This window comes from Stylophora pistillata, chromosome 5 (assembly GCF_964205215.1).
Source record: "Stylophora pistillata chromosome 5, jaStyPist1.2, whole genome shotgun sequence".
In the NCBI taxonomy this organism is placed as follows: domain Eukaryota; kingdom Metazoa; phylum Cnidaria; class Anthozoa; order Scleractinia; family Pocilloporidae; genus Stylophora; species Stylophora pistillata.
In genome coordinates this window covers 17,563,248-17,635,336 of record NC_142523.1, presented here as the reverse complement: position 1 = coordinate 17,635,336, position 72,089 = coordinate 17,563,248, and the positions used below count along the sequence as shown (strand labels likewise).

Below are 72,089 nucleotides of genomic sequence, written 5' to 3'. Positions count from 1 at the left end.
TTAACAACGACATATCATTTAACAACACACACGCCGTTAAAGTGAATAACGACATATAATTTAACAATAACAACACACGCGACGGTAAAGTGAATCATAATAGATCATTTAAAAAACAACGGTAAAATAACAACAACAATAATTATGCACAAGCGCCGGTAAAGTAAGTGAAATTTGAATATCGTGCACACTTTTCAATTCTAGGAGGATGTGTTAAAAGAATAAAGCTTTCTTCTATAAACACTTACGTTATTGTTAGGCATGATAGTTCTTGATAGTCTTCTGACTTCTGGCTTTCTTCAAGCTTCTAGATTCTTCTTCTGGCTGGAGGAATCAACTTCTGTACTGATGCTAGGACCTCTGCTAGTTATATAGGAAAATTATAGCGTCCCCACGTGAGGACGCCGCGTGGGTATATAACCAATCATATTTGAATATTTTTAACGGAGGAATATTAATTTTACTGCGTCTTTTGGATGATTGACAGTTTGCGTTTTTTGCTTACCTTGCAAATGAATGACAGGTAATTGTTTTTTACTTGCCCTGCAAATGAATGACAGGTCATTGTTTTTTCCTCGAATTTGTGATATTTTTGACACCTGTCACTCATGACTCAGTGAAGAATATATAGAAGACGCTTACTTTCGCATCAGTTCATTTCCAACAGGCCTTCTCTTCGCGTCACATCAATATTTTTTCGACACTCGTTACGAGTGTGCCACCTCGCGGCTTATGGAAATTTTTTCATATTTACGTGGTGCCAGAACAAATGAATGCTTTTATCTCCGCCTAATCCTCTCTAAATCCCTTTGTTACCATTAACCATTACTTCACAATCGAACCGTCTGCAATTACACCTGTATCATTCCCTTAGGTAATACCTTTTATTTTTTCATCTTTTTAGACTCATTTGCAAGGAGTAGAACCGTTTGAATTTTATTTCAGAGTCACTTTTTACACAGTTTTGTACTTTGACGATGTACGAGTTTGAAATGATATCATTTCGATCTGCGACCTACAACCCATTACCCACCCATTCATCCAAATCTAATCTGGTTAGGCAGTGCTATTAGTAACGGTTTGCGCGATATTCGCTTTTATTCATTTCCTTTATGAATCTTTTTTTCAGCACACATCTACACTGATTAATTTTTTTCATGCTTGGGAATACAGGAAACTTTTTTATTTTGCAAAGTATATCTTACAAATCGTGAACTCTTTTGTATTTCGTTCTAAAGTATTTATTAACACATTCAGTTCAATATCTCTTTATTGAGTCTTTGACGCCTATTTGTACAGCAAATGTCGTACCAATGATCAGAATATCTCACTTCCGTCCATGCCTCTACCTCTCCCATGAGTACATTTGTTTTTTGCCCCGAATCTTGCCATTTTTCATAGGCTTTTATGACATCCTCGAACGTAAAACATAGATTCCGAAGTTTCTTGCCGACTCTCACAAATTCGTGCCAATGCGTAAATAAGTACAGCTGCATGTGGGCTCCTTGGGGAATACCAAACCGCCTTAGTTTTTCAGTGACTGTATGGTCTATGAGTTGACACCACTCGTCAAAATCAATTCTTTCGATTTCGTTTCGGCGTGGGGGAATAAACGGTTCGTCTTGTTTTAAAATCTCGCGAACGAGTACCAGAAATATCCACACATCTCTATAGTCAGCGACGCAAGAAATAAGGCGATGACATATTTCTAAAGTCGGTGTGGCTTCAAATCCTAAGATGGCATGCAGCAAGACGCGGGAGCGACCCGTTTTGGTACAGGCATTTGTATCGAATTTATAGATTTCGTGAGGGCATAAATAGATTTGATAATATACTTCTTTGGGGTACGAATCGGGAAGCTCTTTACAACACTCCATCGGCACATAAATGACTACACACATTTCATTACAAACAAATTTATTAAAAAAGAAATTGGAACAATTTGAAGAATCATTGCCTCTACATTATCTTGTTAAGTTTCCCCTCTAAACGATGTTTATACCCCTACAGCTACATTCGATGGTTTGATGATTCCCTCTGTTTTAGTTTCACTGAGTTTTTTACTCTTGCTGTTTAAGTCACTTATCATTCTCGGAACCCTTACATATGAATCTCAAAGTTGTAAAGGTCTGTTGACGGCTATACGCTTTTCCACACATTGTGGAATTTAGAAGACGGAATTTTCAAGACGGAGTTGTAAATGTTCACCAGTCTTTGATAAACCGATGCGACTCTGCTGTTTTTTTAAACAAATATGGGGAATATTTCTCACATGTCAATGTCACCATTTCACTCATGACCTCTGCATGGCTTAACATGGGATTACGAAACGACGCAAAGACTTCTGTGACATCGTCCACAAAAAACTCATTCCACCTTAAACGCTCTCCCAACTTTTCAAATGCATCCCAATGTTTGAACATGTATAGCTGCATGTGACCTCCTAAGGGGTTTGTCCAAGCATTGACTTCTCTCACCGTGTCGTCAAATAATTTTTCACAGGCATCCATGAATCTATACTTGCTGGCTGGATCCTTCATCTCGAGATCTGGTAATTTCTTTTCGAACACGGCTTGTAAATACCGCAAAAAATAATACACCCCCATGGAATGGCGAGATTTAGAAATGATCTCGTGGCGTCTCTTTTGACATAAGGGGTAGTTGAAATATCTCAACATTCCACGTATCACTTCTCTGGGCCCACCTACTTTTTTAGGCGCATACAAATCGAAGAGATACTTGTTCTGATATAATACTTCACAATCGTTCAATATTCTCACGTCGCTCATGATGCGTCTGCTTTTCCGTCTTAACATCAAATGATGAGACACTGTCTATCGCTCAAGTTTTTTAGGGAATATCCATCGGCTTTTCGTTGACCAGACGCCGTAACGGTAAATGACATCTCTGACAATGACAGTTATAATAAGGTGTATAATACCAGCAAGATGTGCATTGAAACCATATCTCTGCCGGTTAATAAGCCATTCCTTTACTCCATCAGACGTATTTAGGCATCATTCAATTTTAAGTAAAGCAATCTTTTCGGTAATCTCTTGTATCCACTTTGATATATATACTTTTCTAAATTCTCCGATCTCAACTCTGTGCCACGCTTCTTTCTCTATCTCTTCAATCAATAGACAAGTATTGCATTGACCGCATTCGCATGATAAGTCTTTCTCGGAAGGCATTGCTAAAATGAATCAAGTGAGTACGAAACGAACGATTTATATACGCTAGGTTTTTTATGACAGCTTGTCAATCAAAAGTGACATTTTCTTACGATTATAACCTTCAACTTACATTTCAACCCTCATTTCAAACACCATGTCATACGAAAAACAACTGTACCTAACGCATTTAAGCGAAGAGATTGAACAGAATCTTCAATGGGCCGGAACCGTGCTAGATGAATTATTTGCCATCGTCAAGGAAAAAGCTACACACAAGATCTTTGTAAAATACGCAGACAAGTGACAAGATACATTGAAGAGATTGAAGATTCACAAGTGGGAGAACATTCTATATTTCATCAATTGTATAAGGACATGATGACTGCTTTTCTAGCCTATGTTACGTATTTACTGGTCAAATACCGTGCAGAGTGAACAAAAATAAACATGGTCAATCCCTTCGCCATCTTGGATTCTTTTGTACCCTTTGTTTCCGACGCCACCTTGGATTTTTATTGTTCCGTTACTTTTTAAATTACGAACCCTAACCCTAAAACCCCTTGTATACCTACGCTACGTGAATATATTAACCCTAAAAACCCCTCGTATACCTACGCCACATGAATATATTAGCCCCTACACCCTAAAAACACCTCGTACACCTACGCAACATGAATAAATTAACCTCGGCCGAGACACTCGGACCCAGACCCTCGGGTTTCTGCCATACAGGCCCCCTAAACTACCACTGACTTAATGGCTACTGACTGAAGAGTGATCGGTTGACTGACTCCCTAACCGATGTGCGACTAACTGGCTATTTGACTGGTGACTGACTGGTTCTCTGACTGGTCGACTGACTCACTGGTACTTGACCCGCTGACTGACCGGTTGACCAACTGGTCGACTGACTGGTTGACTGGCTGAGTGATTGATTATTGACAGACTAATTACTTACTGACAAGTGTCTGACTGATTGGTTGACTGAATCACAGGTACCTGACCGGATGACTGACTGGTTGACTGTCTTGCTGACCAACTTGTAATGGACTGACTAGCTGAATACTAGAATAGAGTACTAGAGTACTAGAATACTGCACTCCAGTGTTCCATCGTGCACTCCCGGCCTATCTTAATGAGGATATAGAAAGAATTCAGAAACGTGTGCTTTCCATAATTTCCCCTGAGATGTCATATCGGGAATGCCTTGACAGTCTAGGCCTGCCAGCTCTATATGATAGACGCATAGAACTCTGTTGTCATCTATTCGATTCCATCGCTAACAATCCCGAACATAAGTTGTACCATCAAGGAAAAAATATAGTTAGAATTTAAGACGTCAAGAGATTTATAACTTGCCACGTTCTCACACGGAACGTTTTCGACGCTCATTCTTTTATGCTATGTCTCAGGGTGCGCACAATAGCTCCTAAAGTCTTAAAGAAAGTCGACTTCAATTTATATTCTAGATTTATTACTTTAGGTATTTACATTTATATGATGGTATTTAGCTCTGTATTTTAACTAATGTAATCTGTAAAATACGCAATTCAATTTTACGACTGCAAAGTATTATTCAATAAACGATCTATCTATCTATCTGAGTGGTGACTGACTGGCTGTCTGACTGACTGACTGAAATTTCTTTATTAGGTAATTTCTTCTGATTTATACCTAACTTTGGATTATTTCGAGACTATTACAAGTTGTCGATTTCATAATAAACTTACGCGAGGAGAGAACTTTATCGGTACATTTTATCACATTTTTCATGGTTATTTCAACAAAAACTTACAGTTCCCCCGAATCAACATTGCTCTCATCCTTTTCTGATAAAACGACTGCAAAAAGGCGCTAAATTCTCTCCAGGATAATTTTTTCTGTGTCAAAACAACTTTTCGCCAAACATTTCTTTGTAGTAACTTGCAATGTTTGCTCCGTGACGATCCCAGGACCCTTTGCACATAATAGAGGGATCCGGTTACTGGTTACTCATCATTACGCGCGCAACCATATTTTATTCTATCGATTAAGACCAAGAATAGCAGGATCAATGCTAGATTTCAGTTAGTCTAATGCTTTTGAAAAAAAAGATTTTTCTTCTTTAGTTTATTTTTTTTCAATTTAATTCAGTTTTGAAGCCTACCCGAAGTTGTTAAAACTACTTCGGGTTGGTGACTAATTTCACCAGTTTAACCGACTCAGCTAGTTTGTGCGTTTTCTCACTTTCAAGAATCTCTGTTAGTTTGACAGTTTTGAAAGTGAACAAATTTAGTGCGTGTGTTTTTTCCAGGTCAACTGTTTTGACTACTATGGTCGTTTTAAAGTGCACACTGATGACTCGAGATTCCCCCCCCCCCCCATTTTTATTTCTTATTATTAAAATTTAGGTATTACTTGATCGAATTCTGGTATTAGAACCTTCATGGAAGCGCTTTAGTAGTTTTCCCGCCGGCTCAAAGTTGAGCATTTTTCCCATAAATGTGCGAAAATTCCCGCGCAGCCAAAATTCCTCTGTGACGTCATCAGTTGTGTAGATTGCGCCCGGGAACATGGCGGGTAAGTGAACTCAAATAGTCTCTGGGAAATCTTGTGTAGCTGGTGGCCCTGGATTAATCAGCTGCACAAATTCAAGTGAAACCTCGGGCATATCAATGCATCTTTTTCCTTCTAATGAAATTTTAAGAAGGAAATGGACGAAATTCGTCCATAAACATCGGCCAGGTTTTAAGCCATCGAAGACCTCAGTGTTGGGTTCTGTGCATTTCGCGCCAGACAGCTTTTGTCGAAAGACCAGCATTAGAGATCAGCCGAGCGTTCGAAGGCTTCAGAAGGGAGCATTCCCAACGATCGATGTCGCAGTCAGGCAAGAGAATAGCCCAGAAGGGAAAGATTGAGGACGGAGGAGGGTAAGTTATATTCGAATAATTTATAATTAATCGCAATCGACATGTCTACTAATCATGTTTACTTTGATGAATTCGATCTTGATATTACCGCTCTTAATCTGTACACAAATTTATAATTTTTTTTCAGGTGGTCAGAGAGGTCTTAAACAACACAGTTGTTCTCCTTCACCGACTGTAAAACTTGTGTAGTGATCATTACTTGTTGGAAATATTTGCTCTAATTTTATTTGCCTGACATTCAGTTGGCATTGCGATGTGAGGGATAAAGCAATCTGCATTGCCAGCTTATAATTGACTAATTGACTAGCGAACAAAAGGAACATATTATTTGTTGCAAAATTACAAATCATGAGGATGGAAATGCAAGCACTGAGACACCTTTTTTGTTATTATTTTTTACTTTTTATTTAATTAGTTGCTGAACAAGATTCCATGCAGTCTTCACAAAATAAACTTGCTTAAAAAGAACCTCCAGCAAAGAAAGTTACCTACACGTGCAGCAAATGCAAAAAACCAGGACATCAACGTAACCACTGCTCCACACTAATGGATGCCTAACATGTAAAGAACATGAATAATTGTCATCACAGCAAATTTTTGAGCACAAGGCATCTTGTTTGATATTGTTTTGAAAAGTTCACATTTAAATGTTAGGGACCCAAAATTTGCAGTTGCTGACTTTGATAGTCTTCTGTGCATTTTTGGCCAGGGCTAGGGGGGAGGAGGCACTTGACCCATGTTTAGGTATAATGTGCCATTGGGTTGTTGAAAACCTGAAAAGCCCATTGTTTCTTCCTCTCATCAGGATGTACTGAAAGTAATTCTGTCAACAAGCAGTTGTATTATAATGGTGATAGGGCAACTTAAAGGTACTGACAACAATATTGTTCTGAAAAATAATTTAATGCCTTCTAAATAAATACAGATAAACATCATACTCAATGAGTCTTGCAGCAGTACCCTGTCAGACCCGAATTAGGACAGCCGCGCTTAAAATTATATACCCCGTGCAGGGTGGAGGGATTAAAAACCTTACCCTATCCAGTGGTGCATCATGATGTAGCCCATATAGGAGAGTAAACTCCCCCCCCCCCCCCATCAAGGATTTATTGCAGTCTAAATTACTGAATGTAGTAAGCTACAAAAAAATAAGGAGATAATTGTGGAGCAAGTCAATTCAAATTTATTTGTAAAATTCTATTAGCAATAATAGGACAATAATGACTACATCTCAGTTCCTTTCTTCTGCTGATGAATATCCAGTTGTGCCGTGGGACTCACATCCAGATCTGATATTGTGGTAGGCACATGCTAGCAATGGCCTACTATTCTCCCAGCCCAAGTAGCTGAAGATCCATCGAACCAGCCACCTGTAGGCTGTAGCTGTAAGAAATCTGTGATAAAGGTTAGAAGACATAATTGATTGTGAGAAAATCAACACGACTTGTCTTGCAGATGGACAAAAAACATCCAGGACAGTCTTGAATACAGAGGCTGACAAAAAATTATTTACCAATTGTAAATCTTGCTGTTATGTAAACAAATTGTACACACTCGTTTTCTGGGGTGCCATTCCTGCGGCGGTACGTTTTCCCATTTCTGTCCCGAAGTAACGGTGCCACCTGTCTCCGGACTGTGTGATGCACGATATCCGTTCAATACTTCCATCAAATGTAAGTTTTCCACGTGCACAGTCCACTTCCATGCAGCACCTAACCTCGCGAGCTGATACCAGCTGGGTAAAGGAACACCTGATGAAAAATAAAACCATAGTGAGCCTATCTTGTTCTTAAGTAGAAAAAAATAAAAGCTAATTTTCCGAGTGCAATTGAAAGGCCGGATGCAAGAACATCCCTAAGGTTGGTTGTGATAAGGTTAGTTGCAATTTCACCATCATGTTTCGTTTTTGCTTTAGCGTATATTAACTAGGTACATTAGAACAAAGTAAGACACACCACGTACTAGCGGGTTCCGTTTTCTCAAATCTTCGCGATAAAGTGGCAGAAGATAAGCCGTTGTTTCGCACCGCGGGTTAGCATGCTACTGTAGTAGAAGATATACCAAGAAAAATAGCGTCCACGGGATCTACCAGTTGTTTTAACTAGTTTTAATGCGTAATTCCACACAAGCTAGCTAGTCAACTAAAAGCAAACGAATTCACATGAGTCGACTAAGCACCATTCTTTCAAAAATCACAATTCTTTAGGAAAAGATATTCGATTAAAAACTTCCTCTATATATTTTAGATATACTTCAATTCTGTAAGGCGCAATCCCGTTTAAGAAAGGCTATTTTCTATTTGTAGAGGCACGATCACACTGCTTCAATAACAGAATTCTCTACTTTTTGATTTCCGATTGATTTCCCCCGATCACGTAGCTAAAGGGCTCGCTCTCGTCTCATTGGCCCAGCGCTAATGTGGTCAAAGGATTATCAATCAATATCAATCAATACTTTATTTACCCACGTAGCGTCAAGGAGTTCATAGAGCTCGTTCAAAATACGTACTTGCCTCTAAGATTAAGAATCTAAAAAACCTAATACATACTGTCAAAACCTAATTGATTAGAAATTAAAATAACAAACAATTAATATTAAAATTTAAGTTTGTACAGTAAAATTCAAAATCACTTAAGTAAGGGTATAAAATGATGAAGCAATAGCTTAAATAATTTAAAATAAAATTAAAAGTTTTGTTTGTACAATGAAATTGAGAGTCACTTAAATACAAGTATAAAAATTGAGAAGCAGCTAAAGTTTCAATGTTCTCAATAGCTTCTTAAAAAGGTTGATATCATTGGCCAGTTTTACACTTGTAGGTAATCCATTCCACAGCTGCGCACACAAATAAGTGAAAGATTTTTTCATAAAATTTAAATTAAATTTAGGTGCGCACAAATTAATGCCGGTTCCTCTCAGGTTGTACATAGTTTCCCTAAAACTAAAAAAATCTCTGATGTATTTGGGACCGTCGTTATGCAAACATTTATATAACAGAATAAGGGATTGTTGTTTCCTTCTCTGGTCTAACGTTTCCATATTCAAGATTCGCAGCAATTCATCATAAAGGATAGACTTGAGATAACCTAGCAGTGATCTAAGAATATAATAGTTGGCATCTTCTAGCCGATTGGTTTGCACTTTCCCCAATCCAAGTAAGAGGGGGCAACAGTATTCAAAATGAGGGAGAATGAAAGTTTTATAGAGCCTTAACATAACATTGTCAGGGACAAAACGCCTGATTCTCCTAAGTGCGCCACTTTTAGCATATACTTTTGAAGCTGTTTAGTAATGTGATTCTTGAAAGATAGCATGCTATCAAGTTCAACGCCAAGTATTTTGATAGATGGCAGTGTCTCAATGACAGAGCTGTGTATGGCCAGGTCCTAACTGTACTTACAGGGACCATTGGGTACTGCTTGCGTCTTTGTGTTGTTGATCACCAGATGATTCTCTCGAAACCAAGATGATAACCGCTCAAGACCATTATTCACTACAAATTCGAGAACCATGGGCGAGACGTCTGAGGCATACATAGTTGAGTCGTCGGCGTATAACCTCAGAGATACATCTGGTATGGCGTAGTTCAAGTCATTTATATAAATGTTAAACAGCAGCGGTCCGAGGAGGGACCCTTGGGGAATGCCCACCATTACTTCTGAGTAGCTGGAGCAAACACCGGACAACTTAACTCGCTGTCTTCGCCCCAACAAATAGGAAGAAATCAAGTTTAATGCAGACGGAGAGGAGCCATACGCTTTTAATTTAGCCAATAGGAGGTTATGGTTAATAGAATCAAATGCTTTGGACAGGTCCACTGCCACGGCTATAACTGACTCCCTTTTGTCAAGGCTTCGCCTCCAGTCCTCAGTCATCTTCAAGAGTGTAGTGCAACAAGAGTGTTTCTTCAGAACCCAGATAGATTCGGAGAAAGATATTCATGGAAAGCGCCGTACAGCTGGTCAAACATAACCTTCTCGTACACTTTAGAAATGGCGGTAAGAATGGAAACAGGACGATAATTTTCTTTGCGTGTATCCTCATCTTTTTTAAATACCGGTGTCAAGTTCCCACTCTTCCATTCGGTTGGCCATGATTGGTTCATAATGAGATAGTTGATCAGCTGTGTTATCTCCTCCGTTAGGATGGGAGCAGCGAGCCTTAAGAGACGCGGTGAAATTCCATCTACGCCAACAGCCTTCCGGGGATTTAGATTGTCTAAGATTTGACGAACATAGCCGCAGCTCACAGGCTGGAAGACAAACTGATCTAGCAGCATTTTGCTAGCGATTAGATTTACACTCGGATGATCGTTGAAGTCATTTTCGCGGTGATTTGTTGAAACTACATTGGCGAAATAGCTATTAAATATTTCCATCACCTGCCTGGGTTCCGTCGTGACCACGCCGTTCTCTACAAGAGTTATGTTACTTAGTTTATTTATGCCAGAGTTAGGAAGAAGAGGCTTCATTTTCTTCCAAAATTCACCAGGATGTTTCGCTCCCGATGCCGTGTCGTAACAAAATTTACTTATTCCTTTGCGCTTAAGTGAAGTTACTTTATTGCGCTGTTGCTTATAAGCAATCCATGTATTGTCCTTTGGGTTTTTTCTGTACCTTTTGAAAAGCCTGTTTCGCAGAGCAATTTCACGTTGGATTTGAGGTGTGATCCAAGGAAGCTGATTACCGCGCACCCATTTTTTCTTAATAGGTGCGTGCCTATCAAGAACGTCTTTAAACAGTTTGCTCCAATGACCCCATACATCATTCACATCCGAGAAACAATAAGCCGTCCCCCAAGGAATTTCACTTAGGTCCGCCAAGAACTTCTGGTGATCAAAATGCTTCATGCTGCGGTACTCAACAAAGCGTGGTTTTGGAAGTGGAATTTTGTTTTTGCGTACAACAAACACCAAGTCGTGGTCGCTCAAACCAAGGTGCAAATGAAGCAACAAAGCGCTCATTGTTACTTGTAAGAATGACATCGACAAGGCTCTTTGTTTTGTCAGTAACGCGTGTCGGTTTCGTGATTTTATTAGCAAGGCAAAATCGATCACAAAAGTCGACCAGGTTTCTGTTTGCAGTCCGGCCCTCAGCAATACTGACATACATATCTTGATTAAAATCACGGAGTAATAACAGCTCCTTCCTGGTGTTATACATTGTTTCTGCAGCGGAGGATAGTGAGGTCATAAATTCCAGCTCATTGCATTTGCCTGGTGATCTATAACACGCACAAACAAGGAAACGACTGTTGTTATTGTCCTTGACATCCAAGCAGATTGATTCCACTCCTTCAGGCTCTAACTTCGCTCTCCTGTACACTGACAAATCAGCTCTTATGTAGGCAATAAGACCACCTCCACCTTTTTTGCAATCTCTGCGAACAATCCGAAAACCTGGTTGGGCTAGGAGGAAAGTGGAAGTAGTAGCATCGATTTTAGTCTCAGCGATAAATAAAATGTCAAACATGTTCCTTCTGAGCATCTCTTTCGTTTCATCTATTTTGTTTATCAGGCTGTTAATATTTAAATAAGCAATTTTAAGATTGAACTTATAGTATTCCCATATGTTGGCCTGGTACCAAGCGAGAGAATCTAACCCATCTTCGCTAACTTCGCTAAATGTAGACGAGTTGCAAGCTTCATCATCGAGAGGATCGAGTATAATTGGCGAGGCAGAGAGAACACTTGTATCCATAAGGTCTTCCGGAGCCAGTTGCGAAAGAGAACAGAGAGAACACACCCAGTCCAGATCCGGATGGTCTAAGTAATATTGGAAGCCGGTTCTAGACAATTGGAGACACTTCGCATGAGACCAGCACAAGCATTGTGAACACAAGATGGCGTCTTGATTACTGCGTACCGCTTTACCAGATTCTTTGCACGGGAATTTCGGAGCCGTAGACTTACGTGCAGGCCCAGGGTTGCTATGAATGTCTCCGCAGAGCGTCGGTCGACTTATTTGATAGCTACTTGAGCCATTGACAGAATAAGGTAGTCTTGCATGTAGGTAGGAATCTCCACGATGCTTTCGATGTCGAGCATAGTTGACGATGCCTAAATTAACAGCCGAATAGCATCGAAATAGTTGATTCCAGCCATAAATCTTCCCTCTACTGGTGCTTTGGTAGTTAACGGACAGGTGATGGTGAATATAATAATATCGGTATAATATCGATGACAAAGGAAAACAGACGCGCGTATGCTGTCTTAGCCACAAGCATCTAAAATTAAGCATTTGTCAACGGCTTGCAAAACAGCCATCTTCATCCTCGTCATTCTTCTTCTTGTCCGTTGCTGTCACTCTCATCGGAGTTCGCCAAAGGTTCGTCTCGGTAAGCGACTATCTCGCCCATGATGCCTGTACTGACTTCTTCAGAACTTGAGAACGATTCTACATCATCCTCAGATGATGTACAGGAGAACTCTTGATCGCTGTGATCGGTTTCCAACATATTTAGCTCGTAAACGACAAGTAGAATAACTTAAAACAACGGCTTGATCACTGGGAACAACATCTCCAACACAACCGATGACGTCAGCTCTATTATTCGTTCCCAGGCTCTTGTCCCATATTTTGCAGAAAAAATGCGAACTTTAAACACAGTTTAAGATGTGTTATTGAAACGTTGTGACTTACTTTTTATCGCTGAAATACTTCTCATAACATATATTTTTGGAATGTAAGAAAAAAAGGGGGGAGATCTCGAGTCATGTGCACTTTTAAGCCAGTTTGTTTGTTTTGCCCAGTTAACCATTTGGCTGGTTTGACTGTTTTTAGCAGTTCAACCAAGTCAACGATTTTGTCTGTTTTTATCAGTTTAACGATAATTTGAGTACTTTTGCAGTAAATGGTTTGAACCCGGGGGTAACGTGTGAAGGTGTAGTCTGATCGTCCGGGTTAGTGTAGTCCTGAGAAGGACTACACTAACAAAAATTGACAAGACTGCTACGAGACAAAGAAGAGAGACGAAGCAAACCGGACGACAACTGGGTAAGTAACATTTCTTCTCGTTCCTTAGACAAGACTGAAACTCGGGTACTATCATACGGACTAAAACACTCAGTAACACCTAAACGCATACCGACTGAGGCTATTGTATCTAGTGTTGAGGCGGCCCTGTCTCGGCAACGAGAACTATCTGAGCCGACCAAGGATAACATCAGAAGCAGAATTGCCTCCACTATACAATCAACGTCACTACATGACAGCAACTTGACTAAAGACGAACAACGCGCACTGAAACGACTGAGAAACGACGAGAACATAGTCATCCTACCAGCCGACAAAGGACGAGTTACTGTTGTTATGGACAAAACTGACTATCACGACAAAATGGACGCACTAGTTAACGACAAACGAACCTACGAAGAACTCAAACGTGACCCAACTCCTGCCCTTCAACGTAAACTCAACAGTAAACTACTGACACTCAAGAAAACGAACGCCTTTGACACCCAACGGTACTATCGACTGAGGTGCTCGGTACCACAGCCACCGAAACTCTACGGTTTGCCGAAACTACACAAACCTGGTTTCCCGATGCGACCTATTGTTTCTTTCTGTGGCTCTCCCACATACCAACTATCCAAGTACCTGACGACAATACTACAACCGCTAACCGACAAATCCAGACATAAACTACAATCTACTGAAGACTTCATTAACGCTACCAAGACTGTTCAGATACCTGACGACTACAAACTAGTGTCATTTGATGTGAAATCACTGTTCACAAGTATTCCACTTCAATTAGCATTACAATGCACTGAGACTGCAATCCGAAAATCTACCGACCCACTACCGCTACCGACAGACGACATCATGGACTTGCTAAACATTTGCCTAACGTCTACTTACTTTCAGTACAACGGTAAACACTACAAACAGTTACACGGCACTGCCATGGGGTCTCCAGTTTCTGTTGTTATAGCAGAAATTGTGATGCAGAACATCGAGGAACGCGCCCTTTCGACTTGCCGACAAACGATACCGCTTTGGTTACGTTACGTTGACGACACATTCACCGCCGTTCGACACGACGAAATTGACGCATTCCACAACCACCTTAACGAACAAAACACTGACATACAGTTTACCAGAGAAGTCGAAGAAAATGGCAAACTTCCTTTTCTAGACTGCCTGGTAAGCCACAACGACAACTCATTACGAACGACAGTTTACAGGAAACCGACACACACCGACAGATTACTAGACGAGTCATCCTACAACCCTACATCACACAAAGCCACAACTATCAGAACTCTAACACGACGCGCACAACTAGTATGTGACTCGACAGACAGCTTATCCGACGAGAACAAATACCTTCACCGTGTTTTTACGAAGAACAACTACAACAACGACTTCATCCGACGAAACACTCACCGACCCACTACCACTACCGAAACAAACGACACCGCAACCCCTACGACTACAGCAACCATACCGTACATAAAAGGTATGTCTGAAAACATCTCGCGCATCTTACTACCCTTCAATATCCGCGTCGCCCACAGACCCATCACCACACTACGTCAGTTACTAACCAACGTTAAAGACAAAGACGAACCGAGGAACAGACAGGGAACGATTTATAAGATCAATTGTTCCGACTGCCAAGCCTCCTACATCGGTGAGACTGGCAGAAACCTCACAACAAGACTGACTGAACACAGACGGGCGACGAGGAAAGGTGATGTCAGCAATCACATTGCTGAACACCATCGACTTACCAACCACAACATTGACTGGGACTCTGCGCAATGCCTAACCTACAGCACTGACTATTTTCAACGACTGACTCTGGAAAGCTGGTTTACTAACTTAGAACAGACTTCCCTAAACAGATGTCAACAACTACCCGCCCCATACAAACGACTCATTCACGACATAAACATCACAAACGACCGAAAAAGAACAACCTAGCTTTACCGACAGACCGAAACAGACCAATCACGAACGACTTACGTCACTTGAGTCTTACAGCCAATAACATCACGGCAAAACCAACCGATCATTTCACACGAACTGGAATAAGAACATTCTACTGACAACAATCACTCACTTGACTCTGATGATGACTTCCGCACAGGTTGTCGAAACGTCAGTCACTGCCACCGACAACAGTCCTTCTCAGGACTACACTCACCCGGACGATCAGACTACACCTTCACATGTTACCCCCGGGTTCAAACCATTTACTGCAGAATTTATTAAATTAAATTAAATCTAATATGTGACCTTTTTATAAATTTATCGAACTATTTATGTATTATTATGTATAGAATTTCCATTTATGAATTACTTCTTTATTCACAGGCGGCCCAAGCTCTCTTTAAGAACCACACAAGGAACACAATCATCCACGCGTGACGAATAAAATATGAAACTTGCGCAAAACGATCAAACAAGCAACAAGCATATCGAATGAGCGAAAACACGAAACAAGAATGTCGCATAGGGACATTTAATTGATGCATTGCAAAACTTCAACGTCGTCCTTCGCACTGCGAGTCTGTAAATGCTGCACTACAAAACTGCACTGTCGCATAGTGAAACTTAAATTTCGAAAAATAAAACTTTAATGTCGCAGGTTGAAACTTCAATGTCGAACTACGAAACTAAGAAAATAAAATGTAAAATGAACATCAAAAGTGAACTGAAGTTGAATTTTGGCGGGGATATAACGCCATTTTCTAGCTTAGTCTGGTTAGTCTGGTTACCAGTTAAGCTCGACAAAGTTACAGTTTTTCACTTTCAATGATAACATTACTGAAATACTGATAACTGTTTTTCTGCCTGTCTGTGGAGAGAGAAACTATGGAATTCTTCACCATTCCACCATTCCATCGAATAGGGTCACCCTGTTAAACTTACGACATTTCTCGCTCCGCAGATTTAGCGGTTCTTTTGAGCTTTTCTGCTGATTGAAATGATAAAATGCCCACTTTCCGAGTAAATAAAATTTTTCCTTAAAGTTTCCACGATGTGCAGATCAAACATTCTTGACAATGATCTCTGTACAAATTGTAATATATGCACTTCGTAGTAAAGTATAGCAACTATAAATTTTTGTAAGGTAATTTATCTCTTTAGTTTACTCGCCCATTTTAGATAGCGTTAGTATGTGTCCTCAATTGGTAGAGGAGAACTTTCCCCATACCTACTTTCTCAAAGACACGTAAATTAAGTTTTTCATTCATTCATTCATTCATTCGTTCATTCATTCATTTATTCCTATTTAGATATTTCTGCAAGGAAAAGTCTTTTTTCAAATACGTGCCGGAAACGCCACCGTGAAATATTATTTTAAGATGTTTATCATCTTTCGTAGTGTCACGGCAAGAACAGTAAAAATATATCTTCGAACCTAAGGGTATAATTCGCTTATTCAAAGGGTAAAATGCCCTATCCTCGAAGAAAAAATTTCCCTTTGATATAAGTTTTCATGATGCGCCGATCACACCATTTAAGATATTTCTGCAGTGAAAAGCTTTCTTATTTCACGCGCCATTCTGAAATAATTGTGAGATGTTTATCCCTCGCTGTAGTACTCCCGAAACAAACAGCAAGTAGCATCGGGAATCAGTGTGATCATGTGCTAATTCTGGGTAACATTCGAAAAACTGTCACCAAGAGTTGAACGACTAAAGATGTTCCGAAGCAACCAAAAACAGAGAAAAAAAAAGGATGTATTGTGGAAGAAAAACTGCTTCAGTGAATTGGAAGATGGAAACAAATTTAGAGGATGGCCTCGATTTCCAGTGATTTATTAGTCGGGCGACCGACTGTAGGCTTTCCCTCGTATTTCTCCTCAAAGCTTAGTCACGTGCAGTGGGGAATGGGCATCGAGGAACGCGCCCTTTCGACTTGCCGACAAACGATACCGCTTTGGTTACGTTACGTTGACGACACATTCACCGCCGTTCGACACGACGAAATTGACGCATTCCACAACCACCTTAACGAACAAAACACTGACATACAGTTTACCAGAGAAGTCGAAGAAAATGGCAAACTTCCTTTTCTAGACTGCCTGGTAAGCCACAACGACAACTCATTACGAACGACAGTTTACAGGAAACCGACACACACCGACAGATTACTAGACGAGTCATCCTACAACCCTACATCACACAAAGCCACAACTATCAGAACTCTAACACGACGCGCACAGCTAGTATGTGACTCGACAGACAGCTTATCCGACGAGAACAAATACCTTCACCGTGTTTTTACGAAGAACAACTACAACAACGACTTCATCCGACGAAACACTCACCGACCCACTACCACTACCGAAACAAACGACACCGCAACCCCTACGACTACAGCAACCATACCGTACATAAAAGGCATGTCTGAAAACATCTCGCGCATCTTACTACCCTTCAATATCCGCGTCGCCCACAAACCCATCACCACACTACGTCAGTTACCAACGTTAAAGACAAAGACGAACCGAGGAACAGACAGGGAACGATTTATAAGATCAATTTTTCCGACTGCCAAGCCTCCTACATCGGTGAGACTGGCAGAAACCTCACAACAAGACTGACTGAACACAGACGGGCGACGAGGAAAGGTGATGTCAGCAATCACATTGCTGAACACCATCGACTTACCAACCACAACATTGACTGGGACTCTGCGCAATGCCTAACCTACAGCACTGACTATTTTCAACGACTGACTCTGGAAAGCTGGTTTACTAACTTAGAACAGACTCCCCTAAACAGATGTCAACAACTACCCGCCCCATACAAACGACTCATTCACGACATAAACATCACAAACGACCGAAAAAGAACAACCTAGCTTTACCGACAGACCGAAACAGATCAATCACGACCGACTTACGTCACTTGAGTCTTACAGCCAATAACATCACGGCAAAACCAACCGATCATTTCACACGAACTGGAATAAGAACATTCTACTGACAACAATCATTCACTTGACTCTGATGATGACTTCCGCACAGGTTGTCGAAACGTCAGTCACTGCCACCGACAACAGTCCTTCTCAGGACTACACTAACCCGGACGATCAGACTACACCTTGGGTACTTTTACTGTCTTAATCGGTGCAACAAAGTCAGGTACTTTGTTCTTTTTGTCCAGTTCAACACTTTTGACTACTTTGAGTGTTCTAAGCTAGCTTGTGCGTTTTGTTCAGTTTAACATATTCGGCTAGTTTGTTAGTTTTAAGCAGCTCAACCAATTAAGTTAGTTTGAATTTTGTTCAGTTTAATTATTTTGGCTTGTTTGACTGTTTTAACCAGTTCAACCAATTAAACTATTTTGTGCGTTTTGCCCACTTTAACAATTCCAGCTAATTCGACTTTTATAATCAACTTGACCAACTCAGCTAGTTTGTGCTTTTTTCCCGTTAGAGCATTTTTTTTAGTTTAACAGCATTAAGAACGCTGTAAGAATCAAACATCCTGGGAAATGAAAATTTTCAACCCTCCCTTCAAATTTTGCATGCAGTTAGGTACTCAGAGGGGATGCACAAAAATTCCCTTTTCAAAGGTTTGAGCACTCTTGTTGCTATGGTAACAACGGCTGCTTGTTCGAGGCCTGGGGCCTCATTTTCATACAAAAACATCGCGAAAAAAGTGTAATATTTTTATTTCTCTATCTCAAGCTAAATACAACATTGTAGATTGGTACTTCTAGCATACATAGTGACATCATTCGTCTTTACTTTGATGTATTCAATTTTCCCTGGGAGTGGATGTGAAGACACCAATAGACAATTTATCTTGGTACAGTTTCGGTAATTTTTGCTGTAGGGTAAAACAGGGAAAACATTTGTCTAAATTTCTCCAAAAGTACATCAATTCTAGAACTGAAACTACGCACTTAGTTGGTTATAATATTCTACTTTTTAAGTATGTAAAAATCTCTGCGGACCGGCCTCTACTTTTCATAGAGGAAATTCGCGATCGAAGCTCAAAAATCAGATATTGCATAAACTAGCAATATTTACATCTAATGTTCTCAACAACAAACGTTTCAGACAAATGAAAATTGCAAGTCATTGAAAGAATGTTATCTCCTGAGCAATATCCCGAGGAGAAATTACGCCTCTAGCTTTAATATTTAAAAAACATTGATCAACCTTCATGGAGGACCACCCGACGTAACTACAAACAGGTACCTTAAATCATGTGCATATCATCCAGACTCCGAGTACTGTACCTTCTTTCATGGGAATTTGAGCAATCCGAAATCCTCTGACGATACTTGTCTGTCATGTTAAAGTTGGCTGATCTACACGAAACTATCGTAACACCAGTCATCTGTCATAAACATGTACGTTATCGCGATGGCATGACGCTCGGCTGGATTTCTCCATGAAGTTTCCATCAGGTCGCTCCAAAGTGGACGAAAAATGGAAATTTTTCGATATTTCAGCAGATTTCCGCGCATTCTGAAGTAAAAACAACCAAAAAAAAAGCAGAGGAAAATCTTGATTAACCTTTCATAAACACAGAGAGTGAGGGTATAAATCGCAACTTGTCAGCGGTAATAATTTATACGCCATATATTGCTTCTCCTTACAAAGAGAAGATTCGAGCAGTTGTCATTTCCGGGTGACAGGAACTGAGTTATTTCGAATCATCTGAAAGCTGTTAGAAAACTGTCAGAAAATTCGCATAAGATATGATAACGAGAGAATTATCACCCTAGCAGTGCAATCGAGTCAGTCCATGTTTCCTTCCATGTCTTGATCAAGGAAAAATCAAAACAAAGTTCGAAATAGAAGATTCAGTGAAATCATAGTTTCATAATTCCACCTTTCAAAATACTCATTATCCACTCGCAAAGCGCAGCTCGTAACTGGAATGAAGCTCCCCATGGTTAATATGTAATCTGGATTGCTTCAGGTTCTCCAAGAAAAAGAACAGCGATTTCATCACAATTATAATCCACAATTTTTTCCTGCATATCTTTTATGAGCTTAAAGAAAGATGAAAATAACGCAATCTTCCGGTAATTTACAAGACAGGAAGTCAAAGGTCTCTTATATTCCCCCTGAGGTGGCCTGCTCACCAGGAAGAAGAAGGAGATCGTTCGGTCCAATAATCGCCATGGGAAATGAATATGAATTTCAAACGAAAGCAGGGATAAAAAACAAACTGGCGTTGCTTACTATACAAAACAAAGAGATTGAGAGGCCAGCCACAACACGTTCGAAATTTATTTTGTTCTTTCTGACTCTCCAAAGAGCCCAAAGTTTAGAGCGAGCAGACACTTTTCCGCAAAACTCTCGAACAAAAGTTTATCTTCCAAATCGGCACTCTTGATCCCACAGGTATCAACGAACGCTTTTCATTCCACTAATTTATTCGTATTTTTCTCGTCGCCATGCTCCCACACCAATAGCGTGGCTTCACTTTCTGCATATAAACCCACACACGACCCACAATTCCTCCATTCGCTCTGACGAAGGGCTAACGCTCGAAACGTCAGCTTTTTACTCATTACGGTGGCCAATTGTATGTATGTATATACGAATATTTATACATTTATTTATATATTTATAAATAATATTTATATATTTATTACGGCGGCCAATTTACAATTTCAACTTAGTTGAGATGACCAAATGACACTTCCCTATTTTGCCGTAAAATGTGACAAGTGCACTTTAAATGTTAATAAAATTGTAATATCTTGATATTGTCAAAAAGTTGGTTTTGTTAACTGTACAGCGTGTATACATTGTAGCTGGCTTAATTAACGTTTCTTTTTAATATATTTTATTGTAAGAGGGGTCACCAAAAAATCTAACTTTTTTGGGGGGATATGAATTCTTAATGACTGTTCAAGAATTTCCACTCGCCCCCCTACCTCGTAAAGAGAACCATCCACGTCCTCATTCGCAAATTTTCTCATGTTCAAAAGAAAAATGGGAACCAAAGTCATATTGTATAGCATACCTCAGTTCTCTCTTGGTACACTTTCATACAGTTTAAGAAAAAAAATTATACTTTCTGACTTTATTTAAGCATCTACGTATATGATTGCGGTAAACTGAAATCTTTTCAAAACAAAATTTACAAACACCACTCAATTTACTTTTTTTAAAAAACCTGCGTAAGCACCGTAAGGTGTTATAGAGAGTTAGAAAATTTTCATTTCTATTTTAATCTCTATCCAAAAGTGTATCTGTGAGGCTAATTTCCAGTGAACAAAGATCCAGATAGTTTTTGACTTCCTCTCCATATTCGTCCAAACAGATTACAAGAATTTTCAACCTGCAAGAAGATGAAAATTTAATTTAAAATCATGTTTTGTGTTGTGTCTCATCTGAAATAAAGGTACATTAAATACAATGAAATAAAAACTGCGCACCCCGCGATCGGTCACTCTTTTATTAACCAAAGTCGCGCATATAATTCATGTACTTGAGTATTTTTTGTCTGTTTTACACAGTCCATCCACTGGCCTTGGAATTTTTATGATATCATCGATCCATCAGATATGTTTGGATGAAGTTGTTTTCGACCAAAAGAAATTAAAAGCTGAGAAGAAAACCATGGGGATTTTAAAAATGCCCAAGCTGGAAAGAGAATTCGAACAATCCATCTCTACGAGACAATTTATGATGTTTCTCCAATTTAACTTTCTTTTTTTCAACTAAACAACCTTCATCTTTTCAATCTGATATGAAAATAAAGGATATAGTTACGAGTGGATTGTTCTTTTATGTGAAGTCGGAAATGAATGTTTTTGTCGAAGGGAGTTTGAAAATCATGGTACGAGGCACGTTATTTTTGTAGCAAGAGTGCATTAGCTTCTACAAAGTATGAGCCGGAAGCAAAATCAGCAGTTACAGAAAGTAAGGATAGCTAAAGATAGGGTAACATTTTTAGCGTGACGATTTATTCAAAACTGCTGAAGTGGCTACACGAAATACATGACGCTAATTTCATTGTGAATGTTTCTCTGGAGACTTACCCATTCTCTTCGAGTGTAAGTAGATAATCAAAAGACTAACCTTTTTTGTATGAAAGGAACGCTTTTTTCCCTTGCAGTACATCGAGGCTGGTCGACATTTTCGCATCTTGGCCGGTTTTGATTCCACAGACTCGATTGATAAAACTTGTATAATGGTCAGAATTATGACTGAACAAATGCAGATCCTAATCATATTGAGCCAAATATCAGGAAATCAGGAATAAAGAGTTTGGAACCAGAGTGTTTGTCTTTCTATCACTACCGACGAAGCTTGATTGTCTTGCTATTGCTATCGACGAAGCTTGATTGTCTTGCTACTGCTACAAAAGATTCCCCTTTTATTTTGAGATGTCCTCCAGATGTACATTGATGATGATATTCTTTGTGGATTCAGCTTCAAGCCCAAACCACCGTTAGCAGAAAAGCTTTCATAACCTTGACAGCCAAAAGAGATAATCAAGTCAAATAAATCAAACTGATACTAGGTCTTTGGAATGACATTGCTTTTTGAATTGCAGTAGCAATACGTTTGATAACATATTGATTGATGGAGCTGAGTGTAGTAATTAAAGGTTGTTTTCTTGAGAAACTTCTCTTATTTCCATCAGTTTGTCAGCTAAATGCTAAGAACTGTTTACTTTTTCTCTCTAATTGAATTTGTTTTATTTTTAGAATGAAAAACGATCAATGAGGTAGAATCACCATTACCAGACGTCAAAATCTAGCTAGTCAGAACGGATGTGAAAGTAGCATTACTTTGTAGGGATTACGAAAGTTAATATTTCTTCACAAGCCATAAATCTTTATTTTTCCCTTTCAAATGCTTGAAGGCAATTAAATAAGGGGAAAATTATTTATAACATGTTTTTCCGCTATCGCTCGAGGGAAATTTTATTAAAGGGATCAAAAACAAAAGGGTGTCTGCATTTTATCGCTTTTTTATCAAGTCGGGGTAATGTCGAGGAAATTCCTGTTTCTGTGGAAATTTATCTCCTTTTTCACATTGTGTTTCTCAATGGACTGTGAAGTAGTCTATGGCAACAAGGTTGGGTGCAGGTTGTTTGAAATTTTACGATAGATGGAAAACATCCACCTCAAATTGATTAAAAACAATTCGGAAGCCCCCTGGCAACACATTTCTAGCAAAATGTCGTTGGTAATTAATCTTTAGTACTATTTGTTGCAATCGGAAACTCTCTTTTAAAACTAAAACGCTTTTATGTGTCTTAAAATGTACAATTCGCTAAATTGTAATATAAAGAGATGAGAGGAAAATTCATTACTTGAATTTATGGAGACTTTCCACTACTTATCAAAACCATCTAATGAGCATATTATGTCCCAAACATCGTTCCGGCAGAAAAATCTATGGAAATTTTTACGTGTGACTGACCATTTTTTCGGGTTTGTTTTGAGTTTGTTTCTGAATCCCATTTTTGCCGGGGATAAGGGAAATAATCAAGTTCTTACGTCTACGCTCCACATTCAAATAGAATATTGAATAGAAACACTGAAGTGTTTGAAGGATATTACGAGTAGAACTGCAGAAGGGAACTTGGGTGCCTCTGAGAGGTTTGAACCGATGATCTTTTATTACCCACTTCTATGAAGCAAAATATAGGTTTGAAAGGTATAGTTACCAGTACAACTGAGGTTTTCTTAATGGTATTTGAGATTATGTATTTCCTTTAAATCTCTAATGGTCCAATTAATTAATATGTCACTCACGTGGTATAATTATCTGCAATAGGCTCCACAATTCGTATTTTTGACACTGATTAGTTAATCAAATCAAAAGTGAGATACAATGAAATATATGAAGTTCATATATTTTGTACTGCGGTATTAGATACAAATGATGCAGGATCCTCGCAGTAGATAGCGCTATTTAAGCAATAGCGAAAATCAGACCTGAAAAAAATCAGGCCTGTACGGGATTCGAACCACTGACCTCTGCGATACTAGTGCAGAGCTCTACCAATTGAGCTAACAAGCCAACTGAGAGCAGGCCGTTAAGTTGATTTGTAATAAACCCGTGAAAGTGATAAATGAGATACAATGAAATATATGAAGTTCATATATTTTGTACTGCGGTATTAGATACATATGATGCACGATCCTCGCAGTAGATAGCGCTATTTAAGCAATAGCGAAAATCAGACCTGAAAAAAATCAGGCCTGTACGGGATTCGAACCACTGACCTCTGCGATACTAGTGCAGCGCTCTACCAATTGAGCTAACAAGCCAACTGGGAGCAGGCCGTTAAGTTGATTCGTAATAAACCCGTGAAAGTGATAAACTTAACGGCCTGCTCCCAGTTGGCTTGTTAGCTCATTTGGTAGAGCGCTGCACTAGTATCGCAGAGGTCAGTGGTTCGAATCCCGTACAGGCCTGATTTTTTTCAGGTCTGATTTTCGCTATTGCTTAAATAGCGCTATCTACTGCGAGGATTGTGCATCATATGCAAATCAAAAGTAAAAGGTCAAGCTGAGAACAAGTCTAGATTCAAACATTCAGGCTATATTTTCCTATTGAGAATGCACATGAAAAAACAACTTATATTTCATAGAAATTGTAATGTATCTTTGAGCAACCTTTTGACATCATTAACAACAATGCAAAGATACTGAGGAAACTAAGCTGATCTCACCATTGATTCGTTAGTATATTTATCTCAAAACATATCCGACCTCTCAGAGATATTAGATAGTGCTAGTTAGGCCGCGACTTTGTTTTCTGTCTAGATAGTGTTTGACGAGGATTAATTCAAAGGTTTTTCAAAAGTAGTAAAGGTAACACTAATATGTACATGATAATGAAGCTTGTAAGCTTGCATAATGTCACAAAATAGCCTAAACTAAGAGCGATATACAACTAACTCTGCTTGTGTATTGCATCAAGCTTTCCTGGATGACAAACTTGCTCAGAGTAAAATTTTGCGATATTGGTAAACAATCTATTTGCTGCTTAGTGAGGTGAAAGCGATTAACGGTAGGTCTTAAAATCGAGCACATCAAATCATACACGGATTCTTGATAAAATGTTTACATAGAACACCGCGTCACAAAAACGCTAAGACCAAACATCCAGGCAAACGGAGTTAAATTTTGAGAATTGGGCTGCCAAAGATAATAGATGCATCATATTTGGCCACAAATGGAGCTCCTGAATTAGCAAAATGCTACCGCAAAGTATTCTGTCCACCCATCTGGTGTAAGAAACGATACCTCTCGTGCATTGCCTATGATAGCCGGTGTTTTAGTGATCAGTCATATGATAACGTTGAATGCTTGATTGGTTTCATCTTAGACGGACAACGGGTTTTTTTGTGAACATTTTCGTGCCCACTAATTTGCTGATTTTCCTAATCGATTGACTTTTTTATTGAATACAATCATGTCGTGGTCCTCAGTGCTACTAATGCAAATGCAAAACATTCCTATCAAAAACAAAGCTAAGAAATCCGATTTATATGGATTAAATCAGGGCTAGCGCTACGGGAACTTTCAGTGTTCAGTAAACCAGCAACCGCACATTCTTCAATGGGACCTCTGCTTCATTGCCCCTTCAATTGCTGCATTAGGTTATGAATAGAACCACCACGATAAACTTGAAAATCACAAAGAAAACCTTATTTCACGGGAATCGAAATATTTCGTCATGAAAACAAGCTTCATCTATCATGTAAGGACATTGCTGGGATTTACATCTACGTGCCACATGTTTGGATAAACTTTTTGTGGTCAATTCTCATCTATTCTTGCGTAGTGGTGAGAGCGCTCGCCTTCCACCAATGTGTCCCGGGTTCGATTCCCGGACCCGGCGTCATGAGTGGATTGAGTTTGTTGGTTCTCTACTCTGCTCCGACAGGTTTTTCTCCGGGTACTCCCGTTTTCCCCTCTCCTCAAAAACCGTCATCATTTTGAATTTATTTAATTTAGAGTTTATTTCGGATTTACACGCGACCCCACAAGCTGTTCAGCTTTAAACATTATCGTGTCTAAATAAAGGTGTTATTATTATTAATATTATTCTGATATAGCATGAAAAGACTATACTATACTAATCCTTATCAGCTTTTTTTAAAATGTCTATTGAGTCATTTTACAACGACATCACAGCATCGTTTAACAGCCATAGTGTAGCACTTCAATAGAGGTTTCAGTTTCGGCAAAGATTGTGACTTACCTTTACCTGCCTTTTCCCGTTCCGACGGTTACACATCATTAAACCCGGTCGACAACCTTTGCCAGGTGTTTTGCTTCCACAAAATCAAATTAATACAAACTGAACCAACAGTAATACCGAGAGAATAATACCTATTTTGTGACGTATTTCCTGAATTTGTGAGTTCTCGGCCGGGCAACTGAAGCTTGAGAGGAAATTTAAGGGTTACGTTAACAGTGCAGATAAGAAAGCGTTCTCAGAGGTAATGTGAAACGTATGTACTTTGATCTGGTTTAAATAACGACACCACTAGCAAGTGGGGATTTTAAATTACCTTGGCGGCATAAAAAAGACACAAAAAACCTTGGCGGCATAAAAAAGAGTGCGAGGAGTTTGTTAAGATATTGATTTAAAAAATAATGAAAGGTGGTTGCTTGATCAACAATTCGCACTTTTAATCAAAACTGAAAAACCAAGCAGCCGTACACCATTGGAACAAAGGAAAAACTCAAATGTGATATGATGATATACTCCGGCGACAAAAATAGAATGGAACCTATTATTTTTAACAAGATATGAAAATGTTGGCATGGTAAAATTTGTTACACTGACTAAAGACGAGATGATTTTGATGTCTTATTCTAAGCATCTGAAAACTCCCATCCTTAAGTTAATGAGATATGTTTGAATTTTCAACAGCTTTTCATTACGTTACTCTAGTTTTTATTTAGATTTCTCATTAAGAACTAAATCTCACCACTTATTGGCGTACATAATATCTATGTCGTGTTTGAGTATGCCGTACTCCTGTAAGAACTCCGAGGTCTTGACATGTCGGATAGATATACAGATGTGAATCGAAAGCGCTAAACTCGTTTTAATTAGAAGGCGTAATGAATTTACAGGCCATTTTTCCAGTATCCAAACAAGAAATAACGTGCCCGTTTTTCAAAGAGACCGACTACAAATATGGGATCTTAATTTCCGAGGACCCCTCTATTGTGGTCACGCGGTCGGCTTAAGTTTGATATGGCCCGAAAAGGGAACCGATCTGTTGGCGAAAATTTACGCCAAAAAAGGCTCCTACGTTGTCCTGATCGATCGACGGTTATCAAAAGAATTTTTTTCCAGTCAGTTAAGATGGTAACTTAGGTTGTTTTCATACAATGACTTTAAACACTTCGGTCTATGACTCTTAGATAATACATTACGTCAGTTTTTTAACGCACCAGAAAAGTTATGTAAAATGTTTCAACTATTTGATTTAAAAGACATGCGAATAGGGCAAACGACCAGATCTGATCCGGTGCAGTTCCGCTTTGGATTGAAAACCAATCAGCGAAGAGGATGTCAGAGACGTTATCCCTAACGACAGCCCTGATCTTTTTCTAACTTCGAATATTACTTTATTTTTTGTGAGTAAATATTCTCTCTTTTCAAGTAATAATGTACATGATTGATTAGAGTTCACGTCTTTCAAAAATTATTCGCATACACCATCAATACTCAATGCTATGCTCAAATTGTTGATTGTTGATTCTTTCTGAATGATTCCTATTCTCATTTCTAAAGGAATTGATGTTTGTGTTTTTAGGTTAACGCCTTACATTTCTTTTTAGAGCTTCCTCTTGTTTGTACTGCGATATTGGCTCTACAGCCCGACTTCAATGCTTTAGTAAGAAATAACTATGTAAACAGGGCAGCGCAACCTCTGAATAAGTAATTACTGACCATTACTAAGTTGGGGCACAAGCTTTCAATAATTTACCACCAAACCTGAAAGAACTTGAATCCCTATTAATGTTTAAAACGAAGCTTAAGGATTTTCTATGCAATTAACTTTTAATTTTACTTTTGATACTTCTTCTATGCATTTACTTCCCTATAGTTTTTATCTTATTAAGTATATTATAATAGTTCTTAAGGCTTTTATTATTATTTTGCTATTTTTTTTTCCCAGGGCACCTATTGATAACAGCTTCTGCTGACGAGTTTACCCAGGTTAAATATGTTATTATTATTATTATTACTATTATTTATTTATTATTATTATTATTATTATTATTATTACGTATTTTGTTGCATTGTAGTTACAGCATATGGCAGTAACGGCTCCGTAAGTACTTCTTAAAAGAGAGATAACCGTGTTAATCTCACAAGTATTCCGATTTAATTTTGATTTTATCATTTTAACAGTTAATTTTAAATAGAATAGTCAGAAACGGTTCAGTTGTCATGTCAATGAGAGAGATCTTTAATCTCAAAATAATTTTAAATTACGATTGTATGTGAAACTAGGCAAAATTAAAGTTTAGCCTGACTGTTAACGTAACCCTTATATTTCTTTGCTACTGTCCTATATTGTTAATACACCTTCAATGTTGTTTTTTTTGAAAAGCGAAATATTTTGGTGAGGGATTTTTTATAATCGATATGCGGAATGCATGTACATGTACACATTTAAAATGATATACTGGGAGTGTAATAAAATTGCTTAACGGTTGCGTACATTTTCCATGAGATTAAGCGCATCAGTCGGTGGTTAAGGAGCCTAAACGTCGTGGAAAATTTGGCTCAAACACATTTGGTACTGAAGTTTAAAACGTTAACACACCAAGACAGTATTAAAGTCCAACTTCTAAAAGCTTAGTGTCCGAGTTATAAGACGCAACTCAGAGAACGGGCATGAAAACAGAACTGAATATATCTGAACGTCTCTACTTCATGTAAACCAAATTTTTTTGAACTATTGATTTGGCTGACTAATTCCTGGTGAGGTTTGACCAGTTATTTTCCCTTATTTTGATTTTCTTTTCAATATTAACTATGCCATGGTGCATAAGATAATATTAGATACAATGAAATATATGAAGTTCATATATTTTATATATACTGCAAGGACCGTGCATCATACGTAAGATAATATTGTTGATATTTTTGTTGATAGGTACGAAATAGAATGAGTTGCAGGTTAAGGCTAAGGGACAGTTCGATTCTTACAAGACGCATTTCAGCTTGACATTTTGCTTCGGTATCATACGAAAAAAAATCATATATGTTTAATTTTGAAAGTAATCACTTACCCTCGTAGCGAATTAAAAAACGGTTCTCATATAATCATTTTACTTTAGTTTAAGTCATTTTACATTTCTTTTCTCTTTGTGAACTCCCAGACTGACAGATACACATTAAGTATAGGAAATTAACTAAAAAAATCATTTTAATTTTTAATGGTAGAGAAGTTTGTAAATTGCTTTTGTCTTATCTACCATTTAGGCGTTAAAGGCGAAACAATAGCTTTTTTACTGACAACGCATGTTATCTTTTAACGGAAATAACCTAAAAAGCGAGTGGTTCTTGAGGAGACCAACTCCGTAATAAAACTTAAGACGCAACAGGAGCTGGAATGAAAGTAGAAAGATGTGCCATAAAGTCGCAGTCTACATTTATGGATTATGATCTCCATTAGATATAATGGAAAATATATTAAGGTTTAAAAAGTTTATCTAGTTCAATCTTTATTTTCTTTAATTTGTCATGCTCTCGTTTGAGAGAAATGAAGCTTTAGTAAATATTACTTTACAGAAATAGGCCTCTAGTGATCAAGACGGAGTCTTTCTTAACTTTTTTTTTCCTATGTTAGTCCGGTTTCTGTATTATCTGCGACGATGAAAGAGGTCATCATTACCGAAGAAAAAGAATCATAATTAAGCGTGGTTGAAGTCCTTGCACATTTTCAAGGAGCGTAGAATAAGTTGTTGAGAGTTGAATATCCATATGATCATTTCTCTTCGTTTATGGGAATTCACCTTTGTACTACTTGGTTCGAAAATGTCGAAAAACCTGAAAATATTTAAATAATTTTCAATCTCTTATTTTAATTAAATTGATAAGTTTTTCTTGCGGATATTATATTGATCAACACCAAAGCAATGTGCAATTTCCAGCTGCCACCGAGATACTAATTCTCGAAAGTACATGCAACACGGATCCGTTGTCTGAAAATTGTTTTTACCTTTTTGAATGAAAGGATTGTATTTATGATTTATCGTTACCATTTACCACCCAACATGACTATTAGGCACTTACAATGGGATGCCAACAGAAAACAAAGGCTTTGATAAAGGTGACAAAAAGGTGTTCCTAATAAAAAAGCGGAATTTCAATGCTAAAGATTACGTTGAGATGTAGAAGAGCAATTCTAAAGTCATCAGAGTGTATGCATTGTGCCTTCCTATCAAAATTTGCGTTTAAAAAGAAAGGCCTCTCTCAGTAATAATTACCCTTAAAAGTAACCGTAACTGTTCAAGGGCGGAAAAACGACGTTATTAAACTTTAATGTTCACATCACTGAGGCATCGAACTCTCACACGTTGTGATGAATACCTTTTAATTGTTCAGACTGTATTTTACAATAGCGTCGCTTTATTCAGTCAGGAGAACAGGAAATTTGTTTGATTATCCTGCCATACGTTAATTACACGGCTAAATTACTTCCCGTGTCATCCATCTTGTAGAAAAGGACCAATTGTTTCACACATGAGAGTACTATTCGATTATTACATTGTTTAGTTAACGGGGAAACGGAAATTCGGTTCTGTTCTAAAGAATGCCTCAAAGGTGACTCCATCAACAATGATCTGTCCGCATTTGGAATATTTTACAGAAAAATTTGATTTGTTTCTATATTTAAAGAAGTAAGATCTCACCGTTTCCCTGCTGTATAAAGGCAGTGCGAAAAAAAGTTTCACATTTAAGCGATAATTTCGAACAGGAAGAATACGTCGAAGCTCTCCTGCATTTTTCAGTAAAATTTGTGAAATTCGCAAATAGGTACGTACAGTGTGATCAAGATGCATTGGGTGGCGTTTGTTTTCATGTTTCTGTTTGTATGCCAACCAGTTCAAGGATTAAAAAGATGTCGGCCTGGGGCAATGGTTTGCCCAATCGCTGGTCGTTCTTTTATTTCAAAACAGGTAAAAAGGTACATGCGTTCCGTGCTACGCCTTGATATCCAACTGTATGTAAACCGGAGACTATCGTTGAGGAAAAAGTAAAAGTAAAAGTAATGGTTTACAGGGACTCAAACTCAAACTCACTGAAGTTTTTCATGATTTCCCTTTTTTTAAATATCTTTATTAGTTTTCGACAAAAAAAGAACGATAAGTATGAAATTTTCTCCTGTTGTTTTACACCATTTTGACAGTGGAAAACGTTCTGTGACTAGGTGTTAAAAAAAGTTCATCATAGGGCTTCATTTTTTTTTTATCGATCCTTATAAAACTTGATCTAAGCAGTCTGCACAATTACGGCTCGAATAATGAGTTAATGTTGCCTTGCTGTATACTTAAACTGTCGGATAGAAAAAAAAAATCATTTAATTTAATTGGAACTATAGTCAGTTCATATTTCATACTTTTCCTCCTCGACTTATCAAAACCAGCACAATGAAAATTTACGTAACGATTTTATATTCAATATCACCTCCATCGGCTTGCTAAATACAAATTATAGTGAAGTTGCACTTACTCGAAAATCGAACGTCTTGAATTTTTTTTTTTTTTGGATCCCTTTAAACGTTCGCCGAAAAGGTTGATGTGATGAAATCATTGTACTAAAGGCGTATGTTTCGTTGTACAGGAATTTGACAAAGAGCCATCTCATGTTGCAACAAGAAAGGATGAAGCAAGGTTGGACTACAATCATCAAAGGAATGTCGTATCGCTCTTACGGAAGATGCGCATCGCAAAAAATATCTAACCATGTGCGGAAAGATCGTTCACAATAAACACCATGTACAGACCTTAATTATGAACTGTTTCACTTTAATGCTAACGGACAGTTTTTTTTTTCAATTGAGTCCCCAAGGTTCTTAAAATGGGAATCACCGCTTTTAATTTCAACTTAAACCAAGCGTGGTTGAAGTCCTTGCACATTTTCAAGGAGCGTAGAATAAGTTGTTGAGAGTTGAATATCCATATGATCAAACGAATCTTGTCCGTTTTAAAGCTATGTGTACTTGGTTGCAAAAAAATGTTACAGCAACAGGTTGAGTTCTCTAATGCCTGGATACCTCTGTTGGATAAAAGTTGTTGTGATATTGTCTGCCATATTTGATTCAGATCATAAAGAATAGAAGAAATTGCAATTGTCATGCATTAGCTATGTTAGGTATCGAATTTGATAAGGCTGTCGGAGGCCGTGGACATGTATTTTCAAATAGTGAAAATTTGAAATAGCTTTCATTTTATCTTAAACTTAACGCCAAAGAGCTGTTAATTTAGCTAAAGTATATAACTGGAGCAAGTTTTTAATCATCCTTTTTATTCTTTCAGTAACAAAACATTGAGAATTTGAAGAGTGCACATGTTTAAGGATTAAATACGAGGTTGTAAAGTTAAAAACCGGCAAGAAGACGTTCTCATCAAGCCTAACCCGAAATAAAACCAAAGTGATTCGGCGATTATTCGGTTGCTTATAAAATGGAGAAGTCATACTATGGTTAAAGAATAAGAACATTTTAAATTTACCACAGCTCCTCTTGAATGAGTTCTTAACGAAAAACTATAGATTTAGACATGTATTTCAAATATGACTGAAATACGTCTATCCATAGCTAATCACATTTCAGATTCGTGTACACTGTAGATAGATACACTGTAGATATATAAAAAAGGTTTTCCCAAATAAGTAAAAGATGCCGACGCAGGCGCGAAATTTTTGTGCAAAACGGAGGTCGACAGATCTTAACTTTAAGTCCCATAAACCTGGGAAGAGTTTGCGAAATTACGGTTTGAATAGAAACATAAGTCTGATTTTCATCGGAAGAATAAGATACGGAAGGAAAAAGCGCGTTTTAATTGTTTCACTATGGATACTGCCAGATGTTGTAAACCGTAGGAAAAGAGGCGCCCGGCCAAAAAAAATCATCGTATATGGGTTCCTTAGATTAGATTAGATTACATAAGCTCTCTTCTCTCTGCGGGTTTCTGAAGGCACGAAATCTCTACTAAAAGTCATCGAGGTTTGAATACCGGCCCACAAACACTTAAAAACACTCTAGTTGAAATCGATGAAATCTTCAAAGAGCTATACATTTATCTCATATTCAGTTTCTTATCGGGGTGGGATTGTGTTTGCCCTTAAATATAGTATATTCCTAGTTGTGCACCTAGAGATGAACAACGATTTTTGAACATACAAAACTGGAACTGCTTCCTTATGTTGTAAACAAAAAACGACCAAGTAGTATACTCGGGATAATTTCAGAAAGTTATCAAGACAAGTTGCCTACTTTTTCGTCGGGTTCTCGACATAGTTCTCGATACCTAAAGATTCTCAATTCGGCACGAGCATGCGATAGTGGATCTCGATTAGATACAACTTCTTCCCTTACCAGAATGAGAAAAAAACTAACAATTCCTTTTAATTGCTTTGCGATCTGTACTATAATTGTTTTTCACGTTCAAAATAAACCGGGGAATGTCCTTTTGAGCTAACGAGATTTCTCCTTGAATGAAGCTGATAATGTCAGGGATTACAAAAAAATTGCTTGTATCATCCATGACTGCTAACAACATTGCGGAAGGTGGTAGGTTTGAATGAAAAAAAGATTATAAAAAGTGAATTAAATCACAAATTTTGAACTTCGGATTGTTAAGCCTGAAAGTCTACAATTTCGTTTTATTCTAATTTGGATGAAAAACTATTAACGGGGAGGCACATATCATCAACGGGGAGGCACATATCATCAATAATCTGTTTTTTTATATGGAGTTTGTTACATATTTCTACCCAAAATTAAAGCTGAATTATATTGACGCAAATGCTTATACTAAAAATACCTTAATGGCAGAATGCCCAAATCAAAAGTCCACAAGTTAATATCATTGCACGGCTTTATAAATTGCTCATAGATAAAGACATATTTTTCCGATATATGTTTCCGATAAAGACATAGTATTTTTGGTACTGTGAGAATTCATTATGGAATTAAAGTGGTTAGGATGCCCGATAACAACGCTCAATATAATGGCCATGAGAGAGTTTAATCATGTAAAACTGCGTTTTGTAAGAGAAATGGAAACTGAAATGTCAAGTGAATGTGTATTTGCTGGGTGAGCGTCATCAGTGCTGAGTTTTTGAGGTCAACATGGAGACGATTCTACTTAGCATATTGCTTTGCCTGGAGCAGTAAGATTCGGGTCGGTATAGACTTCTGTACTAAATAAAGAGCTAACTCGTCAGACTGGGGCATACAAATTATCTTCCGAAATGCGGTTACAAAATGATGTAAAAGTAAAATGTTTGAGAATAAATGCCTGAGGTTGAGATTGAGGTTATCATATCCCAAGATTTGAATGTTTAAAAGATCTGAGAGCTTTTTTGTTTGTTTTGCTTGTTTTTTAGTTTTGCTTGTTGATTAGTTTTGCTTGTTTGTTAGTTTTGTTTAAGAAGCGTGCATAAGACGACTATTCCGGAAGGCTGCCTATTTTGTAAACAGTAACCTTAATACTTTATCGGAAACCTAGGTATATGACTTATCGCTCCCAAACATGGAAAGAGGAACGAGCTACTCCAAGAGCCATTTTCTCCAAGATCCTCTGAGATCTACAATAAGAAAACAAAAGCAAAAAAAGATGACAGCGTGAAGTAGTTCGAATAAATTAGGTGACCTCTAAATTTCCTGGGTAATGAGCAAGTTTGTAATTTCTCTGAACTATGAACTTGAACTGAAAGAAAAAACAAAGAGCAGGAAAAAGTGAGGATCAGAGCGATCTTCGCAGTGATGAACATTATTTAGGCAGTAGTAATAATAAAGCCTAAAAGAAAAATTCAGGCCTGTTTGACCCATGACCTCTTCGATACCAGTGTAAGGCTTTACTAAGTGAGCCAACTGGGAGCTGGTGACTTTGTTGGTCGAAAGAAAACGCGAGTCATAGGAGTTGATGTTTCCGTTCCAATATCCAAAATTAGAGCAACGTAACCAACTGTTTGATGTCTCAAAGAAATAAAGCGCTTTCTCAATATTTCTGCATCAAAGATCTTTAATATTCTTATATAATATAATATAAAACTTGTCGTATGAAGGTATGGTTATCACTCACGTCTTTATAAGATACAGAGAAGACGTTCTAATGAGTTCCGAAGATAGTAAACTAGCGCTTAACTATTGTTATAGTAAAACAATAAAGGTAACACAAAACAACGTTTTCTGATAGCTGCAACCTTAAAAACCCGCGACTTAAAAGGTACGACTTAAGAGGCACGACCCGTGACCATCAGCCAAACTCGAAAAATTTTCCCTAGTCTGATTGGCAAAGAGAAATGTAGTTCTAAGGTAACACAAAGTAGAAAGGTGGTCCAGGGTAATTCAATACCAAAGAGGGCAACATGCCGTTAGGCCAGGCTCTAAATTTGGGGGGGGTGGGGGGGGGGGGGCAAAGAAAACTTTTACAAAATAATTCGGAAAATTGTTGTTTTGATTGAATACGTTTGTTTTCACCGACTACACAATGACGTTTGCAAGGTTTGAATAAAGTAGTCTTGCAAGTAATTATTCGGGCCCTTCGCTTCTGCACTACTGTGAAAAGCTGTTCCTATCATGTTTATTAGTAATAACTGGTCGCATAACTTTTCTCATACAATTTGGAATGAACGAGCACTCGTCAAATTTCTTTAGCACTCGCTTAACTGGTGAAACAAACGATTTTCAACACGATTTCCTGCACTCACGCCTGAGCTTTCGTTCTTACAGTCAAACTAAGGGAAGCGTACCCCTTAAGATTACATTAATCATTTGGAAATCATTTGGATCATTTGGAAATTGAACCCGCCAGTCGTTTCAAGAATGCAAATGAATTGATTATTTGATTATTGAACCCGCTAGCCGTTTCACGAATGCAATAATGTATTGATTATTTGAATATTGAACCTGATAGCCGTATCCGTTTTGAAAAGGCGCGGATCATTGTTCAAATTAGAAGTCCATTTCTGAAGTCCAATAAGATTGTTCTATTTGACGAGGAATCCTGAAAATGAACAAACTGCACTGTAAAAACACTGCGAAAACAGTCGATCGCAAATATTAACGAAATAGAAAAAGTCTTGTGATGGCTTCGCCCGTAAACTATTTTTTCGACCATGAATACACAAGAATTTCTACAAGCTCGACAAGATGTAAATAGGCGGAAAAAGCTCTCGATAACATTCCATTTACAACATTTACAAGAAGTTCTACTCAACACTCGAACTCACCTTTCCCGCCATGTCTGACGCCATGTTGAAATAGTTCCGATCCATCATCACGTGTTCGCATAATCCAATCAGAAATGGACTTCTGATTTGGACAATGATCCGCGCCTTTTCAAAACGAATACGGCTATCGGGTTCCATATTCAAATAATCAATCCATTAATGCATTCTTGAAACGGTTAGCGGGTTCCATGTTCAAATGTTCAATTCGTTATTGCGCTCCTGAAACGATTAGTGGGTTCAATATTCAAATAATCAAATCATCAAAGTAATCCTGAGGGGTACGCTTCACTTAGTTTGACTGTAAGAGGACGTACATGCACTAATCTTTTGGGATCTGACCAGTTTCTCAAATAGTTCCTGTTCATACTCTTTTCGTTCTGTTAAGTGCTTTTTGAAATAGAGCAATCAATAGGCATCTCACGACCTAACGGTTATTTCTATCCTCCTTCATCTTTTTCTTATTATCAATATTATTATTCATTATTATCCTTGTTGTTAATTATGAATTTTTTTGCGGCCCAACGATAACCAAGGCCAAGTTTTTGTTATATACTCTCCCTTTTTTTTCTGGAAAAAGTACGTTTTCACAGGACCTCATTCTGTGAAGTATCGATTTTTCCGGCTTACAGGTAAAATCCGATTCAGTCCTGACAACTTTCAATTGGTAATTCAACGAACTAAACGAGAGCGAATGAAAATACTTTGACTAAACTCCAATCTTTTCAGTAAGGTTGTTATTAGCACAGTTAGCAATAATCCTTCGTTGAAGTATGATTTATATTTTATTAGTTACTCAGGATCGCGGTTAATCTGGTTTCGATTTTTTCGGTGTAACAATAAACGGATTGACTCGAAATTGAGTTTCTTAAAAGGCACGGGGGTGTCATCTTGGGCCTAAACTGATTTGTCGCAAGTGATCCTTGTTCCACAAGTGATAGTTATTTCAGTTGATTTTTCTTTATCTCTTTGAATCAGTTTAATTCTTCTTTTATTTTAGTGTTTAGTTCTTTATCTGGTACTTAGAGGAAGGTAAGTTGAATTGGTAAAGTGAAACACTGGTTAAGGCCTCATTCAAACGAGGCCATGTATCATTGCGAGTCAGGAAACTGGTTGTAAATAGACATTTGCGGAATGAAATAATGTAGATTCAATCATAATGGGGATCTAGGGGATTTGATCAATTTTCAAAGGAATGTAGATTGTGAAAAGCAATTCAATTTTGGGGTCTTGAAAGGTTGACAAAAAGGAACAAAAAAAGGTCAGATATATTTACGTTCACACAGCAACCAGGTGGATAATCAGACATGCTTTAATGCTGCTCTGGTTTAGATATTTAATGAATGTAACCGAAATTACAATTCATTGACTCAACGGGTCGATGAACTGTAATTTCGGTTAAATCTTTAAACCAGAGTAGCATAAAAAAAATGTCAGTTTAATACAAACATCACTTCAACAAGCTTCCATAAGCAAGTGAAGAGAAGACAAAGAATTTTATTAAGAGGGATTTCATTCTTTGAGTTGATCATAATTCAAAATTTTAAGTCTTGCAAAATTATTTGCTGTTGGTTTTGAAGGACCAAACTTGTTGCAAAATATGGAGTTTGTAGATAGAGCATGGTATCATATTTGTGTGACGCAAGAAGCCTTTTATCATAATTACTCTTGCCTTTCTTTATCGAATATTTTGAACAGGATTAGATGTTGGTTTAGTATGATTTCGGACATTATTTCCTTTTTCATCAGGAAACGCGAGAATTATTTCCTACTTTATGAAGTAAAACTAACGTCAATTAGACTCAGTAATAATGTATTAAGCAAATTTGCTTGATAATACTTTCTATATTTTTTGGTTGATATATGTTGTTTGTCTTAAGGACTGACTCTTAAAAGTGCCTTGTTTTTTATTCTCTCTCTCACTTCCTTGCAATATTAAAAAGGATTCGTGAACAGTGTGGAATAAACTCTAATTTAAGCCTATTGATTCATTTGCACTCATTTCAATTTGAATAAAAAACGAACTCTCTAATTTCAATCAAGGCAGCTGCACATTAACTCGACTCTCTGCCTTCACTTTTCGATATTTTCAGAGAAAGTAACGGTGTATCCAAGAGACAAAACTTAATCAATCATTCTTTTCTAATAAATAAACGATGTTTCGCTAACGCGACTCGGTGAAATCATGGTGGGAAGTAAGCCTGAACGCAAAGCCAATCGTCATCAGCTGTAACTGATGTACGCACTAGCCAAAAAGGCGTCAAATAAGAGGCACTTTACAAACATTTTCAGAAAGGTGTGGCGCCGATTCTTTCTCTAAAATTTTTACGCATCAAGATCATAGCTTTTCATGGGTCACGTATAATAATTATATAATTTCTACAAAACTACGTTCGGTCTGATTCAGGCACAAATACTTCGCATAAGAGACAAATGATGACATACTATATGAGAGCGAATGAAAATACTTCACCGTGTTCCATTCTTGTAGATTCCAGGATAATTTTATACTAAAAAATAGATAAAAAAAAGTAAAATAGAGATATTTGATATAACGCTGAGTTGAAAATCGTTGCTTTGTAATGAGCAGAGGCGATATCCTAAATTAGAGACTGTCCATTTATTAATGTAGTGAAAGCGGATTGGGAATGATCAACAATTGTACTGACTTTTGTGCCAAAATGTTCTCAGCTTTCAGTTGTGAACTACTTTACACTCTTGCGATCGAAAACATTTTTGAGAAATTCAATAAAAATTCTCTTGTGGCAAAGCGTTGTGTCTAGGGAATTCTTCCAGTTTAAAGTAACTATTACTATATTCTGCTGTAATAGAAAAGAGTTATATCTATTTTATTTGTATGGAATATTTACCGTAAACACTTGGCTCTGAAATGAAAGTAATTTCCTAAGTGCTTTATAAACAAAAAGTTGCATATTGTTTCTTCAGAGACCGTTCGTCTTTCGACCCACAGCAATATTGCTATGACGTAGATAGGTCCTGTGGTTAATAAGGTTGTCGATTCGTGGAAGTGGAAAGGAAAGGAAAACTAATTAGTTAATCCTCTGCAGTCTGTTCAACTAAAGGCACACAACCGCGCAGCAGGCGCTCACTAGCCCTGCGTGCCGTGGGGCATATAAATTTCATTAATTCGAAAAATAAATACTTCCACCGAAAATTGCTCTGCATGCTTTAAAAGACATTATCATTTATATTCCGCCTTTCAATTTTCGAATGGAGTTTTTATCCTTGCTCTACCACCGACAAGAAAAGTTCATTTCATGCACTGAGAGGGTTATATTCATTTTTTGAATAAACAGCAAGAAATCATCGTTGGGGTTAACAAGCTAACTGTAAACGTGATTAAGCCCAGCAATTTTCACTAAATTAATTTCTTTACCTCTAAGGTAAAAATTTCAATCTCAATACCAAATCTGAAATTAAAGTAAGCTTTGTCTGCATTATTTGAATGGCAACCCATAAGGCACATAAAAGGTTCTGCCAAGAATGAATTGGGTAAAAATACATTTTCTCGACAGCTAAGTAAAAAGTGCACGATAAACATTCTCGAACCAGCAGTCAAAATGAAAATCTTTTCCCCTGTTTGTCTGATTTCAAACGATAAGAAGGGCATAATTGGAAATCCTCGACTCAAACAGAGCTCTAGTTGGATGAATTTTTTTTACGAAGACTATATCTGCATTTTACTTTATAAAGTAATCGGAGTTAAAAACTATTTTTCTGTGCGAAAATATTTGAAAAATAGTTTTTTTGCACATTATCATCTCAGCAATCGTAATTTGGTTAAAAATATAATATTTCAGTTTTAGGGTCATTTTCGTAACAAAGGCTAATCAAACGGTTTGAAACAGCCAATCGCAGGAAAGAAAAGGCAGTTGCTTTATTGGAACTCTGCTATTTCATGCGGATTCTGTCCACTGATAAAGCCTTTGTTCCACTATGAAAATCAAGCACCAACACTTTAATTCCCCTCTTAACATCAGATGGACCGATTCTGTGGTTAATTTCCTAAAATTTATAAGTCACGTAACAGGAACACTCTATCTTTGAAGTGTTATTGAAAATAGTCATTGTCAACTCACATTTGCATTTAAAAACGAGAAATGTTAGATTCCTTTCATGTAGGAGGTATCCAACTTAAATATGATTACATTTTATGTATAATTTTTTTCAGAATTGAAGTCTTTTACCGATAGAGGTAAACTAGTGTCAACTAAACACCTTGTATATTATCACCAGCTGTGTTACTAATCATTAGTTTAGAATCCGCAGACTTATTTCTGCATATCCTCATTTGCACTCTTTCGTCTCGACTCGGCAGATGAAGTTTGAATTCTGGTTGATGAAGACTACGTGATCTTTTTGAATACTTCTGTTGCTGCACTCGAAGTAAGATCGCCTTTTCATATTTTTTTGATAACTATTATGCAGTTATGATGAGTAAAGTTCAGTTTAATTCCCTCTTAACGTTTTGTATAGTTGATTAGGAAATGTTGATCACTCATCCTGGCGACCATACTTTTATATTCCCTTTGTGATGTGCGATAACTTTCTCGAACAGTTAATTCCTCGAAAGCGACTAAAATTTCTCCAAGAAACTCTTTGAAATGTATGAAACTCAACTCTAATGAGTACAGAGGACATATCCTCTATAAAGAGCACGTCTAAAACGACTGACTTTGTAGAGATGCGACACCTTACTTAGCAGTCATCCTGTTTTAAGCGGTCGCTTGTCAAAGTTCCGATTTTGTTTCCCCTTCATCACTGTTACTTTCACCATTATTAAGCGGTCACCTCTAGAAAGGGGTCACGATCACCCTTAACTGAGTCTCAACGGCCCGTTCTCATTGTCTTTTACTTGTGTTGAACTACTCAAATAGAATTAAGTATAATATTTCAAGTAATTTTTTATCAATCTTTTTTGTCCAAAATCAAATTATATGGTATTTTTGAGAGATCTGTACATTAAGTGGTCTATTATGGCATAAATTGGTGTTGTGTATTGTTTTGTTTAAACCCCATATCGGTGAAATTTGTCTTAAGCGGTCACCCTGCATTAAGCGGTTAGCCAAGGAATTGCAGTTGGTACTCAGATAAGGGTGACCGCGACCGCTAAAGGTGAAAGGGGAGATAAATGCAGAACTTTGACAAGCGACCAGCTAATACAGCTATTTTATGATCGCACAAAACACGCTACAATCAGCCAATCAGAGTCCATTTTAGAATGGTTTAAATAATCTTGGTTGAAAAAGGCTAAAGCTGTCGAAAATGTTAAACCATCAAAATTCACAAATCATCAAAGCTCGCAAGGTCGAATTTAACACTTGCCTGGAGTTCTTTTAGTCTCAATGTTCATTGAATAATTCAGCGAAATCCGGCCGAATTGTGGCTTATATAAAACGCGCAAGTTTTTTCACTTGAAAATCAGAAAAGAAACTGCTCAGAACGTATGTTTTATGAATGAAAAACAGCTGGATAATCACAGGAACACGAGGATTGCAGTGACTGATGTGGCCTTCCACTAAACGCACCGTTCACATTTAACAATTATGCCAGTTTGGTTATATTTTTCATAATTCCTGCTTTAATCTGTTTTGTCTTTTAACACAAACTATGTATACTATACGAGTGTTTGCTGTGTTTGAGTTTTATTAGCGTACTTAAGCTTACAATCGAACTGAGCATGAAAACTTTTAAAACTCGGACAGTCCATTTCGTTTTGTCTTTGAGAATTTTTTTCTGCTTTGTTTGGTTCTTTTATTGCTACTTTCCGGTTCGTTTGATGGGAAATTTCGCTTTCAATTAACGAAAAAAAAAAGCTACAGAGACGTATCGGAAATAGTCGACAATAAAAATTGGCAGATAACATGACAGCTTTGGCTCAGCTCCGTGTTTTGTAGCGTGATAGAGCACGCTCTTTAAACCAGTGACAGCGCGCGTTATATTCGAACTACATTATAAATATTAATATTATCATAGTGACGTTACTCAGAGCACAATAATCTGTTCACAAGACATGTTTAACACTAAAACTAAAACAAAACTAAGCAAAGAAACAAACCAACAAAACATTTTGATTTCACTTCTCAATTTCTCAGTGCATTTTAAAAAATTTTATGAGTTTGGAATATCTGGATTTATCTCGTTGATTTTGCAAGAGTATATGTATTTTTTCTTGGAAAATAAGATGAGAAGATTGATGTGGTTGCAAAGGTGGCCTTATTTCGTATAAAGGGATGTTAATCTTGAAATTGAAAAAGACATCTGTGCCGGATCTTATACACAAGTTGTCTCCGTTTCTTGTGGAGTGAGTTTCTATACTGTTTCCTTTTTTGTCAAAATTTGTTCTTGCTGATTTAGAAATTAATATAGTATCAACAGAAATAGCTATAACAAACGACCAAAATTACACCTTAAAGGCTGAGGGCAATTTTTGTTTATTTATTTCAGTTACTCTCTGAAGATTCTTGGAAAAAACACTAATAGAGCAAACATGAATAACAGTTCAGTGGGAAGCTTACCTGAGCGTCCAAACCATGGCGTGGTGTCCCTTAGCAGGTTACTTCCTATCGCTTTGATCATCGTTCTCACCAACGGACTCGTATTTTTCCTGTTTTTAAGAAAAGAGTCTCTCCGAACTACCTCCAATTACCTCCTCCTTGGCTTAGCGATATCTGACTTCATCACAGGCGCGATAAACATTCCCTACTTCATTGTGTTTACCTTCAATGTTGTACCATTGACCATGGTAGGAAATTTCAACTTTTGGATGTTCGCCCTGCACACCCTGATGGCGGTCTCAGCTGGGTTTCACATACTAGCCATAACTGCAGATAAATACTTTGCTGTTAAAAAACCACTGAGACGCCAGCTGATAAGGAAGAGGATGATGTTTGGAATTCTTGTGGCCATTTGGGTCACATCAGCTGTTATTGCTGTGGTTCCCATTGTTTGGATCAAAAGCCAGTCACAACTTCTTTACTTTATAATTCATGCTGCAGTTTGCCTCATAATAGTGTTTCTTGTGCCATACACATTTATCATTTATGCGTTCATTGTTATATTCAAAGTTATTTCCAACCGCAAAATACCTAAGAAGCAGATTAACATTGCCTTTTCGAGATTTCAAGCCAAAAAGAACAACGAGCGAAAGTGCGTCATAATTTTTGCTATCATGGCTACGATGTTTGCATTTTGCTGGTTACCATATTTCGCCCTCATGCTAATAGCAAACATCAAGTCTTATCTGATGTCGAGTTTGCCGGCCACCATATTGAAAGCATTCGAGGTGTTTGTAGTTGTTAGGTACACGACGTCAGTCACTAATCCTCTGCTCTACACGTTCTTTAAACGCGACTTTTGGGTTGCGTTTAAAATCCTCTTTGGCAAAAGGCAATTTAACTTACCCTCCCGAAGTAGATCGTGCAGCCTTTCTCTTCGGTGCAATTCTAAGGATATGACCCAGGCCACTCTCTTCGGTAGCAACCCGATATTGCTTGTTTCTTGGAATCAGCTGAATGGAATTCTTCCCGAAATAGATGCATTGCATGGGGCGTCAGAAAGGAATATATCTGCGCTTTAAGGTTTTAAACAATAGAGAAAGGATACTAGTTATAAATTTAAGTACATATGCTTAACTATTATTCCAGGAGTGTACGTTGCAATTGGATGAGAGATGGTAAATAGCAAATCAGTTCCTTAGCGCCTAGTTGGTTATAGCCAATCTGGTATCCAATGAGAGCATATGGAAGCACTGTTTCATCAAACTCTCAAATTCCTCAATAATGCGGGGGAGCTCGCTAAATTTCTTTAAACTCTCGATTTTTGTTTCAAGTCAAAACTATCGGAGGTCAACCTACTTCCAACTGCCAAAACGGCAAAACTTGAGTGATATGACATTGCCGGCCTTCGTATAACGAGGGAATGGCTATGAGGCAACAAAAAATCTGCGTGTGTTACAACGCAAGTTGGAGCATCAATCATTCATCATTTCCTAGGGTGGACTCTCCAGTGGCTTCGCAATACATAGCGTTTAAAAGACAAGGGAGTGATGTGCAAACTTGACCAGTTATGTTATTGTTTGAGACTAACATACCAATGAAAGGGCACTCACGTGTTCTATTCTTAGTTTTCATCTGACTTCATCAAAATTAAAACATAAGGAATCATCAATCCCTTTGAGATTTTAGTTTAGTTAGTTATTAGAGTAGCTGGAGACATCTTCTGCCAAATTTCCAGTTTGATGGGATTTTTCGTCTTGTGACAAAGTCAGGTTCTAAGTTTTTGCGCGACACGAAAATGCGGCCGAGAATGCTTTCGCGTATAAAAAGAGTGACTTATCCGCTGAGATTTCGCAATCTGAACAGTCCTTGCTGATTACAAGTACTCGTATCGATGTTGTCAGAACATCATCATTTGTGCTCTATGACGGGTACTAAGTTTTCAAAAAGGAAAAAATTACCTTTATTTTGCTAAAGCGGTAAGCTTTTGTAGTGCTAAACAGAGGCCTTCTTAGAATTGTAGCTATTAGACGAGGTATTTCTAGATAATTACATTGATTTGGCTTAAATGTTTCATTTTCATTCACCGAATACAAAATAAAGGCTTTATGTCAAGACTTTGGTCTGTTTATAGCATGAATTATGCTCAAAATTCCATTCTGCTTGGCCTTAGGGGGGCATGGAGAGTTTAAGCAAAAAGCTTAACAAACCTTAACAAGCCAATTTTTTCTCAACTGATTTTGATAAATGGGTCACTAAAGTACATACTGAATTTGGTATGAAAGTTATGCAAGAAGGCAGGTGAATGTTATGGTTTTTTGAAAAATGGCAATTTTGGGTAGTGATTTTGACCTCAAATTTGACCTAACTTTAGCCCCAGGCCCCTCCCTGTCTAATCGCTTAGAAACAAAGTTACATTTATGAAGTAAAAGCTCCACTATAGTAGAGTCCATGGTCAAATTCATTTGGCAGCACAATTTACCAATGGAATTTTATAGCACTTTCAAAATGCCACCTAGAAGGATGAATTTTTGGTGCTCCATAGGCCACAAATAGGACCCCCCCTCCCCCTGAAACTCCAGAACAAACAGTCAGAGAAGTGAGCCAAAGTGGCTTTTGAAATATCTTATCACACTCAACTTTTGTGCCAAGTTTCAGCCAAATCGGTTGACTACCACTTTTGGCTCCTGGAACACTTTCTCAGACAGGAACACTTAAGACATAATGGGTGTTTATAGAAGAAAAACGTCATTGCTACATCTAATATCATTGATAGAAACAATGACTTATTCTCATTATTCTCCTCGTGCGAATAAGCTCTTTCAGAAGACTTGTCTAATACTTCTGGCCTCGGCCTCGTTGAAGCCGGCGTTTTAGCTTAATTTCCTTGCCGCTATCAGCTTCAGAACGCTTGGCTACGTCAACTTTTGTAGCTTCTTTTTCTTAAGAAACCTTGGACTTTGATAGTTTCCTAATGTATGCTTCTGAAAAAGGTAGCTAAGGCATATCTTTCAGGCATTCCTGCTTGCCACTTGACCAGTGTCCCCCACAGATGCAAGCTTTCTTACACATTATCCGGTTGAGAAAGATGTTTTTCGTCTTGTCATGAGCATGGGATAGAGAAAAATTCTGTGTCCTCATGAGGAATCGAGCCTCAGACCTTCGGATTCCGCGCTATGATACTCTACCACTGAGCCACGGAGACTCTATGGTGAGTAATGACCACTACAAAGTTCATTTACAATACTACGCGTCCTGCATACTGCTAGCATCGGCAATTATGGTCAGCGGTTGGAGAACAAGATAGACGCTACATTTTGAGTTCTTGCTCTTTCGACCTTTTAGACGCTTTTATCATTTCATTTTGTACTTTTCTACCTCTGAGACTTCTACTTAAAATGCCTAAAGCGACAATTGCTTCTCTCGAGCAAGAAAACCAGTTTCTTAAACAGCAAGTTGATGACTTGTGCAAAGAAGTTAAGTCCCTGAAAGAAACCTTTGCCGCCTCCGAGGCTGCTAATGAAAACAGAATCACCGCTGCTACAAGTGCCTCAAACGTCGAAACCTCTAAAAGTTTACAATACTTGACTGACGAGTATGATGACCTATCAGCTTCTAACTCTGATGTCTTGGCTTAGCTTAAGCAAATATCCCATCGCTTTAATGTACTCAGTGCCCAGGTGGAACGTGTCGGTAACGCCATTAATGCAGCCGAGGAATACAGTTACCAGTTCAACGTAAAAATAATTGGGTTACCGGAGCTAAATACAAGAGACCGCCCCCGAAACAAGTTCTCTCTTCGTAAATCTCTTTCAAGAAATGGGAGCTGAGGTATCCCTTCTCGACATCGATATAGCGCATCGTGTAACAACTAGGAACGAAACCGAAGGCCCGAAACCTGTGGTATGTAAATTTGTCAGGCGTTTAGCAAAAAGGAAAGTTATGGAAGTACGTCAACGTGCCTCCCGAGTTAATCCCACAAGCATTGGTTTGTCTGCTGAAAACGAGCTTGGCGATGTTAGAGTCTTTGATCATCTCACCCCGATGAAACAGAACTAGCCTGACGATCAGGCTCTCTAGGGGAGGGGAGGGGAGAAGGAAAAGGAGAGCCTGACACAAAGCCATATCGGAAGCCGTTCATCCGTTCAGATTTTGAACGGACTTCTCATTGGCCAATATAACAATAGATGATTTACCGGAGGTAAAAATGTTTTTCTGCATGATCAGACCGCCATCTTGAGATTTCACACTCAGCCAACTTTTTCGTTTATGAGACCTGATTTTGCCTTGATGTGAATTGTAATGACCTCTGCAGTTAAAGAAGAAGACTTTGAAGTAGCCTTTCAAACTGCATTGCAGTTTTTTCCGGGTATCATTCCGAAGAAAGAGCAGATCGAGTGTATCAAAACTTTAGTTGTCGATCGGCGAGAAGTTCTTGGTGTTCTTCCAACAGGATTTGGAAAAAGTTTTATTTACCAAATTCTTCCAAAGATTTATTTCAATTTATGGAAAGCAAAACACGGGGAAGAGAAAACCTTCAAGATAATTGTAGTTAACCCGCTCGAGTTGATTCGAAATCAACAAATAAAGAAACTTTGCACACTTGGGATCAAAGCTGTTGCTCTTGAAACATGCGATAAAAAATCACTTGAGGGTGCAAAAATAATTTTTAGAAGCGCTGAACATTGGATGCTGGAAAAGCAGAAAAACGAGCTTAAAACGGGTGTCTTAAGAAACGTTTCTGTGTTAGTGATCGACGAGGCACACACAGTCGAAACATGGTGAGTTAGTAGAGCTTGTGGCCTTATTAATTTTTGTTAAACTTGTGGCCTTAATGGGTCGCCATTGTAATTTGCAGCAGAAGGTTCTTGACTATAAGTATTAAGCTCTTTACGAATTAATTGAATGAGCCCTTTGACAAGCTCTCGCCGGAACGGTGGAAAACTCAAGGCAGCATTAGCGGCGGCACAATAGTTTCCCTTGCAAACAGTCTTCCTCATACTACTCTCGCTCTTATCCTCACAACTTCTCTCCAAAACTCTCGATGAAGCTGGATAGCCAACGAAGACCTACATGAATAAAAAAATACTCTACGTAAGGAAAACATCGAAAAGAATTAATATGAAAACAATAAATGACTTCGCACCTTAACCAGCGGCGGTTGTTTTGTTATTTCTGGCGGAGGTTGTGCTGGAAGATTCATAAGGCTTGAGATATGGTTATCGATCTCATCATAGATATTTTGCTGTGTACTTTCACCACCAAACAGTTGTTTTTTTTTTTTAGGAAGGAAAGACGGGACCATCTTGCAAGGGTTTCGATCGTTTAGCAGTAAGAGTAATCCCGGTTGGCGTTCTGATCGAAGTTATCCTCTTCGATCTCTGCGGAGTAGACCTCGTAATTTCGTGCTCCTGACTTCTACTTGAGCAAAGTGCTTCTTTAACGTCTGAATAGGTTTTATAACAGTTCACTATCTTTCGGGCACAACGTTTGCAAAGAGAACCAGTTTGTTGACTTGTTTGGATGACGCATATACCGACAGTCTGCAAAACTTCTCATAATACGAGTTCTTTTACGCCCAATATCTTACAAAATTCTCCATTTGAAGTTGAGGAAATAAAAGGAATCTTTGATGGATTTACTCCGTACTTAACCTTGAGATTTTCTGTGCAAAGATCGCAAATGATCAGCTGGCCGCTAGAAGTTGACGGCATTCACACGCACAACATTTTCGCGCAAGTTTGACAGGCACGTCAAATTCATAATAGACCGGAATGAATTCTGATTGGTTTAGATTTATAGTCACGCATCACGAATTCCTGGGGGGGTGGAACGGCCTCCGATATGGCTTTGTGTCAGGCTCTCCTTTCCCTTCTCCCCTCCCCTCCCCTCCCCCTCCTAAAACCCCCAGAGAGCCTGATCCTCAGGCTAAAACAGAACCTGCTATTTGAGGCAAAAAAATTTCAAGAGCAGCATAGCTATCGCTTCTGTTGGGCCAAAAACTCCTCTATTTATCTACGAAAGGATGAGAACTCCTGCGCAATAAAGATTTCGGGCATTGGTAGCCTACAGCGTCTTTCGCCAACCACGTAATCATTATAATATGGATAAGTACCTTTTATTATTGTATGAATTTCATTTATGACTTTTAACCTTCAGGTTACTCACGGAATGAAGAGTGATGTTCACTCTTCGTTCCGTGAGCTTCCATACTTTGGGCAAAATATTATTTTGGCTCATGGCCAATTCAATAACTGTGCATCTTCTCATTTGCCGACTAAAAAGTGTTTGGAAAGGGCTACTAGCATTTATGATCTTGATCTTTTTGGCCTCAATGCGGCTGAAACCCTTAACCCTGGTGATTTCAATTCCTACTTCAGCCGTATTACGAGCCGTTACTACTCTCCACGTAGTTTTAACAAATTTAAAAACAAAGTACCCAGACGCGCTAGTGATTCATATTTCTCTATTCTACATGATAATGTCAGGAGCCTTAGGGTTAAATCTTGAAAATTTTCAGGTCTATTTATTAGACGAATTGAACTTTGATTTCAGCATTATAGGAGTTTCTGAAACCAGAATAATCTCCGGGAAAAACTTGAATTTTAATCCAAACATGCCTGGGTATGTTTTTTGATATGTTCCGACACCTCTTGCTTCTGGAGGTGTTGGCTTGTACATTAAGGAATCCCTGAAGTATACAGTTACTGAAAAAACTTCTAATGACGCTTTCCAGGCCTTATGGATTGAAATTCATTCCTCGTCGAAATGCAACACAATTTGTGGTATTGTATATAGACAGCATAACTCTCCTCAACGATTCCAAGAATATTTTTACGAAACTCTTGAGAAACTAATAGTTTCGAATAAATCAGCTTATATTATGGGCGACTTCAACATTAACCTCCTTCACGCCGAAAGCTCTCGTTGTGCCCAGGAATTTTTGTTCTCTCTGCAAACTATTCCTTAACACCTACAATTGATAAACCAACACGTGTGTATAACAACTCTGCCATCTTAATTGATAATATTCTGGCTAACAAAGCGGATGCTAATATCACCAGCGGCAATATTGTCTCTGATGTCAGTGATCCTTTTTCCCAGTTTTGTATCTCCCACTCTTTCTTTAAGGTGCCGATGGCGAGAAAGCTAAAGCGCAGAGATTTTTCTGGTTTCTCCGCTAATAGGTTAACTCTCGGAGGCACTCTCAAACCAAAACAATTTTGCTGACCAGTTCGCTGTCGACAACGCTTTTTCAAATTTCTATAGCACTCTGTCTAGTCTTATCGAGAAACATGCTCCTTTGAAAACCCTTTCAAAACGTAAGCTTAAGAAATTTTCTAAGTCGTGGATAACCAGTGGCCTCAAAAAATCCGTCAAAATGAAAAATTCTCTTTTTCAATCAGGGGATTTCAATCAGAGGATATAAACTCTATCGGAACAAAATTTACGCTCTTACTAGGTTGAGTAAAAAGAACTATTATCACGCATTCTTTGCTGACAATTTTAATAACATAAAGACCACCTGGAATGGTATAAATAGCCTTATCAATGCCAACAAGAAAAAATCTCAAGTCATCTCATTGATAAAACGCCTTAACGATAACAGTATAACAAATGATACTCTTGAGATTTCAAACACTTTTAATGATTATTTCTCTTCTGTTGGCGAGAAACTAGCGTCGCGTGTACCACCCTCTTCTTGTAGTTTTACTGAGTACTTGTCACCCAGTAATAATCCTAATTCCTTCTTTTTTGATGCAGTCTCTCCAGTAGATATTGAACGAGAAATACTGTCTACTGCTCGAAACAAAACCTTCGGTCTTTACTCTTGTCCAATCCATATTTTATCTGGTGCTAAACATATTATCTCTGGCCCTCTATCAAATATTTTTAATATCTCTGCGCAAGAAGGTGACTATCCATCCAAATTAAAGCAAGCGAAAGTTATTCCTGTCTTCAAAAGTGACGATGTAACTGAACCCGGGAATTATCGATCTATTTCGCTATTATCTATTTTTAATAGAATATTTGAAAAATTGATGTACCATCAAATTAAAACCTTTCTTGACAAAAACGATATCTTATTGAAATCACAGTATGGCTTTCGTGAAAAGCACTCGACTCAACACGCTGTTATTGACATTAATAACATCATACATATATCTTATTAACCAAGCGCGAGGGCCGTACTGGGAGAATATCGGTCCGAGGCCTTGACAGTACGGACCTCGCTGCGCTCGGTCCGTACAAAAAGGACCGAGGGCCGATATTCTTCCAGTATGGACCCGAGCAAGCTTGGTTAATAAGAGATTTATTATACGACTGAAGTTCAAAGGGACACAAGTGCGGTATCATTCGGGAGCATTCGGGACAGTGCCCGGTCCAATACTGAGAGAACATTGACCGGTAATAGAGCATTTTGATTGGTTGATTTTAGTTATTGGCCCTCTGACTGCCCAAGTCGTGTAATAAAAAATAATATGGACTTAAAATTATTTACTTGCGGCATCTTCTTAGATCTAAAAAAGCCTTTGATACTGTTAACCATTCAATCTTACTAAAAAAAACTTGAACATTATGGCATCAGGGGCATCATTAATGACTGGTTTTCCTCGTACCTTCCTGGTCGTACACAAGTGACTGAATTAGTTACTAATCTATCCAACATTAATAAGATCTCGTGCGGTGTCCCTCAAGGCTCTGTTCTTGGCCCTTTGTTATTCTTAATTTATATGAATGATTTTCATCACTCTTCTTCGAAAATTTCGTTTTATCTTTATGCCGATGGCACAAATTTGTTGTATGCCGATAAAAATCTCAAGACCATTGAAGCAACGGTCAATAGCGAATTGGTCAAAGTTTCTGATTGGCTCAATGCAAATAAACTAACTTTAAATGCTAAAAAATCTAACTCTGTAATTTTTCGTCCTTATCAACGTAAACTTGACCTTACAGTCAATATTCAAATGTTTGATAATAGTAATGATTCTTTTCCCTCTCTTGAATGTAAGGATCATATAAAATATTTAGGTGTCTTATTGGATAGTCATTTGAGTTGGAAATTTCACATTGACAATGTGGCACTAAAAATAAGTAGAATAATTGGAATTATTGCCCGCCTTCGGCATCTCGTACCTTTAACCACTCTATTAACTATTTATCGCTCTTTGATCCTCCCTTATCTATCCTATGGCGTGGCTGTTTGGGGCCAAGCTGCTAAATCCCATTTATATAAAATCCTCGTCCTACAGAAACGTGTTCTTCGGCTGATATATATTTCTGAACCCAGAGCACAGCGGTGCCTTTATTTATCTCCTCAAAAATCCTCCTCCTAAATATGTTCTACGTTGAATCAGTTTCCTCAATTATGTTTGACGTCTCATGTCTAACTGTACCTACTAACATTAGTAATCTTTTCATTAAAGCTACTGAAAAGCATAATCACGATACGAGGTTCTCTTCCTTGGGAAATTTTTATATTAATCCATCGAGACTGAATCAAAGCCAGGGCTCTTTTGCTAGCTTCGGAGCTTAACTTTGGAAATCCATTTGCGATGCTCTTCGTAAACTTCCGAAGAGAGCTTTGAAAAAACTCTTTAAGGACATGTTATTTTCGTTCCTAGAGGCTGAGGATTACTATGTTGAATCGCCCCTTCTATTTCAAAAATTTACTAATTATAAACTGGTAATTTATATTCTACATTGTAGTGTTACTATTTTCTTATGTTTTTAAACATCATTAAAATGATGCAGTTGTGTATACGAGTTTTAAGTGGCTGTCTTTTTCTGGAAATGTTATTAATTTATGTTTAAGCTTTATTTGTACTCTATCACCACTGCTGTACCTCTAATTCTCGCCCGCCTCGACCAGCTCCTGCTATTTGCGGGTGTGAACGGTCTTCATGAACATGAAAGTGTAAATTAGATCAATAATAATTAGATTAATTAAATTGATTAGATTTGTCATTTCCTATGAAAAAAGACCAAGTATTATTTGGGTATCATCTCCACATCTTGAAATAGGCAGAAAGCAGCACAGAGAATATGCTCCTTTGTACAACGCACAAACTGGACACTAGTTTTAGAAGTAACAAAACAATTCCAGATCAATAAAAAAGTAAAGTACAAATTCTTCAGCATTAATTTCCACTTAGACCTGCTGCTGCTAAAACTATTCAGCGTTGTCAAGGTGATACACTACATAAAGCAGTTGTCGATTTTCCAACATCCACAAGGGAGCATATGCTTTATGTTGGCTTGAGCAGAGTAAGAAACAGTTCTTCACTACATGTTCTCAATTTGAATGAGAAAAAAATAAAGGTCAGTGACAAGGTTAAAAATGAAACAAGTAGACTGAGAACAGAAGCAAGTCTCAAGCCTTTAGTAACCTTGCAGATTATCGATTCACCCCAAACAGAAACAATCTTGTTTCAAAATGTTACATCTCCACTTACATGTACAAGATGTGCAAGCCGATTACAACATTAGAAAAGCTGATGTTAACATTTTTGTTGAAACAAATCTTTGCATGTCTGATAGAGATGACATGTATGAGCTAACTGGATTTACTCTTTACAGAAATGACTTCAATCTTTCTAACATAACAACATCCAATGGAACTGCTGTGTACATTAACAATGATTTGAATTGTACTGAAACTCCATACAGGTTTAATGTCAATAATGTAGAAATCACTGTAACAGTTCTTAGCCATCAAGTTCCAGATTTCCACAGTGTTATAGGTATATATCACTCAAAACTTGCTAAAATTCCACAGTTGATTGAAGCCCTTACTCATCTTCTTAACTCAGTATTGAGTTACAATTCCTACTGTACTGCTTGGAGATTTCAATATTAACCTGATGCAGGAGGAAACTGAACAAAAAGCTCTCAAAGCATTTCTAATAGTGAACAGAGGATACACACAGTTGATCAACCGGCATGCTACTGACTACCGTACACAGATAGATCCTATTTATATGAATGTGCCACACCTTGTATGATCTGCAGGTACAAGAAACGTATTACAGTGGCCATAAGCCAATCTTTATGTCATTGACTGCTTTGTAAATTATGTGACATTTTGTGCTCACCTTCATATTAAAAATAATAATTCCAACAACGTGTAAAGTTACTAGTCAATAATAAATTTTCCAGAGATAATTTCTTGCAATTAAGGACAAATAGATATTGTTATGACGTATGCTAGCACGTGACTCACCTCGTGCGTTGTGTTGTTAGTACATCCGCCATTAAACTAGTTGAGTTATTATTGCAATTGACTCTACTCTCGTCTCTCCGAACACTACAATTTTGGCGACGAGTTACGGGATTAAGTAACATGCCCGAGGGAGATAATACCACCGAGGTCGAAGTCGAAGGAGCGAGTGCAGCTTCATTCAGTGCCCCAGTTGCTGGTTATTTCGGACGAATGGAGAATTTTGACCCGAAAGTGGAAGAGTGGTCGACATACGTAGAGCGTTTGGAGATGTTCTTTGTGGTGAACAATGTTCCCAACGAGAAAAAGGCAGCCAGTTTACTTACCTCGATTGGTGGGAAGATGTATGCTTTGTTAAAGAGTTTAACTACGCCGACTAAACCCACGGAGTTATCGTTCACGGAAATTGTAGAAGTTATGGGCCGACAATTGACGCCGAAACCAATTATCATCGCCGAAAGGTACAAATTTCACAAGTACAATCAAGTGGAAGGTCAGTCAATTCGTGAATTTTTAGCTAAGTTGCAAAAATTAGCAGAAACTTGTGAGTTTGGGGTATATCGCGATGAAGCATTGAGGGATAGACTGGTGTGTGGCATTACGTCACAAACGATTCGAAGAAAATTATTAGGAGTAGCAGATTTAACACTAAAGAAAGCAGTAGATATCGCCGTTGGCATGGAGTTGATGGACAAGGAAATATTCGAGATTTCTAGTGAGCCTAAACCCGTTCGGAAGGTGGAGCTACATGATCCATGTTTTCGTTGTGGTAGGCGAAATCATTCACCTGAAAAGTGTTTTCATAAAGATTCCGAGTGTCACATATGCAAACGAAAAGGGCACATCAGTCCACAATGTCTGCAGAAGAAGTCTGCGAAATCCCCAACCCAACGAAAACCCAAGCCACAAACATTTAAACAGGGAAAGAAGAAGAAAAAAGATTCAAGAATTAAGTTGTTAGGCACTGGAAGTGGTTCTAGTAGTGAGGCTTCTGACTCGGCACATCCTGAAAACTCCGGTGACGCATATCATCGTGAATGGCCTATGTTTTCTGTAAGAAATTCCTCGAAAAAGAAATCGGATGAAATATTGATACCGCTTAATATCAATAATGTTCCCTGTAAATTAGAACTGGACACAGGAGCTGCAGTGACTGTGATCCCTGAAGAAATATGGCAAAACGATTTGGGCTCAGTTCCTTTGCAAAAGTCTAACGTGACTTTAGGAGCTATTCTGGGCATTCGATACCAGTGTATGGAGAAACTGCTGTTCATGTTAAGTATGGATCTCAAGAACTTGACCTACCCATTATAGTTACTAAAGGGAAAGGTAATGCTCTCATGGGAAGAGATTGGTTGTCCAAGATTAAGTTGAACTGGCACCGCATTAATGCTGTTCGACAAGCTAACCAAGCAAGACCCAAGTTAGAAGACGTAGTTCAACAGTACCCCAAATTGTTTGATGGTAAACTAGGTACCATTACTGGATTCACAGCTCAGCTCAAAGTGAAAGATAATTCTACACCTCAGTATTTCAAGTCTCGTCCGATGCCTTACGCACTCAGGGAGAAGGTGGAAAAGGAGCTGAGGCGCCTGGTGAAAGAAGGAGTATTATAAAAGGTTGAAAGTTCGGATTGGGCCACACCAATTGTTCCCGTTCTTAAACCAGATGGAACAGTGAGAATTTGTGGCGATTTCAAACTCACCATTAACCCTTACTTAGATGTCCCAGAGTACCCTATGCCGACACCAGACGAATTATTCACAAAGTTGAATGGAGGTGAATTATTTACTAAGCTAGACCTCAGTCATGCCTACCAGCAAGTAGTCCTGGATGAGAAGTCCCAACCCTATGTCACCATTAATACCCACTTAGGTTTATACCGGTACACTAGACTACCATTTGGAGTGGCAGCTGCGCCTGCAATATTCCAACAGATGATTGACAAAATGCTAGATGGCCTGACCCAAACTGGCGGAATATTGGATGATTTGATCGTCACTGGTCAAAACGATGAGCAGCATATCGAGAACTTGCACCATACTCTCAAGAAATTTGAAGAATGTGGAGCTAAGTTTAAGGTTTCTAAGTGTGCGATTATGCAACCTAAAGTGGAATATTTTGCATTCGTGTTGGATCGGGAAGGTATACATCCTTCCCTAGCCAAAGTTCAAGCAGTCCTTGAAGTTTGTGAACCTGAGAACCGAACAGAATTGCAATCATTTTTAGGTTTGGTAAACTACTATTGCAAATTCATCCCAAACATGTCAACATTGGTCAGTCCTTTGAACCAGTTATTATCGAAGGACACACCCTGGTGTTGGAATAGGGAGTGTCAAGTATCATTTCAAGCTCTTAAAGATACTCTAGCTTCTTCAAAAGTGTTAGTTCATTACAATCCCAAGCTTGAAGTTCAGTTAGCCGTAGACGCTTCACCAGTAGGCCTGGGAGCAGTAATTTCACACATCACTGCTAATGGAACTGAGCGTCCTATTGCTTACGCCTCGCGATCTTTAACCAAATCTGAACGAAGTTATTCGGTAATTGAAAAAGAAGCTCTAGCCATCATTTTCGGTATTCGCAAATTCCAGCAATTTCTGTATGGCCGCAGATTTACCCTTCTGACAGACCATCAGCCCCTAACGTTATTGTTTGGTTCCAAGAAGGCGATTCCAGCCGTAGCTGCATCACGGATTCAAAGATAGGCAATCCAGCTTTCAGCTTACCAGTATGATATCAAGTACCGCAGATCAAAGCAGAATGAGAATGCAGACGCCTTATCAAGACTTCCGTGTAAAGGAACAGACGTTGACTTACACATTGACGAAGAATCTGCAGACGTCAACAGGATCCAAGTTGCTAGAGTTCCAATCAATTCTAAACGGCTTCGGGAAGATGCAGCCCGAGACCCAGTGTTGTCGAGAGTCATTCACTTCACCCTTTATGGATGGCCGGACAAGTCCGAGGTTTCTGACAATTTGAAAAGCTATTTTGCTAAACGAACTGAGTTTACAGTGGAGGACGGATGTCTTTTGAGAGGAACAAGAGTCGTGATTCCAGCGAAACACCAGGAGACTGTGTTAGCAGAGCTACACCTGAGTCACCCTGGAGTTGTACGAATAAAAGCATTAGCGAGACTTCATGTTTGGTGGCCGGCGTTAGACTCAGATTTCGAACAGTTAGTTGGAGACTGTGAGACCTGTCAGATAACGCACAGTAAAGCGCCACTAACCTCCGATAATCCCTGGATGTGGCCGCACCGACCTTGGCAACGAGTTCATGTCGATTATTGTGGTCCATTTCTTGGTGGTTTCTTTTTGGTTGTCGTAGACGCGAAGTCTAAATGGCTAGAAGTGATGTCAAGCACAACAGCTCAAGCAACGGTGGACGCATTACGCTCACTCTTTGCTATTCATGGTTTACCCGAAGAGATTGTCTCAGATAATGGCCCTCAATTTATTGCACAAGAGTTTAAAGATTTCCTAAGATACAACCATGTGAAACAAATCCTCAGCGCGCCATACCATCCAGCATCTAATGGCGAAGCGGAGAGAGCAGTAAGAACCTTTAAACAAGCGATGAAAGCAGCTAAAAGTGAGCCAGGTACCATATCACAGAAGATTTGTTCATTCTTATTGAGCTATCGCACTACACCGCACACGGCAACAAGATGTACGCCCGCTGAATTGCTGATGAACCAAAGACTACGGACACGTCTAGATCTTTTACGACCAGATCTTCGAAAGAAAGTATCTAAACCCTCCAAGTTACAACCTACTGCGCCCAAGAGACAGCTTAGTGTAGGAGATCCAGTCTTGGTACAAGACTACAGGAAGAGTCAAGATCCTTGGGTCAAGGGAGTGGTAGTTGCCAAGTTAGGACCTGTGATTTATCGTGTACAGGTAAAGGAGTTATTTTGGAAACGACATATCGATCAGTTGAAAGACCTCTCAGGAACGAAGATTCAACCCCATAAGCAGGAACAATCAGAGGATTGGGAAGTGAATGTGCCTCAGTCTTTAGCAGCATATTCGCCAACTGAAACGCCCGTCGCCACAGTAGGACACGTTCCTTCACATAGTGAACCAACCAGAGTCAACCTCGTGCCCTGGAGGCGAAACCAGCCCCAGAACAACCAAGGGATCTTGTAAATCAAGAAGAAGCCGTTTCATACAAGAAGTCTGATCGACGTGACCAGACTGTTTTTCCAGAGAGACGCTGCCCAGTTCGTGACCGAAGACCGCCTAAGCGCCTTATTGAACAAGTTCCTTAGTGAGCTTGAGACTGTCTAAAGGAACTCTGACGTTTTATTATTTAGTTTTCGTTGATACTTTTCCTAAGGGAGGAATGTTATGACGTATGCTAGCACGTGACTCACCTCGTGCGTTGTGTTGTTAGTACACCCGCCATTAAACTAGTTGAGTTATTATTGCAATTGACTCTATTCTCGTCTCTCCGAACACTAAAGATATATATTTGCTCATGTAGATAACACTTCTCATGCACACTAAGCACCTATGGTCTAACCCTTATATTACTAGGAGTGATCAACATCTCATTTTTTCATGCATCACTCGTATAATGTTCAATGGACAATGTTTGACAATAAACAACGTAATCATCAAGGGAATATTGTCCAATGTAACAGCAAGTTCTTAAAACTAATATAAAGGATATTATGTGTGGAAGGAGAATAAACATTCAGAACTTGAGACTGAAACAGTTAATGTGAAAGAATATTAAATCAACTACAATCAAAGCCTGTTACTATGCACCCTGAGAGCATTGTGGAAAGTGTCCTTATTGACATGGTGTCTATATTAAATGGATCATTAAAATGATGCCAGGCTTATGTGTTTTACACCTTGTCAACATTGCAAATTAGTGGAACTGGACAATACTGTCAATCTTAAAGCTTATAAATAATGCATCCATTGCATCTTAATATAATCTTATCAATAATAATTATTAACTGATAATACATTGAATAATCACATGAACATTAAATTGTGACAAAAGATTACGTAGAGCATGTAACTATTATACTGTCAGTAATATTTTCAAGGTTAATTTACTTTGTATGGCAAATTGTAATTAAGTTGCACAAGTAAAAGAGTAGTCGTTGTCCATATTAACAGGTTCCTGTTTCAAGAGGGTTAAATTAAGAGGAAATGATCCACAAGGATCAAAGCAGTTGTGCATAACAACATGCTTTTTGTATTGTCTGTAGGACTAGATGGGTCATTCTACAGTATTTTGTTTGTTGCGGAGAGAACATTTTAGAATCATTTTAGCCTCCAACTTGGTAGTTATTTATTATAACCAAAATGTTTTTATGTCAGGTTGAAGTTCACTATAAATTTGATGCATTACACTGTTTTGATTCAGTCTGAAGAAAATCTGAGATTGACAGCAACATGCAAAGACAATGCTGTTGCGGAGAGGATATCAGAAAATTTCCATTCTTCAGCACATAATATTTATGTTCAAATCCCTCTGAATTGACTGGTCATTCTGGAGTCTTAGTCATCTTGTTTACTTCCCTAGTGTATGTTGTGAAAGTATGAGGATTAAAATGAGGAAACGCACAACCCTTTATTGGCAGAAATTTTAAATTGTTCAAAGGGGGTCTGTTCCAGAGAGGACATTGCGGAGAGGACAATTTTGTCCATATCCATGAAAAGATTAAGAACAAAAAATTAAAGTGGTCTTTAATTTTCACAATCTTGATACAAGGCTTTAAAATAGGCCATTTCAAGATTTGTTCATTAAAAACCTGAAATTAACTACCATCAAACTCAACACTCAATGTCTTGAGACTTTAATAATATCTGTACACAAAATGTGCATATATAGTAACATGGCCTCTTGGGCAACAAGCTGAAAACTGTAGACTGGCTTTTTAAATACGAGTTCCCTTGACAGCCAAAATGTCAAAATGGGTGTGGGACAAAACCTGGCCTAGGCCATGGCCTACCCTGTGGCCTACCCTGTGGCCTACCCTGTGGCCTATCCTGTGGCCTATCCTGTGGCCTACCCTGTGGCCTACCCTGTGGTCTACCCTGTGGCCTACCCCGTGGTCTACCCTGTGGCCTACCGGTGGTCAGATTTTTTAAAAGGACAGCATTGCTGGAAACCTTTCAACGTTTTCCTGAGTACTGTCTTACCAACGACTTTCTTCTGCTGTTTTGGCGGCCACATTCCGATCAAAATTTCTTAACCTTCTGATAAAATAAGGAATCAAGGAACAGAAGCCGGTTAAACGCAACTTTTGGGATAACATCATCATATCAGCTCTCCTTTCAAATTAGTGCAATACTGGCCCTTTCTTTGGAAAAGCAAGTAAAGTTTCCGAAATGTTAACGACGGCGATGCGTGCGTGTCCCGGGGTGCTCGTTGCAAATTCAATTCTCTACAGCACTTGAGGGCACTTAAAAAATTGGCCTGGCACGTAATTTTTACTTTTTCTTACCTGGATATGTATGCTCTCCAATTCTTTGTTTGCACGTGACGTCGGCATAAATTAAAAAACCGGGGTCAGCCATGTTGGGGGATAACCACGCGTTACAATCCCTGTAACATAGCTGTCTGAAGTGTAAGTTGAAGGTGTTACGCATATACTTGTCAATGTCATGCATTCTAAATAGCTGTCAATACTTGTAATTAGGTATGCCAATGTAAACTTTTTTAAGACTTGTGCTGTAGTTTGGATTGCAATACCTTTATTTTGTGTGAACGGTAAATTTTTTTTGTTGGATACTACACCGCCCACGTGCTTTGCGGAAGCCGGTATGATCGTTTGCCACAACTCTGTGTTGTCTTTGGTTGTTTTGAATTTGGTTGTGTTACAGGTTTGAATAAGCAAGCAATTGAAAAGTGATTATTGTTTAAGCTTTCAAGGCTGTATGTTTCTTTTGTAATAAAAATTTTCCAAACTTGGCGCATACGCACATAGTTTAGTTTGAGATTCAGCTAATTATTGATACTTGTGGGATTGATGCTGTGTTTTCTAAATAGTGATAATAACAACACAAACTGGGGTATAACCACGCACATACTTTGCGGAAGCCGGTATTGTTTCGTTGGTAAAGGCAAAACCAGGTGCGTCTCTGGCTCCTATTGACAAAGCTGCCATAGTGTGCTATGCACTCACCAATTTATCAGAGTCCATGCATTGTACCATTTGATCGAGGTGAACTTACAACCAGTTTGATTCCAGGTACTTCATGTACAATTTTTCATATAAAGGCTGCAGTTAAGGCTAGCCACAATCTGCCATTAAAGAACTTCAGTAATTCTCAAGTTGACAAAAACACAGCTTTAAGGTACACCATTGACAAGCAATATGTGTTTAGTTTGTGTCACAGATGCTAGTCGTTAATAGATACCTATACGACAGACAACCATAAAGTTCAGTTAGCATTTTGACAAAGAAAGGAGCACCCTCAAAGTAATAGTTTGGTGGTTGTGGTACAATTGAATAACCTTGACATTTCAATCATGATTGCTCAGTTAATTTTTTCTATAAAAAGTTGGACAGATCTAGTTTCTTGAAGGCTCTTCTTTCAACTTCAAACATGACGTATGATACCATTTTATCTTGCACAAATCATTGTCACAGCCAATTAATGTGCCGCCCTCCAGATCTTGTTGACAATAGCACCACGGCCCTTCCTCTTCTTCATCATCAGATGATGTTGATGAAGATGGAAGGGCTAGAGCTTCACACCCTGGGCATGTAGATTACTTCCCTACAATTTCAGGCAAAATGCACTTGCTTAAGAAATCAGAGGAAACAGAGCGTGCATTTTCCCAAAACTGTTGGTCAGGAAGAATTTCTGCACAAAGAGATCTATTGTTGTTCACACCACAAAATCACAATATTCAACCTCACAGATGAACTTTACCAAACTCATCTTTCTTTAAACAAAAGTTGGTTTGGCCAGCAGCCTCAGCGATTGTGGAATCCTTGTGTGCATATGGACATTTTATTCACACACACCCATCCCACAGCATTTGCAGTTAATAATACCATCAGGAGAAGCTCCCAAGTATGGTCACCTTAGATCACTATTGAGACCACTGTCAGAAATTGTCAAAGACTCATGGTCAGAAATTGTCAGACTGGTAAGCTTTGTGAGCCCTACCCTTGTTTTCACAACCCCACCTCGTGGCCGCAGTTGAAAACTTATGGGCTTCAGGGTAGCATATGGACTTAACAAGACTCTTAGCAGGCTTAGCTGTATTTGTTTTGCAAGCAGTTTTTAGATTGGAAGCAGCAATACGACCTGCCTGCCTGCCTGCCATTTGGTACCAAACTTTATATTGTGACTGCTTTCTAGTTGAAGCTTCTATTGCTCCACACTCATCAGGTGTAATCTCAAGCAATATTTGTTGACACTGCTGCAGCAACTCTATGTACCAGTAATCTAACTACAAACAATCTTCTCTAAAAAAAAAGCTATTGGGCAAGGGCTTGGGTACATTACCAATTTCTTTACAAGTATACTGCTCATTTAAGGGTGCGACAAGGGGCAAGACTGCTGGATTTACTGTACAGCCAGACATACTTCTAAAAATAGTTTTCTGCTCTTCTGGGATTGGGGCAGGTGTCCTGGTTGTTCAGATCCCAGGGTTAGATCTAGTAGCCATAGCACTAATCAGTGTTTCTCCACCATCAATTCATGCTTCCTTCAGGCAGAGGTAAAATCCATCTCAATTACAGGTAATGGGGGATTTCTTTCATATGACTAGAGAGAAGCCATTCGTTCTTTTCCTGTGTGCATGTGGTAGAATCTCTAATTCTAACACCAGCCTCCACAGCAAAAAGCTCTGCCCCAACATGAGACCACCCTTCACATAACCCTGCTATGCAATAGCAATGGGAAGCAATTACAGTTCCATATTTTTCTGCCAGAAACCATGGTCAAAGTGGGATGTCCTGGGCTCTCTGTGAGCGATTCATCAAGTGAGAGTACACATAACGTCTTAATTCTAAATCCAAAATTGAGATCCTTGAAATATGCCACATCACTCGCTAATGTGAGTACTATGAGTGATATGTCTTCTGAACTTGCAGCTGTCGTGTCAAGATCGACTAGATCGCTCTGACAAAGGGCTAACGCTCGAAACGTCAGCTTTCTAACACTTAACGGTGGCCAATTTACAATTTCAACTTAGTTGAAGTAACCAAATTACCTAGTAAAACAAGAGTTGTCAGCCGAGGTCGATAAAAAATGAGTCCTTTATTTTGCTCTGTTTGCTTCTCTCCGAGATCATCAGAAAAAAATACACTACCGTGACTAACTCTGGCGAACACAACAACTTCATTTGGGTTTTTGTAAGTAGTTCACAATATCTGGATATTGAACGTTCAGAAGGAGCTCGATGTTTTCGGAGAAATCACTTTTTCTCAACGCGTATCGGTCGAAGCCTTTAACAGTTATTTTTTCGTGGAACCTTGACTTCGTAGGACCCTCTATACCCGCAAAGTAATCCGAATATTGAAGGTTCACATCGGGCACGTCTTCGGAAGAAGCCATTTTAAAAGCTTAGTTATCCCCCAACATGGCGGCCGCGCATGACGTAGCAAATTTTTGTCACGTGGTTGAAAACAAAGAATATAACGCCGTTCATTACATTTTTACACCAGCACTCCACTATATGTTACCAACTGACAGCCTGCATCATAAAGCCGCCATTTTGTATATCCTCTGCGACCACGCAATTTGGCCCCTCCTCTCCCCTCCCCATTAACCTACCGTTAGGGTTGAATGCTGTGATATTTGCAGTGTTTTGTTCCTTCGGACGTTGAAAATCGTGTTAGCGACCTCTTAGTAGACCTCGTGTTAGCGACCTCCCTTGGAGACAGCGTGGCCAAGTGGTCAGCGTGTCGGACTCGCAATCCGTCGCTCCCAGGTTCGAGTCCCGCCCTGACCACTACCTGAATTTGTTTCACGGTGGCTCCGAGTTCAAATCCTCTGCCATGCTTGTAAATAGCCAACTGGTTTGCCTCCGGCCAGTTGGAATTCTTAACAATGTTATGTTCAATTTGAATTATTTCTTTATAGCCCACAATGTAAACTACTGGGTTACCAGTAATTGTGTTAGCTATTGAAGTTAATTTTCTTTTTTTTACAGACACAGATAATTGTACACCAGCGTATTCGTTCAACTCTTACTGATTTTATTTTCATGTTCTTAAAAATCTGACCACCGTAGGCCATAGGGTAGGCCACAGGGTAGGGCACAGGGTAGGCCATGGCCTAGGCCAGGTTTTGTCCACACCCTGTCAAAATACACTTGTAAGTACTGTAATATTGTTATTATGTATAATAATTGTTAGTATGTATAATAAATAGTTATTATGTATAATAATTGGGTAACAAGCTGAAAACAAAAGACTGACTTTTTAAACACAAGTTTCCTTGACGGCCAAAATTTAAAATACACAAGCATTGTAAACAAAGCAGAAACCAAACTTTAGGTACAAAATTTAGAAAACATTTACTCAAGAACTGCTGTTGGTTGTGTCTTGGCAAAAACTTCAAAATATTTTCTTTTTAGCAGCCAAAAATACTTTTTCAACTTCCTCACGCTCTGTAATAACAAAAGGACTATTGCCCTCCAGATGCACTGGCCCATAAAAAATACAAGAAACATGTACTTCATCAATGTCATCTCTTCTGGGCCATCATGTTTGTTACCACCGGCACTGGGCAAAAACTTGAACTTGATGAAGCCATTTCATTTGGCTTCTACAACTCTGCCAAAGTAATAATTGTTGATGTAGTCAACAGTATAATACTCGTTGGGTTTGATTGGCTCAGCTGGGATGGGATTCAGCTTCTTCTCATGAAGCTCAAGGATCATGCTTTTTCCTGAAATCAGGAGTATCAAACTTCTTTATCATCAATCCTTTGCTAACCAGGATCTTTTTTTAACTCTTTTCTAAACTTTTTACTTCTTTTAGTATTTGGATTCATTGCTGAAAACTTGAAAGTGCTTTTATCTGTGATAAACAGGACCCAAACAGGTCAAGTTCCTGAAGCACATGGCAATGGGGATTTCCCAGAATACAGTTCCACCTCACTGCACATGCTCAGTTGTAAAACATCTTGTAGGAGCATTTTATGGACAGAGAATGAATTAAACTAGTTTGATAGGGCATTAATGAGCAATAATAAAACTTATCACAGCAGTGAGATTTTTTGAAGCATAAAAAAAGAATTGAATTTCATCAACAGATTAAACTTTGAGAATATTATGTCCTCTCCGCAACAGAATTGTCCTCTCTGCAACAGAATTGTCCTCTCCGCAACAAAAAACAACCTGGTATTTAAACATATATTTAATAGTATATCATAATTTTGATACAATTTAATTTACCCCTTGCCATAAATCAGAAGTTCACATTTCTGCAACTTTATAGCATTCAGCTTGGTCTAAAAAAAACAAAACTTAAAGGTCAAAATGTTGCGGAGGGGACATTTGTCAGACAAACTGCAGCTTACAAAGGATTATGGGGTAAAATTCAGGCTGAAATTGCCACTGCAGAATATCTTCATAATGGACATTTTGTATACACAACTTTTGCTTGATTTAAGTTTTTTAACTGATTGCAAACACAGCAATAGAATGTCCTCTCCGCAACAGCTATTGTTATCGATGCAGGTATTTATGTTAATTTATAAAATAATGACGACAACTCTGTTGACAATTTCCTTTTTCTACACTTCAACCATTTGGCTATAGCCCAAACAGAAAATTAGATCAGATTAGAGCAGTTTTTTGTAACCCTTTCTTTGTCCAAAATACTGAGGAATGACCCAGATTTGAATGTACCAATACATGTACATATAACACTAACTTAAAGATTTCATTCTCTTGATTGCCTTCATGATGCGAACCAAGAAAAAGTCATCATCAAAACAGCATGCACTTTAAGTTTTAATTCTTTATATTATTATATTTCTTAATATGAGTCATGTCTCCTCCCAGGTATGTTAAACAACCCATTAATTGATTAATAGACAGTCCCAAAAGGTAAGTGATCAGCCTTCTTTGACCAACAAACTGTATATGCAAACTGTACACATCATGTAAAGTATGCATCATAGGTTTCACATATAATGGCATCGTGCCTTACAGGCAATATCTTAATTATATGGACATCTGTTTTTATGGACAGTTTCATTTGTCCTGGTGACAGACAGTCATACAATACAGACAATACAGACAGTCTTTCATACCCCTTTGGTTTCCATATTTACTGGCTTTTAATGTTTCATGCTAAAAATAAAAATAAAAAACAGTATGTTGATCTCACCATTAATTTTGCTTGAAAAACATCAGGTGCTCATTGACAGACCTTACATTGTACATGTGGTGTGTAGTTAAAAAAAATTCGATGTATTTACAAAATAATATTAGCATAATTATTCAGTGACTTGAATTGCATATTTTTATTATTTTTACAGGATTGACCACCATGCATCTAGGCATATAATGAATTTGCCTTTAGTTGGTGTAATCGGCCATTTCCAGTACTTATTCATTCAAAACTGTAACATGCCAAATGTCAAAGATGGATAACCAGGACGTTAAAATATTATGAACATCAGACATACATTGAAGTCAACGGGACTAGCTGACTTCTTCACTGGGGAGCAGGGATGGTGCAGTGGTGAGGGCACTCGCCTCCCACTGCTGTGGCTCAGGTTCGATTCCTGGACCTGGTGTCACACTTGGGTTGAGTTCGTTGTTGGTTCTCATCCTTACCCCGAGGTTTTTTTCTCCGGGTCCTCTGGTTTTCCTCCCTCCACAAAAACCAACTTTCCAAATTCTTATTCGATCTGGAAACAGTGAACAAGAAGAGCCACCCAGTGGAATGTCCACTGCCGAATTATTTTTTTATTCACTACATTGTACCATGTGGCTACCAAGTCTAAGTTGAGAATGAAGCTCATTTGATATACTCATTTATTGTATGCCAAATCTACTACCACTGGACTTTGTATTTATTTAATAACACAATATGTAATTGTGTATTGTAGCACCATAAACTATATCACACCTATAAGTGAAGCATGCAGTTTTTTATCCTCTCAGCATTGGTCAGTAAGCAGGACATGTGAGATGCATTTGTGTACAGATAAAGGCGCATATTAAATTTTCTTGGAATTAACTCAACACTCTAACACTGAGTCAACGTACATACACCTGGACATTGATAAACAACTTGGATACTTAACACACCAACATCCCGAAGTGGTTAACTGAAGATATGTGATATCACCTTGTTATAAACTGTACTGTACATGGACATACAGAATTTCATGATACAAAATACATGACAACGACAATCAAAAACCTGCATGTACATGTTTAAAATTGTTTTTCATGACAAAAATCGTAATTTTGTAAGATATAGCTGTAAGTGGTAAGTCACACGAATGAACATTACAATTGCACATCTGAAATACACCTTTGTTAAAAATTATTAACATGTGGACAAAAAAAAAGGCCTAGCTTATGAAGGGCTCTCGCAAGTATGATGCAAACAGACAGTGCGAAGAAAGACGAGCAGTGCGAGAACAGCTGGGAAAGGGGAGATGAGACCCTATTGACAAAACATGGAAGGTGCCCTTGTAATTAATCATTAATCTTTCAGCATTAAGTCATTAACTCCATGTGGATACAATGCAATCTAATTAAATCATACGTGAAAATGATAGATTGCAGATACTAACAAAATCACTTAACTGTAAGGACCTGTCAAAATGCAATAGTTTGCATTTGAATTTTCAGTTTGTCCACGTGACCATTTAAGGAGCTACTTAAACACAAATGATGAAACCGAGAATTGCCCAAGGTTAGCCAATCTCCCTCGGAAAATATGCATCTTCAGGTTTCCGATGTTTATCCTGGTGACACAATTACATCGGTGTCTGCTGTTGACCAAGATTTTGGGACAAATGGCGATATAGCATATAAATATCATTCAGTGATGCCTTCGTGGTTGATCCTGAGAGTAGTACCACTGTTATGAAGTCCAAGCCAGGTAAAAGGGTACAATCTCAGAATTACAGCAGAGGCCAATGGAAACCTACCTTGCCAAACAGATGAGACTCTAACGATAATGATTGATGGTGTGACAGCGAACCAGCCAATTACACACATTCCCCATTCTTCCTCTGCGTCAAATGCTAAAATCCTCAGACTCAGAAACGCATGGCTACTTTACTCCTTCGGATTCTAGGGCGTCAACCACAAACAAGGGTACCAAGAAAAACAGGAAAATTGCGTGGATTGTGTCCAAAATTTTGAAAATTCTGAAAATTGTAAGATTTCAAAACAAAATCCTCTATTGAAAAGTCTTTTCGGGACACATTAACACTTTACAATAATATTTACCGTCCTAATGAAAAGTCCCCAACGTCACAAAGCCCTGGTTAAAATCAGAAAACTCAGTTTTGTTTTCAGCTATGACTTGCATAGCTATGATGAATATATGAAGTTCCTTTATTTTGAACTGCGGTTATAGACACGTATGATGCACGATCCTCGCAGTAGAGAGCGCTATTTATGCAATAGCGAAAATCAGCCCTGAAAGAAAAAGTGGTTCGAATCCCGTACAGGCCTGATTTTTTTTTTTTTTTTTTTTTTTTTTTTTTTTCAGGTCTGATTTTCGCTATTGCATAAATAACGCTCTCTACTGCGAGGATCGTGCATCATACGTAACTTTCATAGCGTTTGGGAATGGAGTATCGTCAACTCCAAACTAATTTCGTCGATTGAAAGAGCTACATACTAAACCAAAAAGTTAGCTACTTTAGTTTTAAATAGTCCGAGACAGGTTGTAACAACCAACCTAACCGTCTGTATGAGGGTAGTTTGTAAAATCCCCATAGAAGCAGAAATTCAACAACAAGTATGAAGCTCGCTTTCAAAATTGCTATTTCTCCTGAATTCTTATTTAACAACCTTTTACACATGACTGTGACAAAGTGAGTACGTACACACGAGCGATTGTTGAGAGGTTTGCTTGTGCCAATAACCTCTACATAAGACATTTTGGGAAAATTGAAAAAGCTACTCACTTAGCTTAGAGAATGGTGAGCTCCATCCCTTACACTTCAAAACACTGCAACTCCTTTAATTGAAATCTATTTTAATTTAGCTTACTCATTTTGAGGATTATAGCATCAAAAATAAGGAAAAAGGATTTCCTTTATAAGGTAATTAAGAAAAACTCCTGTCTTCACTTTAAAGGAACCACTGATGGTACCACTAGAGTAACAAGCGATAAATCACCTTTCACTCAAATAGAAACCACTAAAGTACCACACAAAAGCCCAAAATACGTGGTCATTGGTTTTTCGTTTGTTGGAAGTTGTGTGGTTCTCCTGCTAATTATATTGGTCATAAAAAAAGATCGTCTCCAAATCTAGAGTGGGCCCTATTTTAATAGAAAACGAACAGCAATGGGAACTTGCCATTAGAGATGGAAGTAAACTTACAAGTCATTTTGAGATGTTATCTTTGCCTGAAAAGCAGTAGGAACGTCACTACAGTGATAACCTCATTTCTTTTAGAAATGCTGTTTTCTACGATAAGAAAGATAAGCAAATTAAAGGTAATTATCCTATATTGTTAAGGGCCACGCATAGAGGTGTTAAGAGAGGATGGTTTTAGATATGTAAGTTGCCTGCAATATTTGTTGTATACAAATATTGCTCTCTTCTTTTAAACGGTTCGTTCATAACTCCCCTCAGGAAAACATCACCTTGTTTAAGCTTTTTAGCTGTTTTCATATGCTGTAACGTCCCAGTAACAGAAACAATTTCCTTTTATTGACGATTGAATAGCGTGATAGCAAAACTTCTTGTTCAATCAATGCCTGGCAAATTAGAATTAGGCTAATCAACGATTGTCGACCTGAAGCCCAAAGGTGGAGGCACGATGAATCCGTTAATTTGCTTTCTTGCACTTTTCTGCGATCACTTTATTCTAAGAATGATAAATGATAATTTTTATCATTTCATCGAGACTGCGGAGTAAGATAACGAAAATATCAGTCTTTTGTGGTTAAAAGTAAGGTTCGTTTAAGAGTATTTCATACACCACAAATAGCTATAATTTTTTTTTCTGTTCAGTTAAAAAAACTATGATTAGAACACATTCTTCACCTCTACAAAGCTGACTTCCATAAGGGTAAGACTGAGCCACCCTCAGAAAAGCCGACTGAAGCTTCAAAATATACCTCTTGACATGATTAAAAGAGTCATCTACCTACGCGTGAAAACCATAAACTGGATCTTTTGTATATAGAATGGAAATTTCAAATGTGATATTGGTCCATATTTACTGACCCATTAAAGCACTTTTATACTAACAGAGTTAGAATCCTAAAGTTTTTCTCATAGCCATACACAGTGCTCATATATACATTACAGTTTGGCTAATCTCAGTAGCGTTTTTTTTGTTTCTGCAATAAATACTGTTGACTATAGAGCAATTGTGTAGCAGCTCAGTGTTTACTTTGTTAAGAAATAATTGTTAAAACAATGAATCGTCGCCTCTTATTGTATGGAATGTCAGGTCATTGTTTAATTCGGCATACTTTTCATATCATCAAACACGAACACTCCACGGCCTAATGATCTTTGAGCAGTGTCGAATAACTTGCAAATAACTCAGCGTCAACAAGGCCATTCAAGTGACGTTACTTACCCGTTCCTATGCCAGAAAGCAGTTGTAATTCCACTCAAAAAGAGTCTGCCTACAATGAAGTCGCTAAACTGGTCCCACTATCGATGGCTATTGTGGCAACAAACTTGTTAGTACTTGTTCTTTTTCGGAAAAGGCGATATCTGCAAACACTATCAAACTTTCCTTTGCTTAGTCTTGCCGTATGTGACTTCATAACAGGATTTGTGAACATACCCTTGCTAATCATATTCATGCTTATCCCAACGATGGAAATTGACAACCCAAAAAAGATGATATCAAACTTGAGTTACTCCATGTTGGTTACTCATGCATTTACTTCTACGGCAACTGTATATCACATTTTACTCGTGATAACTGACAAGTATTTTGCCATTAAGTGGCCTCTGAAACATCGTTTGCTCACCAAGAAAAACATGTTAGCATCGTTAGCAGTCGTCTGGCTGTTGTCTATTATCATTGCCTTAATTCCAGTTTCTTGGATAAACGTAAGTCAAAAACCCATTGGAAGAAAGTTGATGGTGTACTATGGGATATTTTGTCTCGTGTTTGTGTTCTCCTGTTCATACCTCTTTATAGTGTACACGTTAGTGGTGATGTTCAGAATCATATCTGGAAAAGCCAAACAGAAAGATTCAACACTGCCTAGACGCAATAGCCGTAACTTTGAAGTTATAAAGAGCAAACGTCGTGTATCCATTATTTTTGCTGTGATGGCCACGGTCTTCGCGGTATGTTGGCTTCCATGGTTTATGCTCACGTTGTTAGTCAATCTACGAGTGCAGATAGGGAACCTAGAATACTTCACGGAGTGGTTTGTACCATTTAGATACGTCAACTCTATCATAAATCCATTGCTTTATACATTCTTTAAGCTAGACTTTCGTCAGGCTTTTAAAGAAACGGTGTGGAACAAAATCGTTTGCAAGCCTTCTTTCAATCCGAGGGCGACAATTATGAAGTGGCGAAGGCGTTCGTTTCGGCTGAAGAAGGATTGTGAAAGAAACAAAAACAAAACAGCTGTATCTGTGTTAGAACGAGGGAATGATGGAAATTCTGTATTTAATAGCTACGTTCACTATGTTTCGTCTGTGTGAACGACGCATGCTGTCCGAGAGATGTAGGTGACAATACGG

At 38.3% G+C, this 72,089-nt stretch overlaps 5 protein-coding genes, 2 long non-coding RNA genes and 3 pseudogenes across 7 annotated transcripts in view; 6 read left to right on the top strand and 4 right to left on the bottom strand.

Moving 5' to 3' along the window:
* Positions 1 to 6,942: 6,942 nt before the first annotated feature.
* LOC148730616 (uncharacterized) lies at positions 6,943 to 12,650 on the bottom strand (annotated as a pseudogene).
* Positions 12,651 to 20,280: 7,630 nt separating this feature from the next.
* On the bottom strand, positions 20,281 to 22,811 carry LOC148730615 (uncharacterized). The gene is made up of 2 exons (XR_016002097.1): positions 22,102 to 22,811; positions 20,281 to 21,358 (listed from the first exon to the last, which is right to left on the bottom strand). It is a non-coding gene; the product is annotated as an uncharacterized LOC148730615 (long non-coding RNA).
* Positions 22,812 to 30,850: 8,039 nt separating this feature from the next.
* LOC148730614 (uncharacterized) lies at positions 30,851 to 32,037 on the top strand. The gene is made up of 2 exons (XR_016002098.1): positions 30,851 to 31,205; positions 31,870 to 32,037. It is a non-coding gene; the product is annotated as an uncharacterized LOC148730614 (long non-coding RNA).
* An 8,389-nt stretch (positions 32,038 to 40,426) lies between these two features.
* Positions 40,427 to 45,118, top strand: LOC111328096 (octopamine receptor beta-2R-like). The gene is made up of 2 exons (XM_022932467.2): positions 40,427 to 40,890; positions 42,952 to 45,118. The coding sequence occupies exon 2, from the start codon at positions 42,995 to 42,997 to the stop codon at positions 44,081 to 44,083; it is 1,089 nt and encodes a 362-aa protein (XP_022788202.1). The 5' UTR covers positions 40,427 to 40,890; positions 42,952 to 42,994; the 3' UTR covers positions 44,084 to 45,118.
* Positions 45,119 to 46,266: 1,148 nt separating this feature from the next.
* LOC111328097 (uncharacterized) lies at positions 46,267 to 49,170 on the top strand (annotated as a pseudogene).
* LOC148730612 (ATP-dependent helicase wrn-1-like) lies at positions 47,199 to 48,638 on the top strand. The gene is made up of 2 exons (XM_088761447.1): positions 47,199 to 47,782; positions 48,288 to 48,638. Exons 1-2 carry the CDS (start codon positions 47,304 to 47,306, stop codon positions 48,328 to 48,330), a joined length of 522 nt encoding a protein of 173 aa, XP_088617573.1. The 5' UTR covers positions 47,199 to 47,303; the 3' UTR covers positions 48,331 to 48,638.
* On the bottom strand, positions 47,457 to 48,306 carry LOC148730613 (uncharacterized). The gene is made up of 2 exons (XM_088761448.1): positions 48,148 to 48,306; positions 47,457 to 48,070 (listed from the first exon to the last, which is right to left on the bottom strand). The coding sequence occupies exons 1-2, from the start codon at positions 48,304 to 48,306 to the stop codon at positions 47,819 to 47,821; spliced, it is 411 nt and encodes a 136-aa protein (XP_088617574.1). The 3' UTR covers positions 47,457 to 47,818.
* A 5,175-nt stretch (positions 49,171 to 54,345) lies between the features above and the next one.
* Positions 54,346 to 55,536, top strand: LOC148730611 (uncharacterized). The gene has a single exon (XM_088761823.1). It carries the CDS (start codon positions 54,346 to 54,348, stop codon positions 55,534 to 55,536), a length of 1,191 nt encoding a protein of 396 aa, XP_088617949.1.
* A 6,443-nt stretch (positions 55,537 to 61,979) lies between these two features.
* Positions 61,980 to 63,704, bottom strand: LOC148730610 (uncharacterized; annotated as a pseudogene).
* Positions 63,705 to 70,870: 7,166 nt separating this feature from the next.
* LOC111328092 (adenosine receptor A2b-like) overlaps positions 70,871 to 72,089 on the top strand; it is a 1,557-nt gene continuing 338 nt past the window's right edge. Inside the window, exon 1 of the mRNA XM_022932463.2 lies at positions 70,871 to 72,089. This exon is cut by the window's right edge and continues 338 nt beyond it. Coding sequence (XP_022788198.1) covers positions 70,965 to 72,050 — 1,086 coding nt within the window. The 5' untranslated portion in view covers positions 70,871 to 70,964 and the 3' untranslated portion in view covers positions 72,051 to 72,089.

Coding starts and splice junctions, on each gene's coding strand:
- LOC111328096 (XM_022932467.2), top strand. CDS start 42,995: ATGAATAACAGTTCAGTGGGAAGCTTACCTGAGCGTCCAAACCATGGC.
- LOC148730612 (XM_088761447.1), top strand. CDS start 47,304: ATGACCTCTGCAGTTAAAGAAGAAGACTTTGAAGTAGCCTTTCAAACT. Junction 47,783..48,287: donor GCACACACAGTCGAAACATG/GTGAGTTAGTAG, acceptor TTTTTTTTTTAG/GAAGGAAAGACGGGACCATC.
- LOC148730613 (XM_088761448.1), bottom strand. CDS start 48,306: ATGGTCCCGTCTTTCCTTCCTAAAAAAAAAAAACAACTGTTTGGTGGT. Junction 48,071..48,147: donor AACAACCGCCGCTGGTTAAG/GTGCGAAGTCAT, acceptor TTATTCATGTAG/GTCTTCGTTGGCTATCCAGC.
- LOC148730611 (XM_088761823.1), top strand. CDS start 54,346: ATGCCCGAGGGAGATAATACCACCGAGGTCGAAGTCGAAGGAGCGAGT.